Source organism: Cryptomeria japonica, chromosome 4 (assembly GCF_030272615.1).
Source record: "Cryptomeria japonica chromosome 4, Sugi_1.0, whole genome shotgun sequence".
Lineage (NCBI taxonomy): Eukaryota > Viridiplantae > Streptophyta > Pinopsida > Cupressales > Cupressaceae > Cryptomeria > Cryptomeria japonica.
This window is the reverse complement of record NC_081408.1, coordinates 98,708,708-98,780,796: the sequence shown is the minus strand read 5'-3', so window position 1 is coordinate 98,780,796 and position 72,089 is coordinate 98,708,708. Positions and strand designations below refer to the sequence as shown.

The window sequence follows — 72,089 nt, the reverse complement described above, 5'->3', positions numbered from 1 at the left end:
GCTGCAGAAAATTAGAGTTTCTAGGGTTTTTCTAACCTAGGATTTCTTTGAAGGGCTTACTAAAAACCTTGCATTTATAAAAAAATAATACATGAAAAAATACCATTTCCAATTATTAATTAAATACTCTTACACAACCTCATAAATAAGCCCTTACATTTGAAGTTCTTCCTTTTTTGAACCAGCTCCTTTAGAGTTGTGATAGCATCAATGGTGTCCTTAGGTTTACGAGAATGATGTATAGTAGTTATTGGATGGAAAACCAAAAGAATTTATAAGGATCCTTATGAAAATAGAACATATGCAACATTCTAAAAGTAATATCATTAAGGATGGATTAAATTTCATGAGATATAAAAATAGAATGCAAGAATGCATACAACCTAAGTTGCTTCCTCCTACAATTGTTTTTAAGAGAATTCAAAAGGATGCTAAATAGAGATAGCTTAAAGAGTTTAATAAAAATAAAAGTGTCATCTATAGCTAGATAGAATAAAGTATAAGCTACCTCATATTGAATCATTGTCAAATCATCCTTGCTTACAAAATAAACCAACATAAGAGCTATTTCTACATTGATGTGATTCTCTTCAAAATTATGTCTTAAGTTCTCATAGAGAGTTGAAAACTACCTTATAGTATATCCACATTTCAATTTATATACAAAAAATCATATGTTTTTACTACTAATGCTCTCTTCCTCATCCATTATTAGTTCTTGATTTTCACATAAATAAAAATCTAGATCAAGTTGGGATTATTTTTCTCCTTTCATGAATACTTCTCCATTCCTCAATAAATAGACGTACTATTTTCTATCTTCTATCATTATCTCCATCATTTAAGTGAATACCAAATATTGACTAGGCCCTTTATGAGAAATGAGGGCCTCTAGTTATAAACATATCAAGAGGCAAAATCAAGGGATGGAATTGATAAAGGATGAATGGCTAAGATTGAATGAGGATTAGGTTTTGGCTCAAAGATTTAGTCATGTGATATGTCACATAAAGGATATGATCTAGATTTACATTTGGATTTGGGGAAATTCCCTATCTGAATGGATACGATTAAGAAGTTTAGTTTGGGATTTATGGATAAGGTAAAAAGTTTTTTTTTTAACTTTTGAGATGTCTACATTCAATGAAAGAGGAGAAGTATTAGTTAGACATGTGAAGGGGAAACTTTTCATATGATAGAGATTTTTTATTATGATCCATGTGAACAAGTTGAATGGTTAGGATTAAATGGACAAGGATAAAGGGATAGAGTTAAATTGTAGAATTAATTAAATAAATGATAAGTATTAATCTAATAAATGAGATCAATTGAAGAGTAAAATAATTAGGTGTGTAATAGATATTTATTTAATTAATGTTAAGATAGGAATGTGTATAAAGGATGGGATGCATTTTTCATGGTTTAGGATAGGCTAAATTGGGCATTATTAGGGATAGGCAGATTTAGTGTGTATAGTTTCATGCATTGCTTCTCCTATTTATGGGGTTATTGAATAAGAGGTTTTCATAGTTGATTTTTAAACATTATCACATGCTAATTATTCTAGAGCTACATGATAATGAAACTCCCATTGAGGAATTTCTTAAGATAGTATTGTAACTTAATTTTCGCGATAATGTATTTGGTTTATAATTTAGAGTCTTGGTCTTTTAACCTAAATGTGACATCTCTTAGTACACTTGTCTTGCGGTATAAATTTTTGTATGTATTACATATATTTCTCATTTTTATGGTTGTAAAGATTTACATCCACAATACTCTCATCTAAAATTAGTTTATAAACTATTTACATTTACTATTATTTGTTTTATTTGTATTAGATATTGATCACCTTATATTCTTAGGGTTTGTTGTAATTTGACCTTCTGTGCTGATCCTAGATCTTGCCCTAAGATTAAAAAAATCAATTGAAACAAGGAATGCAATATAGTTATTAGCATAAATCCTGGTTTAGGTCCTACAACCATGTTAGTTAATATTTGAACTATATTTCAGAAGACTATTCATTTCTTTTAGGGTTAGGAATCCAACAACAAATATAAATGCCTATATATGTCAATAATCATCGTAACCTAATTAGATAAACCATACAACTTGTTGATCTTAAAAATAAAGCATTAATATACCATTCCCCTTAATCAACCATAGTAGGGTTTGGAGAGGAAATCCATAAAGGGTGCCTAGTTACTATTAAGCCCAATTAATCTCAACAAAATGCAACATCTAACTAGGAAAACTTGCCCCTTGGCTCACAAGTAGCATCAACATCCATTTCTGATGATTCCATCACTTGGGGTGGCCTACTTGATTCGAAGGAACCCAAGTTATTGAGCAAGATTGTTCAGGCCAATTAAGACCAAGAGCACATAATGTCCAACTAAGACAACCCAACCATTGGCCCACAAGTGGTAGGAACATCCATCCTTGAACATGGAGGTGGATGTAAGGAAGTTAAGTAGAAGAACAACTTCCTACACTAACCTTGAGAGGAGGATAATGCAAAATTTTTTACAGATCATTACAACATATACAAAACCTTAACATAAATAGATACACTAACATGCATACCATAACACAATGATTTATGTGGGAAAAACCCTTTCGGGAAAAAAACCCCACACTCGAAAAGCAACTCAATATATTATTCAGCAAGCAATAACAGATTACAATATACTTGTAGAGAAAGCTCTTTGCAAGAGTACCACTAATTTGAGACTCAAAGGTAACTCAATCACCATAAGACTCTTGCACCCAACCTCTATCTCACGCACCTCACAAATAGGAAATACAATACAAGAAACTGTCAAACGATATTACAAAACCATGGGCTAAAATCACCCAATAAGGTATAGCCAACCTTATCTCCCTTTGAGATGCCCCATGATGTGTTAAAACATACATTAACACACATCCTTCCCTCTTATAGCTCATTTATGTGCCCAATGTATTTTATATTTATTGTTTTAGGAGTACAAACTTCCAGAGGCCATAAATTGAAAACCGTGTGTCCTATTGACGAACCCTTTGAAGCACTAAAAAGCTCAAGTGAAGTTCTCTATTGCCTCATAATAAGATAAGTTACTTATTCCCACTTTTTAGGGTATTTCGGGGCTTCTAACGTCCTCAAAATTAAATTTAAACCTTTCATTGCACCCATTCAAAATGAAAAATTTAATATTTTCAAAAGTTGTGATCTTGCGATGTAACTTTACCAGAATGCTTATCTAGCCAACCAGAATCTTCGAGGAGAATTTTACACCATTTCATGCTCAAACAAAAACTTACTATAAATAGTAACCTCATGCAAATGCAAGGTTGAGACACCATTTTTCCCAATATTCTCCCACTTGGCAAGCACCTTGCAAGAGAAAAGGAGTATCAACACAATAAATCAATTTCTAGGGGCTAGGAGATCCATACAGAGATTACTTTAGTGGTGAACATTTGCTAATAGCAAATTTTTCACATCGGTGACCTGGGAAATGATGAATATTTTGTATTGACTGGGGTGGCCATATTTCCAGAATATTATCAATTTTCGTCGAATTCGCAGCCCGATTGCCATATGTTTTATGTAATTAAATATTTCTACGTGAGGATTTTGCCAATACAATATACAATGGATATACAATAAATTTAATGTTTTTGCCTACACTCTCTAAGGTTTCCTTAATAGACGACCATAATTCGACTATAGGCATATGAAGATTTGTTAGCTAGGAGGACCCAATTCACCCAACATTTTACCGATGCGTGTCTCCATTCACCCCAACTTTTGCCAACTATATTGTATTTGCCAGTTATTTAGATGACTCATAATCGCCTCGAAAATTACATAAGTCTTGTTATAGTTACGCGAGATTTGGCAAATATTTGTATACTAGACAAAATTCCCATGAAATTTTCCATATAAGGATTGGTATAAATACATTCAAAGATAAGATCTATCTCTACAAAATTTGGTGGGTTTTAGGCTCTGAATTCTGATCAATAGCGAAGTTTCAGACCAAGGAAAATCATTGTTGTTGATTGCATTGGCGACTACTAGTGACCTAAAGGTGAGCCATCATATTTTTGATGTGCTAAAATATTATTCTGAATTTATCTATATTTGTTTGCATTGTTGAGTTCATTCTTATTCAGTGGGGACCCATCAGTGCCAAGTGGTCAGCCGAGAGATTCATTCCTCAGACATCTAGATTGTAGGTCGTAGGGCCAATGAAAAATATCTTATACTTTATAGTCTATTATTTATTCTTCAACAAATTGATATTTGTTTGACAGCCTTTATTTAGTTGGAGATGTCGAACAGGAAGAAGGGTAGGAAACCTGAATGTGGGGAAGGCCATGAGAGGCCAATAGAAAGAAGAATGTTGTCTTTGTACTTTGGCTTTGGAAAAGATTGTGGTAAAAAATAGGAAGGTACATCATCACAAGTACAAGTACAAAATTTGCAACCTACATCGTATGTTGAAGACGATGGCAAACCTGATATCTCAGATTAGGATAATCTTGAAGAAGATTATTTGGTAGATGCCCAAGTTAGTCAGAATGATGTAATCGACTTGGGTGATAATTCCATTGATGATAATGCACTGAAGGGAAAAAGAAAAGCTAGAACAAAAAAGGATCAAGCACAATAAAAAAAGGATCGAGAGTGGGATATGTTAGTGAGGAATGTTCAAATAAATTAGGCATCAAAGTATCCATTCATTGAACCAGCGAACAATCCAATTGAAGGTGAGCCTCCAATAGAATGTAGGTGTAAGATTTGCACTTGGAAACATAACAAGGAAATTAGGTTGCAGCGAAAATTTGACACCATAGAAAAGCATATGGGTAAAGTTTATGAAAAATAAATGATAGACAGAGTTGAAAAATTAGTGATAAGATGGAAAAAAAAGGAGGAATGTAAGCATGTGAGGAATGCCGAAGAGTATTATTTTCATGAGAAAATACAGATGAAGCCTGCTGAAGTGAAAGGTTCTATTGAAGATAGTTTTGGAAAAGCAATGCAAATAGAACAACTGGGAAAAGTTGTTCAGTTAAGTGTTGTTTTTTATATTTTGAGCAGAGGGTGTTCTATGAGAAAATTTCCCATTAATTAGTGGTTTATTACACTTTTTGAAAGTTCCTAACTATCCTAATAGACACTAGTCAGTAAATAGTGGATGGGAATGGGAAAGTTGTCTTGCTGAGGTTGAAAAAGAAGATGTAAAGGAAAAAATAAAAGAGTAAAACATTATTGCATTTTGTTTAGACAAAGTTATGGTAGCAAAAAATACTTCATGGGTATGCATGCATGTTTATACTGTACAAAATCATGCCCACCAACCTCATCTACTATCTGTTGCTAAAATGAAGGAGAGTGTGACAACGGAAAATTTATTTCAACTAGCAAAGAGAAGTTTAATTGAATATGGAGGTATGGATGACATGACAGTTGCCAAAATATTGGTGTGTTGGAGAAAATGGAGCTTCAGTAATGCAAGGTCATAGGAACAATCTTTGTACAAATATTGAAACTTAATTTGCACCATACATTACTACAATTGACTACATGGCTCATAGAATGAATCTAGCTTTTGGAATTATGAGCAAGTATGCTTTAGTAAAAAAACTTCAAATTATAATCAAAGAGCTCTACTCACACTTTTGTCAAAGTCCCAAGTGATTTATGGAATTTCAACACTTTGCTGATGGAATAACTGATGGGAACAAGCTTCTCAAGGATAATGATACCAAATGGATCTCTTTGGATGGTCCATCGCATCGAGTTTTTTCAGAATATCCATCCTTGATTGGACTATTTCACACAACTTGAGATGAATCGGATCAACCAAAATTTCGTGACCTTCTTCGGAGGTTAAGTTATCTAGAGACACTCTTAACTTTAGCAGCTCTTTTGCCCATACTAGAGGAAATGAGGAATATTATGAACGCTGCCCAAAAAAGAGCTTTGTATATTGCAAAATATGCTATGTTGCGTAAGATGACATGCATGACCCTCGACAATCTCTATCGAAATCAAGCAACACTTTCTGATGATAAATTTGTCAAGTGGCGGATACTCATAGATTTGAACAATCTTGATAAATTTCCACAAATCAATGCAAACGGGGAGGTATGTGCCAATGTATGGGGAGTTGAGATACCAATGCACTTCTATGCCACGGTCGACCCCGAGGAATGAGGAAAGTGCCCCAGGAAGCAACTAGCAAGAGCTACAAGGTAATATTTCAATAAGATTGTTGAGTCTATAACTACTTCTGTGAAGAAAATTGCCAATGATCTTTCCTCACAAATTAGAAGCAGATTCCCTCCTGACAACCTACTCGAAACCATGTCTATTGTGTTTCCTCAATATTGGAGCCTCAACAGTACAGCTGATTTTTGAAGTAAGCTACTAACTTTGATAGAATAATTTTGCATATCCAGAGAATTGAATGGAGTAACTATAAATGGAATATTATATGAAAATCGTCTTAGAGAGCAATCATCTCATTTTGCATACACTATGAGGGAACAATATGGCACAATGGAGAACCCCCACGAAGAGGGATCAGTACCAAGGCTTTGGAATTATATAGATAAGAATGCAACATTGCGTGATTCAATGCCAGAATATTTGAAGCTGGTTGATTTATTTCTTACCATGATATTGGGTTCGGTGGAAGATGAGAGAGTTTTTAGTGCTTTGGGGTTCTTAAAATCAAAGCTTAAAAACAAACTAGACAAAAATTTTGAAAATTGCTTGAGGCTCTATACATCTAGGTATGATGTCCATTGTTTTCCTTACGATATGACACTGCAAATATGGAGGTCCAAATGTGAAAGAAAAGGTTTAGGAAAGACTTAAAACTAAAGTACCACTGGGACTATTGACTCATGTACTGGACCTACTAGTAGCATTGAGATGCAGTTCAATGAAGGTATGCAAACTCGGAGTGAAGAAAACACATACAAGATTCAAGAAAGCTCTAAATTTGATGAGGATGAATGGAAAATGTAAGAGATTGGTATTTATTAGTCTTATTACTATATCTCATCATTCATATTACAAAAGAATATTAATATGGTTGATAACTTGATGATATTTTATGAGTCTATCAACTTTTTGCAATTAGAATTTAATATTGATTTGTAATTGTATTTTTCAACTTTCTATTTCCAGATTTAAAATAGCATAATAAAAGACCATAATGTGTTTATTGATACAGAGATGTTTATTTAGACATGTTCAAGAACTTAGATTTTCATTAATTCTTGTAAAATATAACCATATGATACAATTCATTCAATACACCACTCTGTGTGATTCTCCATGCAACAATCAATACAAAGTTTCAGAACATTTTGCAAATGAGCCTGAATTCCCTTTTATAGAAACAAGGGAGAAACAACAACTTTAGGTTGATTTGGAACATGTGAAGTCTCAACATCAAAATCACAAACTCAGGCTTCAGCACAAATTTACATGGCCATCACATGCCGAATTAGCAATTTAACAAATGGTACATGTCTGCTATCTCCTGTTCAAAATTAAATATTAATTCAAGCCATGAAAAATTAAATATAGATAATAGCAGTGCCAAAAACCTAGTAATCAGAAATAGAGAAATGCAGAAATGTTAAAACTTGGGAGAATTTGAGAATACAAATTTATAGGCTGAAGGTTTTCACTGTGCATCATAGATTCATAGGCTAGATTAGCAATAGCGAGTGTTGTTGTTTTCCTGTTCATAAAACAAAGTTATTTCAAGGGATGCCAAATTCCAAACAGAAAAAACATAGAGCCTTGAAATTAAGAGTAAAAGCAGAAAATTGTGCAATACATACTATGATTCTTAAGATTTATGTGCTATTTTTTGTAGGGTGATCCACTCTTCATCTAATGGAAGGTCAATATTCTTTAAACTATGGAAAGTCAACTGCAACTTCTTCAACAATCCATATTTAAAAGAGTGACTTGACATCACTGTTTCACCCAATACCGCATTCAAAGTTGTAAATGTTTGGATGAATTCCAGAAAGCTTTGGGGAGTTGTGTTCTTAGGAAGCAAGTCTAAATCAGACTTCATTTTTATCTCCATGTTTTTTTTGTAAGCTTCTTTTCCAATGAATTTATTTGATGGGTCAATGGTCTTAGGCAAACCAAGTTTAATCAAAGTAGTTGTCTTTTCTTGCAGCTTCAATATCTTTTTTCCACATTTATCCATAACTTCTGATGTCTCCCTTAGTTTCTAGAATTTTTGAAGGATAGATGATGTCTTAACTGTGACATCAATGTGGCTCTTAATTCCCTTGGATTCCAAATAGTTGTCACTGGTATTGTAGACTACTTTCAAAATCTGTTTTGCCATATCCTCTTTTGAATAAACATGTATGCTCTTCTCAATGTGCCCTTTGATTTTCATATAAATTAATTTTAGAGTTTCATTCAATTCAAACCATTCACACAACTTGTCACTCCTCTGCATTATTTTCCCCCAAATGTTTTCTTGTATATACTTCGTTGTATTTTTCATATTATCTTTCAATCTATCCTCCGAAGTTTTAATTTTATCATTTGCATTGTGCAGGTCTTCTTTCATTTGTGCACATTTTTTTCTTTCTTCCTCTACTTCCTCTTCCAAATGTTTTTCTTTTTCCTTCTCATGATCCAATAGGTCCTGTATTTTTCTTATTTCGACAGCAACAGACTCATAAATTTTGTATAATTTTTGAAAATTGGCTCTTTCCTCATCAATTTTTTTACTCCTTTTACTCAGTTTTTCTCTCAGGTCCTTCAATTCCACATCCATCTTTTCTCGCTCTACAATTTCTACTGTAGTGCCCGAATGTTTTATCCTTTTCTATAAATCATTGTACTTGTTATCTGCTGCTTTCCTCTTTGATTTTTCGTTTGCCATCTCTTCCTGTAACTTTTCTATTTATTTCTCCAATTTATTTTTCTCTCTCTCCACCTTTAGCAGTGAAGTGTAGACCACTTCATTAGTCCTTTTTGACACACTAATTTTGTCCAGATTATGTACTTTGGAAAAATCCATTTGGATGGTGCTAACTTGAAATTTAGAGGGATCTATCTGACTGTGTGGTGGTTTTTTATCTTTAGGTGGGGGCATAAAAACCATGAAATCCATCATATCTTTGTGTGGGTCATATGTTGGAAATACCCTGTTCCTTGTAGGCTATTCGTCTAAAACTTCAGTTAGGGTAACCCTATGAAATGCTCTTTTTTTTTTCTTTATTTGCATTTGTTGTGTGTTCAAATTTTTTATAGTAATCACAAAATTGAAAATCTGGGCTTGTTGAAGCAATTGAATGTTTGAAAGGTGAAATAGGAATAGTAGAGGCTTGAGTTCCACCTATGCCTGTGGTTTTAACTAATGCATTACTAGGATTACCAACAACCATTTATGATCATGTCCCACTGTCATTTTCATGTGTAGTTTTGATAATCTTTTGAGGGGTCTGACCTGAAGCTGCAAATTATAGATTTGTAGTGTCAGTGGCACTTGATATAGGATTCTGAATAGTATGAGAATCTACCACTAGTGGCCTATTGTGAGAGATATTTTGTTGTTGCCCTTGTCCAACACCAAGACAACTAGTATCAGTAGTAGTACCCTTGCCAACCCCACTAATCGTAGTGGAACTTGACTAAACACTAATAGGAATACTATCCCTATATTTCCCACCAATGGCAGTGGCACTTGATTCACCACCAATGGGAATGCCATGATGTGGTGGTGGTTGTGGATTTGAACCTGAAACAAATGCAAGTGGACCCTGAGGGTAATGAGAAGTACCTTTCCGTGATGAATTTGAAGAATCAACTCCAATGACTGGTTTAACAAAAGATTTTGATTTTGAATTTGATGGAAGTTGTACCTCAAGTGGATACTAGATGCATTCTCATTTGGGACCTAGACCACCACCTTCAAAACCCATTTTTTCCACAATGTTTGGCCCTTTGCTATGTTTTCTTTCATGGACTCATTGACTCCACCTAATATTTCAGGGACTGTAGTAGTTTTTGGAGTGGGGTCAACCTCATAATCATTATCATCTTCACTCCTGTCATATGCTATTATGGGATGCTCCATATTCCACAATTTGCTAAACTCTTTATCCTCATCGATGGACTCAAAATTTGCACTGGTCTTTGGTTCATTGAGATTCTTCCTCATAATCCAAAAATCATTTATTTTGGTTTGAGTCTAATAACTTTCTTTACATTCTTGCAAAATTGTTTTGGGAATAGATTTGTTAGATGGATTAGCAGATTTTTGGTAGAAATTGTAGGACTTAGTATTTTGGATGCCTTGACCCTCCTCTGTTGTCCTTTGTGTGTGCAATTCCATAATTTGTGATGACATTTCTTCTATTGAAATGTTATTGTTAGCAGCAATTTTCTCCATCTCTTTTTCTACGTCATCCCAAGAGTCCATGTTTCTAATCTTTTCTAGCAATGGTTTACTTTCATGTTGACATAATGTTGAAGAGTTCCCATTTTTCTTAAGCCTTTCTTGAAATACACCAGTTGGATCATACTGCCAGAGACCCTCATCACCAAAGCTAAAAACTGTCAAAAAATCATGTGCCACATTGAATGCTTTTCTCTTAAATGTGAACCCTCCACCTGAGAAAGGCAAGGAAGGAAATATGCTCTTCTTTTACTGACCATGGAAGTGCCTATCTATTGTCTCCAATTGCCGTACATATTCCAATATAAATACCCTCTCTGTCACATGTATTGGAAGTCTGTATGGTTTTACTATTGATTCGTAAAACCTTAACACAATGTATTCTTCCATGAAGAACCAATCAACCAATTGTATTTGACTTCTGAGTTGAATGCAATCTCTACAAGACATAGGCAATATAGGCATTGAGTGCTTGTAATTTCATTATACATTGGTGCTAAAAAGAAGTCTACAAAATGGTTGTAGTTCTTTCTATTATCATGCATCCTTATCTTTGGTGTCCATTCATATATTGGACACTATGTTCTGTTCCAAGTCTTCTCATCAATCTTATAGTTCACAATGTGAAGATTTTTGGTCTCAAATATTGCAACATACTTGGATAGAAGGAGATAGCACAAGTAGGATGAGAACCTAAATGTCTTACATGAACCTTTTTTGATCATTAGTAATTATTTTTGAATGGATTGATCAATGTGCTCAACAAAATTATATCTTACTGGACATGTTACACAATGGATATTAAAAATCATTTCAAGAAGGCTAGCATCCACTTCCCTATCATTTTCTAATCCTAAGAAAAATGTCAACAAGGAAATAGTATCCCGAACCCATGGAACAAAAATGTTAGAATCATAAGGAGTCTTATGATTCCGATCCAATGGAGTACCACACATTATTAGAGCTCTAATAAATGAATCTCTACGACCTTGATCGAGACTCTCATAATTCTCTGCCAACTTTCTTAGGTCAATGTGGACGTTTGAGTTTTGTGCTTCAAACCCTAGGTTCAACAAACAAGAAAATTCTCCCACGTTTATGGATAGAATTTCCTCTTTTGTATTTTTATTAACAATTGCTTTTTTGTCTTCATCATAATTTTCGGCGCAGACCATCAAAAAATTAGGGCAAGGGAATACTTCAGGTAACACCATGCTTCCCAATCCAGCATCCCACAATGTGATTTTATTTGTTCTTTGTTTTAACATTGTGTTAAAAATAGTAAATTTTGCCTTGGTTGGATCTGCCACCTTACTAGACAATGCATATATAATATCTATGATACACTTTTCACCATGGATAGCAGGGTCATAAATATCATGGTATTCATCAGTGAAACCTAGTGTTTGAACCAGTTTGGTTAAGTACATTTTTTTTCACTTGGCTTCCTGTTGAACTACTGCTTCTTGTTTTCCCAATTGTTGTTATTATTAATAATTCAAATAATGCTAGATACAAGCCTGAAAATGCTAACCCTCAAATTGAACCACGAAATTAAAAAAGAAAAAAAGATGAGATGTAGGTGCTCTTGATTTTACCCGAAATTTCTATTTCACTAGATTGGTGTAGACAGTCTCTGTTGTAACTTTCATTCCTCAATCTAGTAGTCATTTCTGAATCTCCCTTGATTTACTGATTTGTCCATGAAATGAAATATGATTATGATTTATGAGTCACTTATTTTGAAAATACTGAAAAGTACAAAAGTAATACCTAAAGGGCAAAATATCTAGAAGCCTGTTGTAATTTTATTAATTATTATTAATATCTATTCACCGTCGAAGGACAAAAAATTCATTGCTTCAGTCTAAATTTTGAGGACATTAAATCTAAACGTTCAATTCCGAGCGAAGTTCTCACAAATATGTTCACTTCCTACATTCGGGCCGAAATCCACCCTAAGCCATTGATCTGTGCTTATCCAACAGATGATGGTATCTGTTGTTCGTTGTCATGGGTCCCATGACATTTGCCATTTTTCAGGCACGTCACCACACTTGAGTCACTTTTTTGGACTATTTTTTAAGTCTTTTGAATCCTTCAACTTTCGCTCGAAATTGAGCTTTATCAACTTAATTATATTTAATTAAATGTAAAATGTTCAATTTCAGGAGAAGTTCTCACAAATGTATTCACTTCTCACATTCGGGCTGAAATCCACCCTAAGCTCTTGATTTGTGCTCATCCAATTAACGATTGTATCTGTTGTCAGTTGCCGTGGGTCCCATGACTTTTGCCATTTTTCAGGCACATCACCACACTCGAGTCACTTTTCTAGACAATTTTTTAAGTATTTTTAATCCTTCAACTTCCACTCGAAATAGAGCTTTATAGACTTAATTATATTTCATTAAATGTAAAACCATCAAATTCGGGCAAAGTTCTCACAAATGTGTTTACTTCCCACATTCGAGCCGAAATCCACCCTAAGTCGTTGATTTGTGCTCATCCAACAGACGATGGTATCTGTTGTCAGTTTTCGTGGGTCTCATGACTTTTGCCATTTTTTGGGCACGTCACCACGTTCGAGTCACTTTTCCGGACTGTTTTTTAAGTCTATTTAATCATTTTCAACTTCCACCCGAAATAGAGCTTTATAGACTTAATTATATTTAATTAAATGGTAAATGTTCAATTTTGGGGGAAGTTCTCACAAATGTTTTTACTTCCCACATTCAAGCCAAAATCCACCCTAAGCCTACTCATCCAATGAACGATGGTATATGTTGTCAGTTTTTGTGGGTCCCATGAATTTTGCCTTTTTTTGGGCACGTGACCAGACTTGAGTCAGTTTTTCGGACTATTTTTTAAGTCTGTCTAATCATTTTCAACTTCTTCCTGAAATAGAGATTTATAGACTTAATTATATTTAATTAAATGTAAAACATCCAATTTTGGGTGAAGTTCTCACAAATGTGTTTACTTCCCACATTCTAGCCGAAATGCACCCTAAGCCGTTGATCTAATTGAGTCTAATCCTGTTCTCTAATCGAGTCTGAGAATCTTGAATTTCCTTCTAATGAAATTGGCCTTGAGTCTAATAATATGGTGAATCTTATTGATAAACCTATAGCTCCTAAGGAACTATGCAATATGCATTACCTTTGATCCTAGTGAGACTATTGAAACAGCTAATGGCCCACTATATGTCACTACAAAGATTAAAGACATACTCTCATGATTTGTTCCAATATATATATGTATGATATATTGATCAGATTCATAAAATTTCATCATTTTGAATATAGAAAAAAAAGAAAAACCATTGTAATTGCAAGAAAAAACAAGCCCACCAAAGGGACTAAAAAAGAGGGTAAGCGATTGATTATCATATCAAAGTTTATTATCATATCAAAATTATATTAAATAGTCTTTTTTTTCTATTACAAAGATAGATTATAAGATCAAATGAGTGATATGACCAAATAAACGGACATGCCTTTCTTCATAAAATACCTAATTCATTGGGTGTTTTTTAAAGTAATTAATTAATTTAATTTGTTTGATACAAAACAAATGGGACCAATTACCACATTGTATATTGATACATATAAATGATAAAATATATCCACTTCTCAATTCTATTTTTTGAAACTGTTCTAATAATATATTCACATCCTTGGTTCTCTTTCATGAAAGAGATCCCATCTACCGTTCATAAATGTCTCAAATTTCTTCATAATGACAAAATCTTAACCATAAATCATAGCATGTACCAACCCATGCATGCACTATTTCAAAACTTCAACAACAAGTAAGTTGGACTTTTAATTCACTTGTTTTTCGCGAGATAAAAATCTTTTTTTTATATATTTATAAAATTATAATCAACCATAATCAATGTACAAATAATTAATGGAACGAATTGTATTTATATATATATATATTAAATATAGAGGAAGAAGCATTACATAAAAAAGATCACAGTATTAAATTTATTTCCATTGTTTAAGAAAATATTGAAATAACGTAGCTCATAGACAAAAAGAATTTACAAAACTATCATTAATAAAATGAAATAGAAAGCATTTTTATATCCATAAGAGGCAAACTGAAATGAACCGGAATTTCCAAAATTATCATTAATATTTATGTTTCAGAAATTTACAATTTTTACATGTCTGAGACTTGAGTCCCTCAAAAAATTTAAAGCCAAAATGAGTGAGCCACTGAGCCTGTGAGGTTATGAGGACATAGACAAAACAAAAAAGCTACTAGGGGGTTGGGGTTGGGGCATAGGTAGTGGATGGTTTACCCTAAGAATCTGGCCCTCCCTCCATGTAGAATTCTTTAGATAGCATAAGCTGAGAGAATTTTTCAAGCCAACTGTAGTTTGGAAAGTCGTCCAGGAGCAACCATTTCTAGAGAAAGTCCCCGCCAATTTGTGCCCATTTCCTATGACATGTCAACTGCTCTGCATTCAGGTTCAAAAGAAATAGTTGCTTGGCCACTGACACTATTTGGTCAGGGAGGAGAAGCTTGGTTAATTCACTCACCCAAGGGATCTCCACCCCTACTTCTGCAAGGATGATAATAGTAAGATCTTCTCCAAGGAAGTCTTCCTTAAACACCTTCCTTAACAACATCAACATATCCACCTTGTCTCCTTTGAGGTCTGAAAGAGACGCCAAGAATCAGGATGTAATATCCATGTTAACATGGTATCTATTTTCGTTATGCATAAAGTCTCTACCCAACACCATCCTCACCACCTCATTGGTGAACATCCCAACCTCCTTGTAGATTGATTGGAGGGTTGGGTCTTTAACGGAGTCAAAAAAGGCCATCTGGTCCTCTGCAGAAATGATTCTCAAGCGGATAGGAGTGTCCATCTTGACAAATCAGATTACCAAATTAAACAACCTGAGCTTATAGACCTAAACCAAAGGCAAAATTTAAATACCGTGAGCTCCGACAATTTATCTACCAAATGACAAAGGCCAATTGAAGATGAAAGAAGCAGAGATCATATATAAATAGTTGAAGCTCTTGATTGTAATAATTACTTCTCTAACTATATTAATTCCTTTAATTTTTTTTAATTCTTTCGTATGTCTATGCAAATATTTCCTATTAATTCACTAGTGTGTGAAATTGGAAACAGCTATAAACCGGTACCAAGTTGGCAAGTACCACATTGGAGGTCATGGGGGCAGAGTGGATCGCAATTAGTGACTAGACATATATTAAATGACCAACAATATCGATCGTGACATTTGATACATGTCTGTTGAATCTAATTCTATTCTGGGCACTTTTTGGTAAACTATGTTATCTTTAGAAAATTGGGCCAAAATAAAACTTCAACCATTGGTCTACAATCATCGAACGGTTTAAATTCATTGATGGATTTTAGGTACATTTCACCCTTCATGTGTCAAAGAGGTCGTGCTTTTCGATACATCAGGCAGAGTCCGAACTCAGTGTGATGTACTAATGTGATATGATGTGCCTTGTCTATTAATGGCAATGAATTCATGAAATCGCCAATAAAATACATATTTTTCCATAACTAACAAAATATTAGCCAAACAAATTAAATAATTTTCAAGCGGTCAATAAAAATCACCAATACACTTTAATAACTTTTGCTTCGGACTAAATTTTTTTTCCCAGACAATTATATATTTGTTCCTTTAAACAAAAAATATTCACCTCCTACACTATATATTTTCCCCATAGAACAATCTGTATTATTCGCCAAAATTTTATGTAATTTTTCGTACCCTAGGAAAACATCACCAATACAAAATATTTTTTTTTCCTACTTTGAAAAAAAATTTCACCATCAATATAAAAATTTCCCCCAAAAAATAATGTCTGATTCACCAGGATTTTACACTTTTGCCCGACGAGTGGTTTCTTAAAGTTATCCCTGGACCCATAGACTCTGAACACCATCTAAACTTCTATGTGCTTACAACCTTAGTTAAAGGATCTACAACATTCATCAATGTTTCTACCTTAACCAGCTTCACCCTATCATCTTCGACCATGTCTCTAACAAAATGACACTGAGCATCAATATGTTTGTTCTAGGCATGAAATGTCAGGTTCTTAGCTAGGGAGATCACACTCTGGCTGTCACAATAAACTGTGACTGTACCTTGTTTTATTCCAATACCTGAATACAATCTCTTAATTCAAATGGCTTCTTTACAAGCATGAGTAGCTTCCATATACTCTTCTTCTATAGTGTAAATAGAAACCACAGCTTGCCACTTACTCATCCAACTAATTGTACCACTAAATAAAGTAAATGCATAAGAACTGGTGGATCTTCTACTATCAATATCACCTGCCTAGTCTAAATCCACATAACCATGAATATCAAGGAAAGTCATGTCTTCAAAACAATCCATGATAATGTTGGCATATGCACACTCCAATGAGACATTATATGTGATTGAAGGTTTTTTCATTGATGGAAACCTTGTAATCCTATGGCACCGACAAAGGCATTATACCGGCATCAGCAGATCACACTCTACACTGGCACTCAGGACACTGGCACTGGCACAAAAGAAAAGAAGTATATCGGCACAGAGGCTGACAGGATTTTGTTTTATTGTATTTTGTTTATTATTGAAAAACTTTGTAAGCCGACTTGGAAAATTGTAAAATGACTCTTATATATAAAAGAGATCATTGTAGACATCAGTGTAAGGAGACATAAGCATAAGGAAAATATTAGGCAGACCTATTGTGCGAAATATAGGTTAAGAGGTATATGTAAAGAACATAGCAAGAACCGGTACTGAATCTGGTATTGAAGATACTATTGTAAAGCAGTACAAGTTATTGGATTTGTATAATCCTCATTGTAAGTCAGTGAGACTTCGCATTGAGCAGTGAGCTCTAGGCAGTTGGCTTTCCTGCATGTGCAGGCCCCTATTGTAAGTAATATTCTCTTATTGGCCAGTGAGTGAATATTGTGGGTCACAAATCCCACCGAGGTTTTTCCCACACCGGGTTTCCTAGTTAAAATCTTGTGTTATGGTGTGCTTTTCATGTGGATGTTCTTGATTCTATTTTTTACATTATTTCTTGCATACCGGTACACTGTTATATTATGTTTTGCATGTTTTAAGTTAAGAAATTCCATTCACTAGTTAGATACTGATTCACCCCCCCCTCTTAGTATTTGTGAGATTCCTAACAATTGGTATCAGAGTCTGGTCCTCTATTTTCAGAAGCCAAATAGCTTGAGGAAGATCTTGACACCGGTAAAGATGGAAAATCTAATGAAGCAACTTGAAGGAGCTCTTACAGACTATGATGCAGAGAAATTGAAAAATATCAAACTAGAAGATGATTTAAGGGCAGCTCAGGATATCATTCAAGCACTTCAAGAAAATTTTACTGTTACAAGAAATAAGAGAAGAGAACTTTGTGAAAAATTACAAAATGAGAATGATGAAAAGGAATCACTTAATGATATGATAAGCAAGTTGAAACAAGAGATCATGACAACAAAGAATGAGATGCAGGATATGACTATGAGATTTTGCAAAGAGATTGAGGATAGGAAGAAGAATGAAGAAGAATTGACCAGAAGACTAAGTGATGCAGCAAATGAGAACACAAGACTTAGCTATGAAAATGACATGTTGAAGACAAATCTGATGCATACTCAGAATGACTCAAATGAACTGATGAGACAAAAGGAAGTCTTAGAAAGAGAACTAGAAACTGCAAATCAACATAAAGAAAAATTCAAGAAAAGCTCAGAGGAACTTGGCACCTTGCAGAAGCATAAAAAACCTAAAGGTGATTCTTCTGGAATTGGCTTTGAAATTGGTGAAAGCTCCAGTACTGCAAATACTCAGGATCACAGCAAATCGGTAAGACAACCTAATGCCTATAAATTCAATGGAAAACGCTTTAACTGTAATAAGTATGGTCATAGAGCAAATGAATGTAAATCTAGAAATTATCAAAATATCAACACACCCACCGGTCAATGTTCTAAATGCAACAAAGTTGGTCACAACTCTGAAAACTGTAGAATGAATGTGAGATGTTATGTTTGTGGAAGATTTGGACATTTATCTAACCAATGCAGAACACAAACCAGCATAGGTTATGGAAAAGCTATTCAGAAGAGTAATGTAACTTGTTATGCATGTAACAAGATTGGGCATATTGCTAAATTCTATAGAAGTAAAGGAACACCGATAGACAACAAAAGTTCTAGCTTGAAAGGTAAAGAAAAAGTTGAAGAGGTTAAGCAAGAATTCTCAAAACAATGGATTAGAAAAGATGATCTAAATATTGGGAATACTCCTCCACCGGTAGAACAAACCAATGCTTCACCGACAAGATAGAGTGATGCTTCACTGGAAGAACAGAGTAGTGCTCCACTGGCAGGAAGTTCTTCATCCAATTGAATAAAATTTCTTTTAGGGTTTGGCAATCTAATGACACGTGTACTATTATTCCCTCAGTTAGAGATAAGAAGTAGAAAATTACTTATTACCAGCAAACAATGTTAAGTGAATACTTAACCGGCATGCAATTAATGTGGTAGATGGAAAATAGACACTATAAAATTAAGATTTTGGCTCCATTTCATTTCACTGAGATTCAAAATTTATGAAGAGCGTGAAGATTCTGAGCTAAGGCATTTTGAGCAAGAAGCAAGAACACTCCAAGCAATCATCCATCCTAAAGGCAGTAAAAGGTATTTAATCATGGCATCCACCTTTGCAATTGAATATATAGCAAACCCTACTATTGTTGAAGTGATAAAGAGACCTAGGCCCGTATTTTAGTTAGTTCCCGAAGTAGCAAAGAAAGATGATACCTTAGGTGCTTTTTCTCAAATTCCTAAGGGAGTTGTTTATGCCGAAGACCCTAGAATGTACATCCATTGCAACATTGAGGAACTAGGAGATGAAGAAATTAAGACTATGTTTAAAACTGTGATATGTGATAAAACCAGCAATGTAAAAGATGAACACAAAATCATTGAGACCCTAGGATTTATAGAGATCCTTAGCATTCCTGAATTTCCCAAGGATGTGATTAGGATAGTCTTAAGTAGGGTACATGGTGAGTTTTTCTGGTTAGATGCAGTCCACAAAATCACCAAGGAAGCTGTGAAAGTTGTCATAGGATTACCGACCACCGGTTAAAGACCAGATAAAATCAAGAAGGTTTCCAATGACCTAGTTATAAACCTAATTGGTGCAACATTCGACAAGAGGTCCCTAAGAGTTAATGATGTAACAGACATTAATGTGAGATTCATCAGCATGATATTAGGGTATAAAGATACTCATGCAAATAGACTCAATTCAGTTTCAAGTTTATGCATTAAGAGTGCTTATGATATGGTCACAGATAATGAAAAAATTGATGTATGTGAGTGGTTAAAAGATGAATTAATTGACAACCTTGGAAAGCTCAAGAAGGACAAGAAAGGAACTTTCAGGCTTGGAAATCTATTAGTATGTCTGATGCTACATATAACAAAATAGGTTCCTGGTATAGGTTACAAAGAACTTGGATATGATATACCGATAGGCAAACAGTTAACAAAACTATTCAATAACATGGGTGAAAACAAGGAAAACAATATTCATGACTTTTTTCAAGCATTAAAGGCCAAAATGAAGAAAAGAATAAGGTTATCACAAAAGATTGTTGACAAATACAAAGATGAAATATGCTTTGTAATCAAGAAAGATGAAATATGGATGGAAGCAGTCATCCCTAGGACAGTTTGGGTAACCGAGATGGGCTATGAAACAGATAATCACATAGTTGAAACATATGCTAAAGTACTTCTAGAAGCCCCAAAGAGCCTAAGGAAGAAATATTTGGTAGTGCAAAAACCATTGAAACCCAAATACAATCAAAGAAAAGAGTGAAAAAGGTTGAGGCAGTTGTAAGGAAAGGTTCCAGACAAGCAAAAGCCATCAAAGAAGATGTATTGAAGAAAACTGGTATAACAGAGGATGAGTTAGCAACTCCACAACCTGAAACTCACCTATCATTGGTAGGTACTTCTTCGGAAGGTGACATGCCTGCAACTTTCAAAAGAGTTGTAAGAAAAAGAGATCCCTCACTGGCAACCACACCCCACCTAGGAGGACAAGGCAAAAACAACAAGCAGTGAGATCTCCGGTAAGAAAGGCCACACCAAAGAAGAAACTAACACCCAAGAAGAAGAAGAGGACAAACAAAGACTTGGCCCCTCTTGATATACTGCTGAATGAAATCACAGAGGAAGGTAAATTGAAGAACATAAAGAAAATATATGATACCTTAACAACTGATGAAGAAGAGCAAGTTGAAAATAGTTTTATATTGCACATGGATATGTATAAGAAATTTTTAATGGAAGTAGTCAATGAAATTCTAGATGAACTATTCAAAAGACTAGAAGCAAGAAGACAAGCAGTAATAGAACTGGATAAGAAAATAAAAATTGAAAAGCTACTTACTGTATATCCGGTAAACTCTCCCAAAAAAATTGATGACCTAATTGCTCAAGCCAACTAGATAGTATTTTCTACTGCACACTAGCACATTGCTTTAATGGTTGGAAGAGTAAATGAGGTGACTGAAGAAACTGAAAATGGATGGGACATATTCCTAGTTGAGAAAGAAAAACAAGAAGAATACAGGAACCCCAAACCCATAAAAGTTTATCAGAAAGATAGAGACAAGGGGAAAGGAAAAGTTGGTGGACCACCTAGTATCAAGGTTAGAGACAACTTACCTCCACCTCCTTTGATTACTCCACTGGTAAAAACAATAACTACAGATGATCAACTGATAGCCGAGAATATGGATGTAAAAGGATAATAATCCTAATCCTGAAGGCCTATATACTATGGATGTTGATACTCAGAAGATCAACATAGTGGTAGACAGTGATACAACTAATAAGACTAATATGGCTAGTGAGCCTCTGGTAGCTGAGGAAACTGATAGCACACAAGAGAAACTAATAGAAGATAAAGAGAAAAAGGTAGAGACTCAGACTCAGACTGAAGCAATGCAACAAACAGAGGAACAAATAGAGCAAAAGGCTCCGGAACAGGAACAACAACAACAAGAATAGGTACATAAGGAAACAGTACCACCGACAACTAGTAAAGCAAAAAAACCATTGCTTAAAGAAATGCAGATACAAATAGACCTACTAGAGGTCAATACAAGCTTGGTTACTTCCACTGGTACTTAGATTGTCGATTCATTATCAGGCTACAAATCAACTAATGTGACTGAGGTACTATTAGATTCAATTAAGAAAATAACCGACTGCAGCTCACAAGCGTACAAAGCAATTGATGATACCATACCAATTTTAAAGGTAATTGCTCCCAACTGTAATATAGACAATAAAGATTCTTTAGGACAACTTGATACACTGTGTAAATATATCAGAAAAAACATTGAGAAAATAAAGGAAGAGTCATTGAAGGATAAGGTAGAAATTGAAAAATAGAAATTCTTTGATGAGAAAATAAAGAAGTGTAACAGAGATTTTGACACACTTCTATCGGAATTATGTAATTTGTTGAAAGAGTACAAAAATCTGTACAAAGATACCTGTAAAACAAACTTTTTGACTGTAGATATAGACAAGAAAATGAGCAAGGTACATGATGAGATCAATAAACTTGCAGATAGTTTTGTCAACTCACGTGATACACTATCAGTTTTTGAGGAGAAGATAACAAATTTTGAGGAAGAACTACTTAAATTGGAAAGAGAGAAAGAAAGAATAGTAAATAAGGCAAAGCATTTGAGATCAAAGCTAAGTCCAAGATTGGACTATCTAGCATCTCTACGGAAGGAAATATCTGAGGCATTAATATAGGGAAAGAAAACACCGACATAGTATTTGCAGCATCTCACCGATACAGTGAAGAGAACAAAGACAACAATAAAGGATAGCAAAAATTTTATGGACAGTATAAACTTGATTTTGGTAGATCTTTTTCAAATTGTAACCACCCAGTTACAAGGTTAAAACTACAAACTCTACTAACATCTTGACAACCTTTTTCATTGATGCCAAAGGGGGAGTAGTAGGATGAGAAAATTCAAATCATAGGAATCATATGCTCAAGGGGAGCTCACACATTTTTGGTAACATTTTTGGACTTCACTTTTTTTTGGATCATTTTTTAAAATTCTCATGAGTGTTGCCATCAATACCAAAGGGGGGGATTATTGGCATATGCACACTCCAATGAGACATTGTATGTGATTGAAGGTTTTGTCATTGATGGCAACCTTGCAATCCTATGGCACTGACAAAGGCATTATACCAGCATCAGTAGATCACACTCTAAACCGGCACTCAGGACACCGACACCGGCACAAAAGAAAGGAAGTATACCAACACAGAGGCCGACATGATTTTGTTTTATTATATTTTGTTTATTATTGAAAAAATTTGTAAGCCGACTTGGAAAATTGTAAAATGACTCTTATATATAAAAGAGATCATTGTAGACATCAGTGTAAGGAGACATAAGCATAAGGAAAATATTAGGCAAACCTATTATGCGAAATATAGGTTAAGGGGTATATGTAAAGAATAGAGCAGGAACCGGTACTGAATCTGGCATTGAAGATGCTATTGTAAAGTAGTACAAGTTATTGGATTTGTATAATCCTCATTGTAAGTAAGTGAGACTTCCCATTGAACAGTGAGCTCTAGGCAGTTGGCCTTCCTACATGTGCAGGCCCCTATTGTAAGTAATATTCTCTTATTGGCTAGTGAGTGAATATTGTGGGTCACAAATCCCACCGAGGTTTTTCCCACACCAGGTTTCCTAGTTAAAATCTTGTGTTATGGTGTGCTTTTCATGTGGATGTTCTTGATTCTATTTATTGCATTATTTGTTGCATACTGGTACACTGTTATATTATGTTCTGCATGTTTTAAGTTAAGAAATTCCATTCACCGGTTAGATACTGATTCACCCCCCTCCTCTTAGTATCTATGGGATTCCTAACAGATAACACAAATAATACTCTGAGGTACCCTTCAAATATCTGAAGACTCTTTTGACTACATCCCAGTGAACACTACCAGGATTAGACATATATCTAGAAAGAATTCCCATTGCTTGGGAAATGTCTAGTTTGGTACAGACTATAACATACATCAAAGTTCCATCTACACTTGATAAGGTACTTTTCTCATGTATTCCATCTACGATAGGGATGGAGGACAATTTGAAGTAGATAATTTTGTTCTAACTACAAAAGGAACACATAATGGTCTACAATCTTGCATATTGAACCTCCACAATACTGAATTTACATACTTACTTTGGCCTAACCATAGCTTTTTGTTCACTCTATCTCTTCTAATTTCCATCCCAAGAATATGCTTTATAGCACCAAGATCTTTCATTTCTAATTTAGTAGCGAGATGAGACTTTAGTTCTAAAATCATACCTTTCCCTTTACCAATGAATAACATATCGTCAACATACAATGCAATGTACAGGAAATTATCACCATCAGATTTATAATAAACATAGTGATCTGATTTAAAATGCTCAATTTCTAGACTCAAGACATATGTATTATATTTATGGTACTGCATCCTAGGACTCTGTTTGAGGCCATACAAATATTTCTTTAATTTACAGACCAAATTACTTTTACCATTCGCCATATAGTTCTCCGGTCGTGTCATATAAATATCCTCCTCCAAATCACCATGAAGGAAAGCAATTTTCACATCCATTTTCTCAATCTCTAAATCATAAGCAACAACAATAGAAAGAAAAAATCTAATGAATGTCATTTTTTCAACAGGAGAAAATATCTCACCATAATCAACACCCTCAACATGAGAGTAGCCTTTTGCAACCAACCTTACTTTATACTTCTCAATGCTTCCATTTGAACCAATTTTTTTCTTGAACACCCGTTTGCGACCAATATGATTCCATCCTTTAGGTAATGGTACACGATCCCATGTATTACTCTTTTTCAAAGCTACCATTTCTTCTTCCATAGCAATCTTCCAAGATTTTGCATCATTCATACCTAATGCCTCTTCTATAGATCTAGGTTCATCTACATTAGTATTCAAAAAAAAATTACATCTCCAATCATTAGGTGGTTGTCTATGTCTTGTAGACCTTCGAACAAGCTGAGTTGGAGGTTCTTCCTCCTCTTCTGAAGATTTAGAGCTAGATGATCTCTCCTCAACTTCTTGCCTATCAAGTGGGATTGATTCAACTCTTTCAGGCATAGAAGAGAATTGAATTGGATCTTTTTGTTTAGTCTATTTTGGTTGCAATGTAATAGAAGGAGAATTAATTTATTTAAAAATAACACTTCTAATATGAATTACCTTTTGTGCAACAGGGTCCCAAAGCTTGTATCCTTTCACACCATAACTATACCCGATGAAGATACATTTCACAACCTTGTTCTCCAACTTTGTTTGCTTCTCCTTTGGCACATGGACATATACCTTGCAACCAAAAACTCTAAGATGTCTTAATGAAGGCTTGTGACCTGACCATGCTTCCATAGGCAGTTTATCAACAAGATCTGATATAGGAGACTTGTTAATCATGTACTAGGCAGTAACAACAACTTCAACCTAAAACTTTTGTTCTAGACTAGCTCCACTCAACATACTCCTAGCCTTCTCCATCGATGTGTTATTCATTCTTTTGGCGACTCCATCCTATTCTGGATACTATGGGGTTGTCTTCTATCTATTAATACCACAGTCTTTACAGAATCTATCAAAATCATTAAAGAAAAATTCACTGCCATTATCAGTCCTCAAACATTAAATTTTCTTTCTAGTCTGCAACTCAACCATTTCTTTAAATTCCTTAAAACAACTGAAAACTTCAGATTTACTTTTTAGAAAGTATACCCATGTCCTTCTACTAAAATAATTAATAAATGAAACATAATATGTGAATTTTCCAATCGAAGGAACATCTACAGGACCAAACATATCAGAATGAATAAGATCAAAAATACCACAAGATTTATGAGAACTTGAGTAAAACTAAATGTGGTTTTGTTTTCCATAAATACAATGCTCATAGAAATCAAACTCAAGATTACAATCATTCAAACCTTCAACTAGGTTTTTATTTTTCAAGGTCCTCATAACCTTTTCTCCAATGTGGCCAAGTCTTTGGTGCCATAACACAGTCTTCTTCGAATGTAACTTTTCTTTAGAAGAAAGAGCACCCTTAGGTACCCAAAAGCCATATCCATCCACTGAAGGTGAAACCCTCAAATCTTCTGATAGAGTATCCATAGATTTACTTTTTACATTAGTGCTATTACACTCAACACTTTATTCCTCTAGCTTATCAAAGTGTCTAACCTAACACCTCTAGCAATCACCTTAGCACCCTTAATAATATTACATCTTGCATCAGAAAATACTACCTACACACCCACATCTATCAGTTTTCTCATAGATAATAAATTTTGTTTTAAACCAAGGATATGCAACACACCTCTAATCCTTTTTATTCTACCATCAGGAAACTTGATCCTAACTTTCCCTTGACAAACAATGTCTAAATGTGAATCATCACCCAAGTACACCTTGCCTCCATTAAATAATTTATATTTGAAAACCAATCTTTATTGGAAGTCATATAAAAGATGCACCTGAGTCAATTAACCATGCGTCATTACCTACATGAGGAGCCAAAGATGTAATGAATGCATCACCATCTTCCTTCGCGGACTCAGAATCATAATCAAACTTCTTCTTTTTCTTCTTCTTTTCTTCTTTGCAGTCCTTATGGATGTGACCCAGTTTACCACAATTCTAGCATATGACTTTGGACTTTCCAGGAGATTTGGATCTCCCTTTGGATTTGGACTTATTGTGCTTCTCATTCTTCATGCCTTTTTCCTTAGGTCTTCCACAAACACTTAGGAATGCCTTCGAACTGATGGATACCTTCCTTCACATCCCTTCACCAAGTAGGGCACCCACCACATCTTCGGACTTCAAAACAACAAAAGTATTATCGATAGAAGTAACAAGAGTATCCCATGAATCAAGGAAAGAACAAAGCAAGACTTGGAATTTCTCCTCTTCATCCATTTTAACACCAATAAATACAAATTGAACCACCAACATATTAAATACTTCTAGGCAATCAACAATTCATCCACCCTCTTTCATCTTCAAGGAATATAATTTCTTCCTCAAGTAAATCTAATTTAATAAAGATTTGGCTTGATACATCTCACCAAGCTTAGTCCATTACTTCTTTATAGTGTTCTCTTCATGGAAATTGATTATAATAGAGTCTGCCAGACACAATCTGATTAGACCCTTAGATTTTTAGTCCATAACATCATACTAAGTAGCCGCAATAGGATTTGCAGGTCTTGAGACATTCGCATCAACAAAATCCCATAGATCTCGATCTATTAGCAGATCTTGCATCTTCAACTTCCACATCTCAAAATTACTACCGTTAAATTTCTCCACCTCTATTCTCTCTAACGAATTTGCCATATAAGAATTCTTGCAATAAGATCAAAAAGTGTCTTCTGGACAAGCTCCCACTCAAATCTGGATAAGTTCAAAAAACTCAATAACCCACAACTGAAACCAAAGTTGATCAAGCTTTGATACCAATTGTAAGGAAGTTAAGTAGCAAAACAACTTCCTACACTAATCTTGAGAGGAGGATAATGGAAAAACTTTTATAGATCATTACAACAATTACAAAAATTTAACAGAAATAGACACAATAACATGCATACCATAACACAATGATTTACATGGGGAAAACCCTTTTAGGAGAAAAACCCCACACTCGAAAAGTACCTCAATCTATTATTCCACAATCAATAATAGATTACAATATACTTGCAGAGAAAACTCTTTACAGGAGTACCACTAATCAGAGACTCAGAGGTAAATCAATCGCCATAAGATTCTTACACCCAACCTCTATCTTATGCACCTCATATGTAGGATATAGAATACAAGAAACCATCAAACGGTATTAGAAAACTATGGGCTAAAACCACCCAATAAAGTGTAGCCAACCTTATCTCCCTTCTATATGTCCTATGATGTGTTAAAATACACATCAATATGTGTCCTTCCCTTTTACAACTCATTTATGTGGCCGATGTATTTTATATTTCCTATTTTATTATAATGGAATAGAAAAGAAATGGATACTTAGTACACATTTTATTATAATGAATTTGTATAAATAATAAATAAGATGTTGATAGAGGCTGATAGGAATAATATTAGTTAGGTTATTTTTGAATAAAAACTATGGGTGAAAAGTCTCCCACATCAAATATTATTGAAAAGAAACATATGAAGATGTGAATGAGTAACAATAGTTTACTATTGAGAGGCACATGCTCTTCCTTATGGAGAATAGGTTAAAATTAGACAATAGAGCCATTAATGTACTTTGTTAGTTATAGTATTCATGTGAATGGGCATAAGTTATGGGATTATATGGAAAATAATTTTTTACAAGTGTTATTTTTATAAAATTTAATCTTTCTTCCACTATTTTGTAGCTAGTAAAGGATGAAATAAAGATATGGTTGAACTAACCCAAATATTGAGAAACTTGAATTAGAAACCCATGAAGAATTTGCTGAGGAATGGAGATTAGATGATTTAGATACTTTTCAAAAAGAGAGAAATATTCTACCTCAACCATTGAGAAGAGGCATTCAAAAGGGACAACAACCAAAAATGTACAATTCTTTTAATTGGAGGTCTATTTTAGATTTGATTACTAATATTGGCAAGTCTATGACTATGAAGGAGGCTATTGGTATGAATTATGTAGTCATGGAAAGTGGCCATGGACGAGGAGATGGATGTCTTGAAAAAATGACATAACAAGAAAATAAATTTATCCAATGAATATAAACCCATTTGATGCAAATGATTAAGAAAATAAATAAATTATTTTAGATACTAGTGTTTGTTCCCAAATTGAGCTAATTGATTATGGGAAGATTTTCTCCCTAGTTATTAAACTAACATCCATTCAACTCTTATCATATACTACAATAATGTTCGATCTTCAGCTAGGAATATGTATGTAAAGGTAGATATTTTTTATGGTGATGTCAAGGGAGGGATTTATATGTAATGTTTATATTGGGACATTGGAAATTGTAGGAAAAATTGGATTGTAAGTTGAATAAATATTTTATTGATTTTGAGAAATCTAAAAGGAAAAACTATTCAAATAATCAAACCCTCACATTCCAATATTGAAAATCTACAAGTTTAACCATTTCTAATTAATGCAGTTAATTAAAAAAAAAAAATTATTGATCTACAATTGCATATATAAATGAAACATCCTATAAAACATTTACATTTTTAAAACCTAAAATACTATCTAAAAAGAATTAAAAAAATCCCTTATGTTACATAGATAAAACATCCATTGGCACATATTATCCTTGAGCATCAACAACCATGAACAATCAAATATATCTTTAAGATGAAATTCATTTTTCATGTCCATTCTATATATACTGTAAAGTGGAAAATCGATCGAACCCTAGTTGCTCTCCCCTCTTCCAACTCCAAGGAGAGAGAAGGGAGGTTACTAGGGTTGACGGTTTTCACTTAGGGGAGACTTTACATTCAAAAGAGGGGTTGAATCCCACAAGATCCAATCCCACGCAATGTGAGATTGGATTCTAAATGAGTTTCAAGGGTTAAGACAACAAGGCTACCCTCTTTTGTAAAGAATGTGCATAGAATGATCAAGTTAGGAATGCATGAAAAGTGAGAAAGATTCGCTTATAAACTGAGATAGGGATATAGGATGAAGCTGCGGACCTGGAATTAGCAGTAAAATGTCGATACGGCGCTGTCCTGCAAATTTGAGCAAAAGTTGATGGGCCGATGGCGCCCGGCGTGCACACGGTCCTCTGAAAAATCCACGAAACGAAGGGGGGTCTGTTCGTCTCTGCACAAGGATTCCAGATCTTCAATTTCAGTCGCGTACCTGCAACCTACATACAAAAAAGCGAAGACGATTGGGGGGTTAGGGATTAGGGGTTTGCCTTTAGGTCAAACCCCGGTTTTGGAATTAACCAAGAAACGAGAAATGCTGTAAATGTAAATGATTGTAATGTAAAACAAGTACTAATAACTTGTTGCAAGGATGTTTGTATCCTTATGTGCGAAGGTATAGATGTTGTTGTTTGTTGTATTGTTGTATGTTGTAGTATGTGATCTCCTCTTCAATGGTTGAATCCTTGTCTTGAATGCAACACTTAGCCTTGAATGGAGACTTAGAATGATCAATTGCTTGAAGGAATGTTTGAATGCTTGAATGCTTGAATGCTTGAATGCTTGAATGTTTGAATATCGCTTCTGCCTTTTTTTCCATCCATCTATCCAAATGAGAGAGGAAAATGTCATTTATATACTTGTCAATTAGGGCTGATAGACTGATTTTCCCGACCTTAGGCCGACCATGAAATGATATTTTGCATTTTGCAAACAAAAAGACCCGAAGTCCCATAGGAGACCGGGCCCAAAATGGTCCTGGGACCAGGGCGCTGGGTGCCATGGTCCTGGGGGACCAGGGTGCTGGGTGCCCTGGTCTTGAAGGACCAGGGCATTGGGCGCTCTGGTCCCACCTCCCGAGACAGCAGGGTGCAAGGAGGATCAAGCCAGGGTGCTGGAAAAATGCAGTTTTTGGTGTCGTGGACAAGTTTCGGGGTCTCCATTCAGGTTCCGTGTTGCGTCGCCATCGTGAAGACCCAAATGCGGTAGAAATTGCAAGTGTCACAATTTTAGGACGCTACATTTAGCCCCCACTTTAGCGGGAGTATAGGCGTACGCTCATACTTCCGATAAAGTACAAGGAAACAACATTGAAAGACTTTCACCACGTCAAGGAGGCAAGACACACCAAGCCCCCAGTGGACTAAGGATCTTACGACTTCAATTGACAAAGTAAAAGGGAAGATCATGAGGGAGAACCATGACTATCAGTAGTAAGGTTCCCTCACTATGAGTCATGCAAGAGAAATACCAAAAATTTTCAAGGCAAAGCTAAGTTTGCCAAGAAATTTTCAAGTATCCTGAAGGGATAGACGGGGTGTATGCCCCCCTACGTTAAAGCGATCGCACACACCTCAACGGGGGTGATTGCTTTAACGTAGTGATACACATAAGAAATGAAAAGGGAAAGGAGCACGTTATCACAAAGATTTAGCCCCCAAGTGTAAGATAAACCCAAGGATAATAGACACAAAGCACGAGGTGACTTCACTTTCCTCGGGGTCAGTATGCTGTATGACAAGTCATGTATATATATCATATGTATGTATGCATAATTGTTCATCATTCCCCAATCAAGGAAGGTCACCTAGAAGAAGGGAACACATGTGTCTTTTGAGTCAACATGAGAGAGACCAAAAGAGATCTCAATGCTTTGCATCATCCTCAAGTAGACAACACTAAGGATGACAAATAGAAGAATAAGAATAACACATAGAAGAAGTAACAAAAGAGAGGAGGAGAGAATCTGCTATGCTAATGTAACTAGTCTAGCATGTCATCTACCCCCCGATCTTGCTGATCAATGTTTCAGGAAGGCAAGGAACACGCTAGAGGAGGAACATCCAACACAGCAGATGGAGCTATCACAAGATCCAAACAAGGGCTATGTTCATGTTCCAAGCCGCATTGTTCTTGTCTAGGAGCTAGGATAAGTGATTTAGAAAATTCGTTAGATAAATGGTTATCAATATCAACAAGTTCATATTCACTATCAGAAGCAAGAGGAGTAACATTTTCATCATGAATAACATTTTCATCTATATCATTATCAAGATTTATAAAAATAGGGTCTTTAACTCGCACAGGATCAAGATCATCATGCATCTTATGTTTGGGAGATTTTGGAGAAAATGGAATAATGCTTGTTGAAGGTGTTTTTGGAGATTGCAAAGTTTGAGAAGCAGTTGCTTGAGCTCTAAGACAACGCTTTCGTCGGCGTTCACGTGCAGAACGATTTCGTCTAGTCTTAGTAGGAAGTGGAGAAGATTGAGGAGGAGGGATGTTCTCATCCTTATTACTTGGGTGTTTAGGTTGTGGTCTCTTAGGTTGGATAATAGGAGAAGAGGAAGGTCTCTTCTCTCTATAAAAGGACAGAGGAGGAATTGCTCCATATAAAGGAGGAATTTTTGGTTTAGGAAGAAGACCAAGTCCATCATGACGAGGAGGTATAGGTCTACTTTTAGAAGGTTTATTAGGCATAGACATAGTCACATCCATAGGGATGGGTTGGGAATCTTCTTGAGGAAAGACATTAGTTTTATCTTTCAAAGGAAGAACTTCCTTCTCAAGAATGATAGGAATATCAAGTTTAGGTGTTCTAGGTTCACTTAGAGATAGGATCATATCTGTTTTCCACTTTTGATAAGATTTGAAAAGATGATCACTTCGCGGAGGAAGAGATTGGAATTGTTTAGGCCAAAAATAATCAATAGGAATACTAGAAGTTCTTTCAGCTAGTTTAAAGAGACTATGATTGACAGTAACAATTTCACCATTATGGGGAAATTTCAAACATTTATGAATAGGAGAAGCAATAGCTTTCATGGAAGATAGCCAAGGATAGCCAAGCTTCACACGAAATTGTTCGGATGAAGGAATAATAGCAAAGCTCACATCAAGGGATTTGTTATGAACTTCAATAGGTAATGTAATAGAACCAATTGCAGGAGAAGAAAATGCATCAAATAATTTCACAACCACATCTGTTTTGTCATAGATCACTTGATTCAATTGCAAAGTAAAAAGAAATTCTTCAGTAATAACATTAACCATGCACGAAGGATCAATAAGCACTCCACGGCAAGGTGTATTCTTGACTTTTGCAACTATGTATAAAGGACCATCAGGTGCCCTGATAGTTTCACTAGAATCAAATGTGATGGAAGGTTTTTTAGGGTTTTCTTGCTGCTCTACAAAGTTAATCACATTCGGAGTCATAGACACAAGACCATCAGATGAGAGAGAGGAATCATTAGTCTCAATCGCATTAGAGGTATGGGAAGGTATGGATTAGTAAAAATCTGAAGATTTTGGTTAGGAGGAGCTACAGATGTATTGCCTTTATCATTCACTCCAGAAACAGAGATAGTATTATTATCAATCAAATCTTGAATTTTACCCTTTAAAGAAAAACATTTTTCAGTATCATGCCCAGGTTGACGATGAAATTGACAAAAAGATTTGTTATCAAAATAAGGTGAATTTATCTTTGCAGGATCAATTTGCCTTACAGGAGGAAGAGTAAGCACATTTTGTTCCAATAACTTATTCATAATACTATGCAATGATTCATTCAAAGGAGTATACTTTCTTTCTTTCTTGAAAAACTTAGAAATAGGAGGCACACCTGATGCTGCATTCACATTGTTGTTGATGATGTTTTCATTGAATTTGATGGAATCTCTGTTCGGTTTAAACTTTCCAAATGGTTGTTGACTACTATCACCCTTATCACTCGGAGCCATAGGATGTGATTGTTCCATTTGACTCACAGTCAATTGATAATTGTGAAGAGTTGCACACAACTGTTGGAAAGAAGTAAACTCAGAAAATAGAAGTTTGTCTCGAATATCTTTTTAGGTGAATTTATCTTTGCAGGATCAATTTGCCTTACAGGAGGAAGAGTAAGCACATTTTGTTCCAATAACTTATTCATAATACTATGCAATGATTCATTCAAAGGAGTATACTTTCTTTCTTTCTTGAAAAACTTAGAAATAGGAGGCACACCTGATGCTGCATTCACATTGTTGTTGATGATGTTTTCATTGAATTTGATGGAATCTCTGTTCGGTTTAAACTTTCCAAATGGTTGTTGACTACTATCACCCTTATCACTCGGAGCCATAGGATGTGATTGTTCCATTTGACTCACAGTCAATTGATAATTGTGAAGAGTTGCACACAACTGTTGGAAAGAAGTAAACTCAGAAAATAGAAGTTTGTCTCGAATATCTTTTTGTAAATTAGAAATAAAGATTCTTTGAATATCATTGTCAGGCACTGGAAAAGAAATTTGAGCATACAAATGCTTATATCTACCAATGAAATCAGTCACTTTTTCTTTAACACCTTGTTTACAATGCATTAAATCAATCAAAGTAACTTTAGGACTTATATTGTTTTGAAATTGTTGAATGAAAGCATTTGCAAGTTGTTCAAAAGAAGTAATAGAATAAGAAGGCAACGAGCAATACCATTGTAGGGCTTTGTCTCTTAATGTTCTAGTAAACAATTTTGCAAGCAACCTTTGGTCATAAGCAAAATCGGTACATATTGTTTGAAAAGTCTTAACATGTGTTAGAGGATCTCCTTTACCGTTATAAAGCTCCGAATGCGGGATTTCAACATGTTTAGGGGGGATAGCTCGAACAATGTCAAGAGAAAGTAGGCTCGCAACATCAAATGTGGGCACACTAAACTTAGATTGATTCATAGAGGCAATTTGTTGCTGTAAAGAAGAGACAGTTTGTGCCAGATTGTTAATGGTCGCTTCAGTCGAAGAATTCATATTAGATGTGTTAGATTGAGATGGAGGTGTTATGTTATTGAAAGAAGGTAAAGAGTAAGGTGGCGGGACACTATGATAGTTAGTCATAGGAGAGGATTGGACAAGAGGAACACTACAAGGAGGAATGGAATGGTTGAATGAATTGCCCCCTTGCGTCATGTTCATTTGTGGAGATGTAATAGGAACACTCATTGAAGGAATGAATGAAGAAGTCAGATTAAATGTAGGAAGAGGGTTAATTGAAGAAGAAGGATTGGCCCCATGACTGGTGATCATAGGAGGAATGTCTTGTATAGAAGTAGCCATTATGTTTGATGTAAAGGTAGGTATGCTAGCAATAGAAGTTGTCAAAGGAATAGAATGATTGACTTGAGTGGGAGGTTGTATATAACCTAAAGTTTCAGCACAACTCTTCATAGGCATCACATTCGAATCCACAATGTGTGCAATACCACGCAAAATATCAATTCCATTCTTATCACTTTGAAGCATATGTTTTAGACCCTCAATTAAAGGAAGAGCTTGACTATCAGGGTATTCTTGAGACATCCATTGTCGAAAATCGTCAAATTGGTTATCCAATTTCGCAAGTTGTTCTACAGAATCCTCATGGAGAGCTTCTTCATCATTAGGAGGATTAGAGGAATTACACATGTCCTCGTTAAAAAGGCTATTCAAATTAGGTTCCATCTCCTCAGTAATTAAACCTCGGAAAGACTTAATTCTACGGCTTCGTCTAACGGGAATGGTGTAAGTAGGGCTTATTGTTGTAAAACTCATGCACCAGAAAGGGAGAGAAGATTTTGAATTTAGAGGTAGCAAATTTCAGTAAAATCAACCAATCTTCTAGATTTAAGCTGTTAAATGCAATCACGACAATCTCCCGAAATTTCGGAAAAAATGTCAAGGACCGTGGCACTCGGAGTGCACACGGTCCTCGCAACTTTTTTCGAAACTTGCAAGGATGAAAGTTATGAAGATTTTAGAGCTAATCTAAAAAAATTGAGTGATTTTACGATCTGTAGATAGGCCAAATTAAAGTTGCAATCTCAAAATTGAACCTTACCCAGATTGTCAAAAAATGCAAAATTTGAATTTTGAAAAAGAGAGGGAAACTGAAATTTTGAATTTTATGATTTTAGAGGGAATACCAAAAGCAATGCAAGTTTTGAAATTTAAAAGTTGACTCAATTTCACATGAAATTCAATTTTGAAAGCGGAAATCAAAGTTGCTGTAATTAAGCACTTAATTTCAAAAGTCACAAATTGCAAGAATTTTGAATAAAGCACTGAAATTTCGAATGAATGCAAACACACTTTTCAGATTTAGGACAGTAGGAACACAATTTTGACACAAAATTTCAATTTCAACAATTTTTGAATGATTAGAAGCCCTAAACCAAGCAATCACAAGACCAACTTTGACTGTAATTTTGAAAGTATTAGATTTGATAAAATCAGCCAAAATTCTGGATTTTAGCAGGAAAATACAGTAAGATCTTGCTCCCGAAATTTCAGAAAAAATGTCAGGGACGATGGCGCTCGGAGTGCACACGGTCCTCGCAACTTTTTTCCAAATTTTCAGGGATGAAAGATTTTATGATTTTGTTGCGGAATCCAAAGTTACAGCCGATTTGGAGATGTTTTGATCAGTGAAATTGTCGGACAAAGGTTGAATCAAGAGGGTTTCAAAAATTAGGGTTTTGACACTTAACCACTTAATTTTCAGAATTAAAGCACAAATATGAATTGATAATTTGTAATAGAAGGGTAGATCTGAAACAAACATTAACAATTAAACATTTCGCAAGCTCAATTACCAAAAAGAAAATTTTAGGGTTTTTATGCAATCAACCTCTAAAATTTGCAAAAGATCAAACATGGAAATGTAATCAAGGAATCAAATTTTCAAATCTAACCATGAATAATCAAAAAGGATGTTCACGTCGGGTTCACCAAAATGTAAAGCGGAAAATCGATCGAACCCTAGTTGCTCTTCCCTCTTCCAACTCCAAGGAGAGAAGGGAGGTTACTAGGGTTGACGGTTTTCACTTAGGGGAGACTTTACATTCAAAAGAGGGGTTGAAACCCACAAGATCCAATCCCACGCAATGCGAGATTGGATTCTAAATGAGTTTCAAGGGTTAAGACAGCAAGGCTACCCTCTTTTGTAAAGAATGTGCATAGAATGATCAAGTTAGGAATGCATGAAAAGTGAGAAAGATTCGCTTATAAACTGAGATAGGGATATAGGATGAAGCTGCGGACCTGGAATTAGCAGTAAAATATCGATACGGCGCTGTCCTGCAAATTTGAGCAAAAGTTGACGGGACGATGGCGCCCGGCGTGCACACGGTCCTCTGAAAAATCTGCGAAACGAAGGGGGATCTGTTCGTCTCTGCACAAGGAATCCAGATCTTCAATTTCAGCCGCGTACCTGCAACCTACACACAGAAAAGAGAAGACTATTGGGGGGTTAGGGATTAGGGGTTTGCCTTTAGGTCAAACCTCGGTTTTGGAATTAACCAAGAAACGAGAAATGCTATAAATGTAAATGATTGTAATGTAAAACAAGTATTAATACCTTGTTGTAAGGATGTTTGTATCCTTATGTGCGAAGGTATAGATGTTGTTGTTTGTTGTATTGTTGTATGTTGTAGTATGTGATCTCCTCTTCAATGGTTGAATCCTTGTCTTGAATGCAACACTTAGCCTTGAATGGAGACTTAGAATGAACAATTGCTTGAAGGAATGTTTGAATGCTTGAATGCTTGAATGCTTGGATGTTTGAATATCGCTTCCGCCTTTTTTTCCATCCATCTATCCAAATGAGAGAGGAAAATGTCATTTATATACTTGTCAATTAGGGCTGATAGACTGATTCTCCCGACCTTAGGCCGACCAGGAAATGATATTTTCCATTTTGCAAACAAAAAGACCCGAAGTCCCATAGGAGACCGGGCCCAAAATAGGGCCAGGGACCAGGGCGCTGGGCGCCATGGTCCTGGGGGACCAGGGCGCTGGGCGCTCTGGTCCCACCTCCCGAGACAGCAGGGTGCAAGGAGGATCAGGCCAGGGTGCTGGAAAAATGTAGTTTTTGGTGTCGTGGACAAGTTTCGGGGTCTCCATTCAGGTTCTGTGTTGCGTCACCATCATGAAGACCCAAATGCGGTCGAAATTGCAAGTGTCGCAATTTTAGGATGCTACATATACATCTTTTGCATAATCACTCATTATTTTACATCAATCTTCAACAACATTTAATGATTAGATTAAGTCACAAGTAATGTAAATGTCCACCAATTTTTCATCCTTATCTTTTTTACTTTTATTAAATGAACATGAAGGTCCAACTAAAGTATAAGGAAATCACGAACTCTAATCCTTCCATAACAAATTAGATCAAAGCCCCTTAACACCACCTAGTCCTTGTTTAATTTAAATACTCATGAAGTGAACTTAATTATTATTTAGAATTTATTTATTTCTTTACAATATTATCCATTTTATTTAAAAATTCAATTTATCCTTTAGTTATGATCTATAAAATATTTTCTTAAGATCTTTCTTCTAATAACTTTACAAATTTATATCTTATTTCTCCTATTTTATTGATTAAAATGTTATAATACTCATTTTAAAAGCTTTATATTCCTTTTTAATATATAATAATATATTAAATTTCTTTTGTTCTATTGATTTTGTCTCTTTTAAAAATTTTGACCTACTATTAAGCTATGATTCTATATTTTTATTAATATTCTTTACTTACAACTTCTAGGTCTAAAATTACTTTCTTTGAATCTTTCAAAATTATTATAAATTTGTATTGTTTTAAATAATTATCATTTACTTTTATAAAAAATTATTTAAATGATATTATTTCAAAGAGAATAATAATTAATAAATCATTTTTAAAGATATGATTCAAATCAAGTTAGCTCAAATAAATTTAGAATTACTCTTACTATCTTTCAATAGAATAAGATTAAAGAAGTCATAATCAAATGATCACCGTGACAGTAGAATACAATTGTAATAACATTGAGAACATAAAAACTATTTAAAATTTATATCTGAAAATAGATATACTATAAATGCTGAAGCATTATATAGAATTTATTTTGATTGTAGGCCCTAACAATTATCATTATAGTGACACATATTTGAGAAGACAGGCAATTAAAGATCCACGCTAATGTAACTTGACTTAGATTGACGATTAATAATTTACTTTTGAATTCCGTTTAAACCTTGATGGCTTCTATGATCTTCAACTTTGAAAATGGTCCAGGAGGCTCCACCATCTTTACTACACTGAAGCCTGACTTTTGAAGCAACCTTTTCCATTCTTTCTCACTCCTCTCTTTTCCTCCGTTTGCAAGGACAATCATAACCAGATCTACAACTTTATCATTAGATTTATTTGACATTGACCCCTCCATTGTAATGTTTTCTGCCACTATGAGTTTTCCATTTTCAGGCAAAGCCTTGTGGCAATTTCCAAGTATCTGTTCGCATTTCTCCTCATCCCAATCTATGAATACATTCTGCATCACCCACACAAAGTGCAATTATATCTAAAAAGTTAATAGTGATATATGCCAAGGTCTTTCAAGAAATTATAACTATGTGAGATGGTTGACAATGAATTTTGTGTTTAACTTTATACCTTAACAAATATGGCATCTGCTGAAGGTATGGAATCGAACATACTGCCACCTACGTTCTCGATACCTGCATAAATGGTCATTGTATAAACTAAACATTTATTTCTTTGAGAAGATTACTAGCTTAGGTTTTGAAGAAAGGGGTTTCGAAGTAAGGGTTTTTTCTTTTATAAATCAGATGTGTCAATAAGTTCTTGGCCCTCCTAAGTTTTTTTCTTTTCTAAATCATACTGTAACATTGTTATTTCTTACATCTAACGTAGTTTGAAATGCTAAATAGACTAGCTAAAAACAAAACCTAAATTTTTTATTTCTTTGGAAACAATCAATTTATTATCCTAAATGGATTTAACTTTGTTTGTTTAACCTACAATACAAAATGAATTAGTACATTCAGGAACAGTTTAAATCACACACACTAAACCTACATTTTTAAGCTTAAAAATGTTAAACATTTAGAATTGATTGATATTTTCTAGGTTTAATACATTGCTTAATGTATATTGTCACACTAAGAATACACTTCTAAACTTAAAGTGTTAAACAGTCATAATTGACAAACATTCTTTAAACTTAATAAATTACTTAATGTAAAAAATTTAAGACTGATCTATATTCAACAACATAATCCTTTCTTTGTATACTTTTTGGTAAGTATACAAGAAATAAAGAGCACAATTACCTGCAATTGATGGGGCAGTCTGAACAACATGAGGAAGATCATAATTAATTCCGTGGATGTGACGATAAACCTTCACAATATGCGCCAAGGCCGTCCCTTTTCCTCCGCCCACATCAACCAAAGTTTTCACATCCTTGAAACCGTCATAGCAGCTCACAATTTGCTCCATACCCAGATCTGTAACCGTGGACATGCAGTCATTGACAACATTGTTAACAAGTGGGTCATCCTTCCCGTATGCCCACAAGTCCTTTCCATGAGCCTTCTCGAATCCATTAGTGTCTTGAAGCACACATTCATGAAGATGGTGCCACGACGTCATTAAAACAGGGTGAGTATGCATGAGAAGAAGTGGCACAAGGCTCCTTGGATTATTCTCCCTAACGAAGAACAGCTTTGTAGTAGCAGTGAGGCCATATCGAATATCAGATGAGTTATCGCTCGTCTGTGTTTGGACAAAGATACTTTTGGTAGAGAGATATGTGAGAATTCGAGAAAGATAATGCAGATTGGGAGTTTCAGTGGGGAGTTCTAAGGCGATCTCATCAAGTGTGAGGGATGCATTGGGGCCTGCTTTTGCGATGATATCAGGGATATTGAGGAGTATGGCTGATTTGAGAACAAGGGTGGGAACAAACGAGAAAATACTCTCTAAAGCTTGTTCCAGCTCACCTCCACCCATTGCCATTGGGTTCACTTGAGGTGTTCACAGCCGCTTCAGCATTGTGGGAACCCTTGATTATATAGACAATTTTGGTGTACTTAACAGGATCTCCGACTTAAGGTTGAAGAGGTATATACGTCTGTCTTACTTACTTTCGAATTTTTTTTGTTTTTGTTTTTTTTGATTATATAGACAATTTTGGTGTACTTAACAGGATCTCCGACTTAAGGTTGAAGAGGTATATACGTCTGTCTTACTTACTTTCGAATTTTTTTTGTTTTGTTTTTTTGTTAAGTCAGGGTATCTCCGAGTCCCAGCTTAGCATTCAAACCTTGCCAGACCCATCGGGAGATCTAGAATTATATGTAATTGAATTGAATTGGATGGAATGGAATTTTTTTATTATCTATAATATCAGGCAATTTGTTTCTGGGTCTATAGATAATTTATAGTATATGAGGCTATTCTATATTTCAATTATGTAGTAGACATCTATCTATAATTTTAATATGAGGCATACATGTTCTATTTGAGAAATGGCTATTGAGTCATCAGGATGCACTCCAGATGTTACATAACTGAAATTTTGGCTTCTGATAGATGAGGATCATTTGTAGCTGTTCATTGTACAATCGCCTCAAATAAATAACAACAATCTTCATCCATGAGAAGTCAAAAATTCGATTATGTAGCATCCAGCAATGAATAACATGATACATCTTGATAGTTGAATAACCATTTCCCTCTACTCCTACATACATAATAAACACTAAATTATACTTCAAATATGAAATATATACCATATCCCTTCAGGAAATTGATTCTCATCAAAGCTGAAATAAAAATGTACATGAAGATCAAAAAAGAAATTACAAATACAATGGAAAAGGCAACAAGTGAGACTCCCAAAACGAACAAGGACGGCCCAGAACAGCTACAGAAGCACTAAGCACGAAAGTGGAAATATGATGACTCATGATGTCACCTGACATCATAGTCTATTCTGCTTTAAGCTTTCGGCCTTGAAATTATCCTCCTTAGCAAGCAATTCCCCTACAGCAGAGACGTCTTTGCCATGGATTTCTTTCGATTCAAAGCTGACAATGACAATGTTGACTTTCAGAAAGAAAAAATCAAGCCATATTTGTCTGAAGTGATTTTATCATAATCATAGAAACTTTTGATGTTGAAATTGACGTCATCTTTGTTGACAAATTTGTCATTGTTGTTCATTGATAAATTTGTATATAATTGACAAATTTGTCATTGGTATCTTGGTATGGATTTCAAAATTATAAGTTTTCCAATTTTTTTTTCAACATTTACCTATGGTGCCTTTTTTGATTTAGAGGTGGCCTTAATAGTCTTTGTTATCAGCTTGGCGGTGCAGATTTCGCACCATTTCATAAACTATGCTAGACCCAAAGCTTACCTTGTTTTGTATATTATTTTCAAGGTCTTCCAACTGGTCCCAACTTAATCAACAACGTGGGAATTTCAAATTCTTCATGTTTTTTTTATTATCATAAAATATATTTCAATTATTTCTTCTGTTTTTTTCTCTAAAGCTCAACATGATTGAATTTGGATTCATGATTTCTTTAAAACTTTTTAGGAATTTCAAATTCTTCATGTCTTTTTTATTATCATAAAATATATTTCAATTATTTCTTCTAGTTTTTTCTCTAAAGCTCAACATGATTGAATTTGGATTCATGATTTCTTTAAAACTTTTTAGGTTTGTTTCTTTTTCTTGACACATCCAAATACAATCATATTTCATATGCTTTTAGGGTGGAGATATTTTTAAACACTTGGAATAATAAGATTTTTGTTATTTTTGTATTTTTTCTATTGATCACAAATTTTTGGTTTATATTAAACCTATTATATGTTCTAAATAAATTCAAACATAAGAAAATAAAGTTGAACTTGCAATTCCTCAATTATAGGTTTTGTTGGGCCACTAGAGTAATGTTCCATGTGTTGTTGTCAAGGTTCCTCCAACTCTTATCTCCAACAAAAATCAATTTCTATGTTTCTAGGTATCATAGAAGATGTATTTAGATAACTTGTGACAACTAACATGTTTATTCACAAGTATTTCTACCTCTTGTAAGTGGTTGTGGCCTCTTAGTTTCTACACTACTTCTCCATTAGCACTTGGAGAAGATAATATAGAAAGTTGTATTCTAGGAAATTACCTTGGTTGGATCTTGTTATTTCCCATGTCCATGTTTTTAATAAAGATAATAAAGGTGATAATGTTAATGATAGTAATGATGGATGAGACCCTCCTATGGATATATGATAGCCACAAGCTCAAATACCAGGATAATGGATAACAAAACCAAGTAAAGATGAAATGGAACTTTAGTGTTAGCTACTTCAAATATAGTAGGAAACCTCTATTTAGACTTTGTCAAATGACTTTCAAATCATGAAGAAACTATCCCAACCACAAATTCCCTACATCAATGGCGACAAGAGTCTTTAACTTTAATAGTAACTACCAAGAGTGATAGGAGTATTGTGAACTTAACAAAGTAAACTAAGTACATGATCTAGTGGAGCATGAAATAAAACTTTTCATTGATTAAATTCTGCTGTATAAAGAAGGCTAAATGACAATGTATTGATTTCACTCCTTTATTCAATCAACACAACCCCAAATCCTTAGTTACATTTTCCATAACATAGGTTTATTCTACTTGATTATATAGAGAAGTTAAAAACCTATAGTACTCCGTTTGATCCCTCTCAAGAATATTTGCCTTCCCTTGGCTAATTACAGAGAGCTCCCTCTTACATATATCATTCTATTCTCCTTTTCAAAAATCCAATACTCTAAAATAGTATCTTTCTCTCACCATTGTAGATCTTTGTTTTCTAGAAAAACTCCCACAATGTCCTTAACTCCCACAACTATGTGTGCCAAATAAGTAGATTAGAGGGATAACAAATGTGAGAATCTCCTCCAATGAACTTGCCCATGATATTCCCATTTAAACTCCTACAACATTTATGAAAGAGAAAATAGAAGAAGATTCTAATCTGAATAGATCGGCAAGCCAAAATGGAAGAAGAAAACATAAAAAACTCAACTATGAAAACAAGGAACAAAAAGAAAATTCAATGCCCCTACATTAGGTTCTCTAGGTGAGAGCATGAAATATAACTTTTCATTGATTAAATTTTGCAATATAAAGAAGGCTAGATGGTAGTGTATTGATTGCACTTATTTATTCAATCAACACAACTACGAATCCCCAATTACATTTTTCCATAACATGAATCTATTCAATTCAGTTATGTAGAGAAGTTAAAAACCTACACCATTATGTCAGATCCCTCTCAAAAAAAATTTCCTTCCCTTGGATGATTACAAAGAGATCCCCCATATCTGTCATTCTATTATATTTTTCTCAAAAAATAGATCATCTTCTAAAATGGTGTCTTTCTCTCACCATTGTAGATCTTTATTTTCCACAAAATTTACTCAAATTTTCTTAAATCCTACAACTAAATGTGCCAAATAATCAGATTAGAGGGGCACAAAATATGGGAATCTCCTCCAAGAAACTTGGCCATGAGATTCCCCTAAAATTTTACAGCATGTCTCAAATGAAAAATAGAAGAAGATTTTGATCTAAATAGCTCTACAAGACAAAATGGAAAAAGATACCATATAAACCCTAACTATGAAAACAAGGAACAAAAAGAAAAGTCAATGCCACTACATCAAGCTACCTGGGTGAGATTTTTGCAAGCATAGCAAAGGGAATTGGGTAGTAGAACCACCCTTTCAAGTTGTCAACCACTTGCAAAATACCCTCTATGATTGAAAATAACTACCTATATCAATTTACTTCTTCCAACATGTGAAAAAAATAGTACTTTTTTTACATAGTGAGATATATTTTGCTTTTCCATATTCACATGTGGATCCATGTCCACCCTGCATCAAACTACTCTTCCCAAGTACTCCCTAAATTCACTATCCAATTATTATCTTCATCTAAGTACAAACTATTTAAAAAATGAACTCTCTAGATTCATTTTTTTGCACCCATAATTTTAGTCTTCACATCCCATCTCATCACTATTACCCATGGGGTTTGAAATGTTTCTTGCCTCCATTGTTGCACTACGTTATTTGGCTCCATATTACCACTCCATTTCAATCATTACACATTCATGTAAAGAAACTTCAACTATATCAAATTTGTGAAAACTAAGATATTATCTTTTCATCCTTTGTAAGAATGTTTGTCCAACTTTCTCTCACTACAAGCCACTCTTCCCCGATGGCTACAATTTGAAGTAAGAAATCATCTTTCATATCTTATTTTTTTGTCTCCATCATCTATCCATGAAGACTATGGCCAATCTTTATTGTTGCCCCAAGATGTGCTTCTTGCAACCACCTTCAATTTCATTATTTTTTCTTCATGATAATTCTTCATGGCTTTGACATCTTTCACCAATTTTTGAATGAGCTCGAGCAAGTTGTTCATGTTGTTCGAGAAGGGGGAGTTCAAGCTATTTTGTCCCTAATGTAATTGATCTTTCTTTTCAAACCAAAGATTTTCGCGACCACCCAATTGAAAAAACTAGTTTGTCCTTCCATAGACGCCTTCACCACAACTTCTCTAGCCCCATAATCCACAATAGAGGAGCCCATATATTTACCCACAGGGGTATCCTTGTCCAGCTTGATTTGAATTTCAATATAAAAGTCCATATTTTGTTGAACCCCAACAATACCAGTGGGGTTTCTAGCCACTTTATTCTTGGGCACTCTAATTCTTTGAGAATTCTCTAGGGGAGGGGTTTTTGTTTTCATGCTAGAGGAAGAGTCCAACTCAAAAATCCTATTATTGCTATCCGAAGACAAAGGATTTGGGGCTTTACCCTTTTTAGTAGAGCCTGGGTTGCAAGAATCAGGAACAAACTAATTCAAGGGTTATGAAAAAAAAACCTTACCCTTAGAAGAGGATTTCCTTTTACAGGCTCCCAGGTGGAAGACATCTTCATCAGAGGCTTCAGACTTTGATGACTCATAAGTGTAGTGTCAATGAACATTTTGGGCATATTGAAAATTTTTTCTTTCTAGAGGTTGAGGGTTGGGGTTTAATCTCAAGAGATTTAGCATGTTCAACAATTAATTATAATGTTATAATACTCATTTTAAAGTCTTTATATTTCCTTTTTAATATTTAATGACATATTGAGTTCCTTTTGTTGTATTGATTTTGTCTCTTTTTAAATTTCTAACCTACTATTCAGCTATGATTCTATATTTTTATTAATATTCTTTTCTTACAACCTCTAAATCTAAAACTTCTTTCTTTGAATCTTTCAAAATTATTATAAATAGAAAATTTTAATTGTTTTCAATAATTAAAATCATTTTTTTTTGTAAAAAATATTCAAATGACATTTTCTCAAACAGAATAATAATTAATAAATTATCTTTAAACATATGATTCATACCAATTTAAAGAAAAAAATCTAGAATTACACTTGCTATCTTTCAATAAAATAAAATTCAAGAAATCATTTTAATCAAATGATCAGCATGACAATAGAATAAATACAAGAACATTGACAACATTGAAATCCATTGAAATTTAATTTTTGAAAATAGCTATACTGTAAATGTTAAATATTAGACATTAGATAGAAATTAATGTGTTTGTGGCTAGGCTGCTATTTATATTTGATGTATCTTTCTATAGCGTCCCATTGTTGGTTCCAGATCCATGAAAAATTTGAGGGTTTCAAGTCCCTTCAAAACCTATTGTACGGGGTTTCTGGTCCTCTCAAAACCTGTTTACCCTAATAAAAAACAATTATCATTATAGTGACACTTATTTGACAAGACAGGCAATTAAAGGTCCACTCTAATGTCACTTTCTTTAGATTGATGATTAATAATTTACTTTTAAATTTTATTTAGTCCTTGATGGCTTCGATGATCTTCAACTTTGAAAATGGCCTAGGAGGCCCCACCATCTTTACTACACTGAAGCCTGAATTTTGAAGCAACTTTTTACATTCTTTCTCACTCCCCTCTTTTCCTCCGTTTGCTAGGGTAATCATAACTTGATTTGCAACTATGTCAATAGATTTGTAATATTTTCTACCACTATGAGTTTTTCATTTTTAGGCAAATACTTGTGGCATTTTCCAAGTATTTTTTCACATTTCTCCTCTTCCCAATATATTAATACATTTTGGATCACCCACATAGAGTGCAATTGTATCTAAAAAGTTAATAGTGATTTATACAAAGCTCTTTCAAGAGATTATAACTATGTTAGATGGTTGACAATGAATTTTTTGTTTAAATTTTTACCTTAACAAATATGGCATCTATTGAAGGTATGAAATCAAACATACTACCACCTACATTCTTGATACTTGCAGAAATGATCATTGTATATACTAAACATTTTATTTCTTTGATAAGATTATTTGGTTAGGTTTTGAAAAAGGGGTTTTGATGTAAGGTTTTATTATTTTCTGTAAGTAAACTTGCAACCAACTTTATGACAGTTTCCACATAACCCAGTTTAGATTTCAACAAAATATCAACATAGAATACACATGTAAAACCTTTGCTCAAGGTTGAAGGAGCCTAGAAATACCCTACTTGTAGTTGTGGGAGCCCTGTAAAACCCACTATCATGGTTGAGGGATCCTGGAAAAACCCTTTTTTTAGCTTTTTGTAGGGAGAGGCTAGATGCTAGCATTTTTCAAGGGCCCAGCTTGGCCGGTTTTGTTTTATGGTTAGGATTGGGCTTTGTGTTTTTTTATGGCCCAGAGACTCTGTTATAGGTTGGGGGAGCTTGGTTGGCTGAGGTTGCCTGGAAATCCCTCGTTCTCTATTTTTATTGAGGACCATTATCTGTTGACTTAGTTCATATGTTTGTGCTAGTATTTTATGTAATGTTTATCTTTTGATAGTTGGCTGGTGTCTAGTTGGTTGTGGTTGCCTAGTTTTCTTGTTCATTCTTTGTGCAACCTTTGGGTTTTGTGAGCTAGATGACCATAAGTCCAAAAGGTTTTAGGTCCTTTTTAAAAACCTTTGGTTCACTTCCAAGTAGTCTTGTCCATTCCTTGGTGGTGGCTCTCTAACTGTAAAGGGTTTCAGGGTCCCTTCAAAACTTGTTTATCCTAATAAAAAACATACCAATCAAAGATGACATAAGATATACCTTGGGAAAACCCTCATGAGGGAAAAACCTAGCCTCCAAAAGCATCTATCACCATTTAATATTCAACAATGCAACTTTACAATACAACTGTGAAAGCTTCTAAAACCCCATCCATCAACAAGCCATCAACAAGCACTCCATATGAACAAGAATGTAAGCGCACATCCCATGCCATGCTTCCAACCTTCACAAATGCTAAACTTGGCTAACCTAGCTAACCCAAATAACTACCTTTGTGGTTCCTTTTATAAACACAATCTCCGAAAAAACCACCAAGTGGTATTACATCAAAACCATGTACTGAAAAAGCATGTGCAAATACCAGGGGCTACCTACCCCCTTGACTGCACATCTAATTTTAGGTTTTTCATAAAATTTATTTTCCCAATATAAAATAAATACAATATGATATATCCCAATGTTACAATAAAACTCATCAAGTGGTCCCAATAATATTCCTAAGGAATCTCTACTTGTTACATGTCCATGTGCAACATCAATTAATTAAATATTACATTACATGTCTATGGGAAACTCATATAATAAATAAATATCACAATTACAAACATTATTGAGCAAGGTGTACAACACCTATTTTCCCAACATTCTCCCACTTGTTGTATACATTGCATAAGGGGTAATAAGTAACCACAACATGAACAAGGAAATGATCCCTCTAACACATATACCAGCATGGAATCCAAGTGCTCCATGTGATCCATCAAGATACCTAGAATAATAAATAAAGTGACCACCATCTCATAAATGAAAGCTCTCACCCTCCACCATGCCACTTCCACTGGACATGAAAAGGCCATCCAAAGAGAAAGCCACACAATCTGTCCCATCAAAATGTAAGTCCCATCTCAACTAATATCCAAACATAAACACTCAATCCAAAGGTAACCAATGCATCGGTAGCCGTCAAGAACCAATAACCATAGCTGAAATAGCACCCATGGCTAGTTCTAACACATCCAACTATCCATACCTCCAAGGTATACAAACATATCAAGTGAATCTCATATCATCAACATGTACAACCCATAACATGCAACCATGAGATCCAAATGCAATACTTGTCACATACACACCTAGAAACTCCCACTGCATATGTAATACCAAATTAAAAATCAATCCAATAACAACATCTCATATAAAGTGTAACCATAACCATGTAGTATCAAGGAAAATCCACACCAATAAGTATAACCTGTAAACCAATAACCTGCAAGTACAACTCCCACCACAAGTCTCCAATGCTCTCCCATTTTCTTCACAACCAACAAAGAAAAGAGATAAAGGAACCTCCATGTCAACTCCCACATGACATCACATGATCACAAGCTAGTGAACACATAGCTCCAAACAACCTCAAATCAATGTAATGTGAAACTCAGCATCTAGGAAGATAACCAAGACCTAACAGAGAAATGCTACAAATCAAAACTTGTAGCATGTACTTCTACATACACCTCTAAATGCCAATTATATCAAGCGTGATCTCCTCCATAAAACCCCAAATGAAAAGCCATAACAACACCCAAAATCGTTCAGTCCCTTGGACCAAACAAACATATTATCATATAATCAACTTGGATGTAAGTCAATAACCAAGAAGATCAAACTAATGTCATTCCCAATCCCAACAGAATATACCCAATAAAACATCTCCCAAACTCAAATACCATCATAATAATAACTCAAATACTCAAGGAAATAACTAATGCCAAACATCTCTCAAACTGAATCCTCAAGAACTAACCATCTATCCATAGCTCAATATTCATATCTATGAAAGATAAGCATAAACATAATGCACCTGAAAGGAACAATGGGGAATACTTCTCAATTAGTAAACTGTCGAGTAGACCAAGCATGGGGAATGAGAATGCTCCTCCAAGAAATCAAAGTCATCATGACTCATCTAATAACAATCTCCTCTTAAGTCTATATCAAGTGAATGCTCCTTTGTCTTCTTGCTGAAACCATAAACCATTTCAACACGTCTCTAATCACAAGAAAATACTAGCATCACCTATGTCTCCAACTATCCATGAGTACCTATAACCAATCAATCCATGCTAAACTCCAAATGCAACATAGCACCATCATGAAGTAATCAAGCAAATGATCATGTACCCAATACAAAGAGAACCACCAAGATCAATGTCAAAGCTCCAACCACATAATCAGGAACACAAACATGATAATATGATCTAACCATCATCTCCAAAGAGATAACATGCTCCATATGAACATATCAAATAAACATATCATGCCAAAACTCTAAGCTAGCCATCAAGAGTATACCATGACATAATACCAACCACCCAATCAATCAAGGATAACATGTCAAATAAAAGCATAAACCACACCTCAACCAAGGACTCCTTAAGCCCTAAAGATGTCAACATCCTCAAATATCATGAAGATCACCATCTCCTACAAGTGTACCTGCAAATGTGAAAGAGCCTTCTATAATAACAAAATCTAAGGCATCCTCCAAACATTTGCACACTAAGAAGATCATTCACCATCCAATGGTGATTACACATCACTGCTACAAGCTCCCACTAAACTGTGATACCAAGGTCTCTATAGGATCATGATAACCATCTCCTAAATGAATATCATCTAGGTCTACACACATGTAACTGAAATGCCAATAATATCAAGTAAACCATGAAATCCAAGCCAAGAAGATACAAAACCATCAACAAACAATTAGGAACCAATCCTACATCACCACATCATCACTATCAAAATGTACCATTGAAAAGTCTATCCAATCTATCCATGACATCATGATAAAACGTACTGTAACATGAGAATAAACCAAAGCCATTTAACAATCAAAGAACTCAAAGTGAAAATCATGAGCTTCCAATAGCCAAAGTAATCATGATCCTCAAACAAGAAGATACATTTCCATAAGCAATCAAGAATCCAAAATAAATCATCATCAATCAAATCACCTGCAAATCCAATTAGGTCATCTCAAAAACACAAGGAACAATCATGGCCTCATGATCACCTCCACAAAACAAGCATCTAACTCCCAATGTGTCCAATTTGTCAGCATAACATAGTCAACATCATAGGTCCTCCACCATGATTGTACTTGGTAACAACATCTCTCCTCCTCACCATGCAAACAAAATTATAAAACAATGTGACTAAACCAAGCCACCAATCTGAATATGCATCAACAATGAAAGGTCTATGGGCATAGACAACCCATATCCAAGCCATAAATGCAATCTTGTAAGTATAGACCACTTACAACATTACACAACTTGTAGACCCAACAAAGCAACATACATATTCAAACCAAAACTTAATAAACATGTCAACATGAGAAAAATCAAGATACAACAGTAAGTGTACAATGACATAAACTCCAAATCTCCAATATGTAACATGTCATAAACTCATTTTGTCACAATAGTCAAAAGAACCCATAAACAACTCAAATCAAAATATCACCACATAAAACATCTCAAACCTACTCCAAGTCTAAACCAATCTGTAGTTCTCTCCAAGAGATTTATGTCAACTTAAATTCCCAAATCTGACTCTGTATGCTCAATTTATGACCTCTCAAAGCCATAAAGGTAAATGTCACTTCCAGCTAACATTTCACTATCCAAACAACAAAATCTAAAAAGACTGATCATGAAAATATGAAGTACACCGAACCACCTTTCCAATGACTATAAGAAGTCAAAAATATGATATCATAAGCCCAAGTTATGCTTCGTCGAAGAAAATCGGCCTAATAGGCTATGTGCAACCAACTGGATCTCAAAAATCTTGCCAATATACCATAAATTTTTTTTTTTACACTTTTCTCCCATATGCCCAAAAAAATAATTTTCTAATTTTTTAAATATAACAAATCAGGTCAGCCATTGCCCAGACCCATCCACATATCAAAACACCGACATATTAAACATGGCATATAAAAATTATCACTAGCAAAAAATATTTTAAAATGTTATAATTTTTTTTTTTTATAGATAACTTTAAGAAACCACCCCCCGGGCAAAAGGGTAAAATCCTAGCGAATAAGACATTATTTTGGGGGGAAATTTTCATATTGATGGCGAAATTTTTTTTCAAAGTAGGAAAAAAAATTATTTTGTATTGACAATTTTTTCCTAGGGTACAAAAATTACATAAATTCTGGTGAATAATACCTTGTTTTGTGGGGAAAATATATATTGTAGGATGCGAATATTTTTCGTTTAAAGGAACAAATATATAATTGTATGGGAAAAAATTTTTAGTCCGAAGAAAAAATTATTTAAGTGTATTGGCGAATTTTATCCACCACTTGAAAATTATTTAATTTGTTTGGCTACTATTTTGTTATTTATGGAAAAATATATATTTTATTGGCAATTTCATGAATTCATTGTCATTCATAGATAATGCACATGATACATCACATGACATTAGTACATCACATTGAGTCCAGACTCTGCATGACGTATCGATAAGTGTGGCCTCTTTGTCACGTGAAGGATGGCACGTACCTAAAATCCATCAATGATTTTAAACCGTTCGATGATCATAGATCAATGGCTAAAGTTTTATTTCGGCCCAAACTTCTGAAGAGAACGTAGTTCAATAAAAAGTGCTCAAAATGGAATTGTATTCAATAGACACGTCTCAAATGTCCCAGTCGATAATGTTGGTCATTTATTATATGTCTAGTCACTAATTGCAATCCACTTTGTCCCCACGACTTCCAATGTGGTACTTGGTACTAGTTTATAGTTGTTTCCAATTTGGTACTAGTTTATAGTTTGTTTCCAATTTGGTACACGTACATTTATGGAAAAGATTTGCAGAGATATATGAAAGGTTTTATTATTACAATCAAGAGCTTCAACTATTTATATACGATCTTTGCTTCTTTCATCTTCAATTAGCCTTTGGTAGATAAATCGTTGAAGCTCACGATATTTAAATTCAGCCTTTGGTTTAGGTCAATAGGCTCAAGCTATTTAATTTGGTAATTTGATTTCTCAAGATGGATGCTCCTTTCCACTTGAGAAGCATTTCTGCGGAGGACCAGAGGGCCTTTTTGGGCTCCGTTAGAGACTCTACCCTCCAATCAGTCTGCAAGGAGGTTGGGATGTTCACTAATGAGGCTGTGAAGATGGTGTTGGGTAGAGACTTTCTGCATAACAAAAATACATATCGTGTTAACACAAACGTTACGTCCCGGTTCTTGGTGTCTCTTTTGGACCTCGGAGGAGACAAGGTGGATATGTTGATGTTGTTAAGGAAGGTGTTTAAAGAAGACTTCCTTGGAGATGATGTTATTGTTGTCATGTTTGCAGAAGTAGGGGTGGGGATCCCTTGGGCGAGTGAATTAACCAAGCTTCTCCTCCCTAACCAAATAGTGCTAATGGCCAGGCAACCATTTCTTTTGAACCTAAATGCGGAGCAGTTGACGCATCATAGGAAATGGGCATGGATTGGTAGGGACTTTCTCCAGAAACGGTTCCTCCTGGACGACTTTCCAAACTATAGTTGGCTTGAAGAATTCTCTCAACTTATAATGTCTGAAGAATTCTACATGGAGGGAGGGCGAGATTCTTAGGGTAAACCATGAATGTGTCCACTACCTATTCCCTAGCCTCGATCCCCTAGTAGTTTTTTTTTTGGCTATGTCCTCATAACCTCACAGGCTTAGTGGCTCACTCATTTTGGCTATAAAGTTTTTGAGGGACTCAAGTCTCAGACATGTAAAAATTGTAAATTTTTGAAACATAAATATTAATGATAATTTTACAAATTCTAGTTCGGTTGAGTTTGCCTCTTATGGATATAAAAATGCTTTCTGGGTAAATGCACAAAGTTGGGTCCCAATCTCACAGAAGTCCATGGGTTGGGAAAACAGCCTACTAGAAACGGGTAAATCGGGGACCCATTTTGCTTCGGGTGCCTGAGCCATTCAAAAACGGGTGCCTGCTTAGCAACGAGTGCCCAAAGCTAAACGGGCGCCCGTTTTTGGAATGTATTTACTTATTTTTTTAAAATCATTTTCCATCATTTTTACTATTTCAAAAAAGGGTAGACGTTTCAAAGGAGCACGGGTACCCTTTTTTTTCATCCTAGCTGACCCCCAAACCATTTTTTACCTCCTTCCAAGTATTTAGTTTTATTTTTTATATTCTGTTTTATTTATTTTTATTATTTTTCATTAAAAAATGTTAATTTATTGTTATTATTTTTCATAAAAAAAATGTTAATTTATTGTTATTTTTTAATTTTGGTGTTTTAAAGTTTGAAAAATGTTTTTTATTTTATTTTATTTCATGTTTAAAATAGTTTTTAGGTTTTAAATATTGCAAAAAACATGAATAGTAAAACTCGTAGGAAAAAAAGAAAAAACATGAATAGTAAAAACCATAGGAAAAAAACAAAAAATAAAAATGTAAACCCTAGATAGAAAAAAAATGAATAATAAACCCTAGAAAATAAATGAACAACAAACCCTAAAAAATTAACAAACAATAAACCATAGATGAAAATCAACAATAAACCCCCCTTCTCTCTCACACACACATGTACACGTTACCATCTCTGTCATTACGCTCTCTTTCTCTCTCTCTCAATCTCTCATTATCCCCTCTCTCTCACATGCACACACATTACCCCCTCTCTCTCTCTCTCACACACACACACATTACCCCCCTCTCTTTCTTTCCCACATTACCCTCTCTCTATCATTACCCACTCTCTATCATTACCTAATCTCTATCTCTCAAATTATCTATTCTCTCTCTAACTTGTTGTATCTCAGATTACCTACTCTCCCCCTCTCTCTCTCTGTTTTAGTCATGCGTAAAAGTCTGATTGTTTAAATTTATATTTCTAAATATTGTATTTAATTATAGGATTCTTTTGTAAAACTTAGATGTTTAATTTATGTTTAAATTGAACTTTAAAATGATAATGAATATGAATGTGTTTTTTTGTGTGTGTGAAAAATAGGGTTCTTAAATTTGATAATACTCTAACTATCACTATTAATCCTCACTACTTCCTAACTTAGCCCAATCTCTAAAGATATACTATATATTTACAAACATGATAACATGTCCTTTTTCTTTTTCTTTTTTTTTCTCTTTGCTTTATCCTTTTATCTTCCTTTAATAACCCATGCCTCCTTTTTATAGTAAATACCCACCTAATAAGAGAGATAAAATGAGAATACAAAACTCCCCATAAAGAAGTAGGTCACGTGCTAATGATGAAAGATTGAAGAAAAAACATGATCCATTACTTGCAAACAACATTTTTTTTCCTATAGGAATAAACAAATACTGTCATTATAATAAGTTGGGTAAATACAAAATTCAAATCTAAATAGACTTGTGTCTTTAAAAAATTTGCAAATATTCACATTTTGGAACAAAATGATGATAAAGAATCTTGTGAGGATCAAAGTAGAATGAGCGCCAAAGATAATATGATGGGTTGCCAATGATGGCATAGCTATCATGAAGGAGGATATCAATATCCTCAAAATAGTATTTTAACATATGTAATTTTAAACTCCTCAAACAAGGATAATATAATCAAAAGATATGAATCCCAAGTGGTCATGTTTAGAAGGTGATTAATGCCATGCTAGACTAAATCATTTGGTTTTATGGAATTGGTGATAATAATCTAAAATAATAAAAAACATTTAAGATGAATATTAGGTCTTGATAGGATGAGTACTTGAAGAATGAGACAAGCCTCTAAATTGTTAAAACATGCAAGACCTATGATATAATAAATTTCCTCTTAAGTATCACCATCGAAGGGTATGTGATCTTCATCTACAAAGGGAATGAAACAATCTACAATAGGATCCTCTAGTAATGGAGAGATATGAGGGTCTCCATGGATCTCCTAAAGTCTATTCCAAAGTATGTTGGGGAAATCATTATCCATTACAATACACATAGAATCATGATCTTGATACTAGATCAAATCACTCCTACATGGTCAATGATGTTACACCAGGATTATATAATTTCTAGTGTTTCTAGTTTAGGTATGAGTCCATACATAAAAGGAAAATGATTACACCACCTAAAACTTATCAAGATATCATTTTACAAAAGAATCATAGTTATCCCTTTCTAATTTTACCACAAAAGGATGAATAGAGAAACTTATGATACCTCCTCAAATAAAAAATTAAAAGATCAATAAAATGAATACATATAAAACATATCAAACAAATTCATCTCATGTAAGATGGTCATTTTCAAGTGCCAAGATGTCCAAGTAAATGACTAGAATGTGAAATCATGAAAAATAAAATATAAAATACGAGGGAATATTCTAGAAAATAATTGTGTGATCTATGAAGATTTATGAACCACCTTTTCAATGCCACATGAAGCATGAAAAAATATGCTCTCTATCAAAAGTTACGAGGCATTAAATTTACATAGATTGATTTCAGTTAAGAGGACAATAAATCACACTAGTGGCAGATTTAATAAAAATAAGAATCAAATATAGATCAATATTGGAATCACATTTTGTGGGTTGCGACTTTGAACAAGAAAATACCAATATAAGATTGAATATAAAAAAAATAGTTTTTTTTTTGTTTTAACTCCTCCAAGAGTAGAGAACCGACTATTTATTCAAGCTTCAACTTAGTGTAGTACTACTAGTTGTGATCACTAAATCATCCAATGATTCTAGCAAAGAACACAACAAAGTAGTACATGTATTGACAAGTTCATAGATATAACTTATGACTTTAATGAATCTCGTTAAAACAAAAAGAGAGTAGTTGAATCAAATCCTATCAAGTTGAAAATATAAAGTGGTAGCCTAATTGATGATAATGGTTAAATATTGCAAGGGTACTAAATTGTAATTCCATGAAAGTTACCTTCATTATCTAAATTAGTGGAGTCATTTATTCATTATCTATTATCTCTCTCTCTCATGATTATTTTTATGATTTTGATGGAACTTATACTAATGCATCTTTAGATGTTAAAAAGTATTGTTTGAGTTGCATGGACATTATGGTGTTTTATTTTGTAGAATATTTCTTATACTTTGATTTACGTGGATAATATTTCTTAAATGATGCTTATTATTAAAATAGACCCACCTATAAATAATATTATAGATCTATGTGAGTTTCATTTTTTTATATTTAAGTTGGTAAATTGTATTTAATTATAAATTTTTTTGGAAGGTGAAATGCAAATTAAATAGTAATTGTAAATTTTCATGTTTGTATATATATGCATATTATTTTCACAGAATGGATGAGTTTGAGACAGATGGGCTATTAGGTCTAGCACCACCTCCACCACCACCACCTCCACCTCCACCTCCACCTCCACCTCCACCTCCACCTCCACCTCCACCCGGTTAGTTGAGGCAAACAATTAGGATGAATATTGATTCTTTGATTAGATATATCCACACTATTAGACGCGAGCCTCATCCACCTCCGTAGTTGTTATGCCTTGCAGATAGTATGCAAGGGATTGTACAATCTGTACAGGCTTTAGATAGCGAATTAGATAGCTATCGTAGTTGGCGGGAGGGATTGTGTGCATTTTACGCTAATGGCCTAACATACAAACAATTCAATGAATTAAAAATAATAAAAATGGATTTGAAACAATATTTTGTGAACCCTAAGATGGGTGAAGAGATAGATCCAAAGAAGCCACAGATCTCAATTTGATGGTGTAGGCACCCAAGCATAGCTAGACACTTTTGGGAGCAGTGGTGGATGGTCCACCACACTCCAATCCTGAGGTCCCAATGTATTTTTTGAAGAAATTATGGGCTGAATTTGAATTGGGTAAAAAGCCCAATTACTTTGATATTAGATCATTTCAGGGGGTCGGGAGAGGCATGCCCGAGGATAGGCCGGGAGCAAAACTGAGCGACAGGGTTAGAAACCATGTGAACGATGATCCATTGGTTCCTCTTCCATCACCAATTTTTCTAGCACCTGCCCATCATCAAGTAGTGGATTCTGCTCTTGGTTCATTGAGTGCCTTGTCGGGCAATTTGGTACAACACTTGTGCGAGGTGAGGGCTGCCCCTAGCTTAGCACATGTTTGCACGAGCTGCGGGGATGTATGTATGGGTCCACAGAGTGAGGCTGCCTCTAGAGGAGATGGTGATTTTGATGATGTTGATGCTGCCCAGGTGGTTATGATGATGACGAGGAGGTTGTACATGCTGATGCCACCTCTTCATATGTTGATCTCCAATGGGCAAACGATGATCAACCTACAGAGGTACAAATTTATTTATATAATTTACAATGCAATATTAAATTTCTTATATATACACATATGAACCATAACATGAGTCAATTTTTCTGAACAGAGGATGGATCATACCATGTCATTGAGGAAATGACATCATGTTACCTCGATACCTAGAGATGTTGGTGCCCCATTTACAGTATGTGCTTTCATCTAGATGCATTGTATTGATATGTACATTTAAAATAAATAATTTTTTTTTTAATGTAATGATGTGTATGATATGTTTTTTCAATTCTGTAGGGTGCTTCGTGTAGCACCAAGGTAGGTAGTTCTTCACGTGACCCGTGGACTGCTGAGGCTCAGCCTCATATACCACTAGTATGTTTTTCATCCATTAATTTAAAGTGTTTATATGCTTACTAATTTATGTACAACTTTGATTCATGTTTGTTATTTTTTGCAATTGTAGGCTTTTGGATTGTTTGATGGTGCATCACATGTATGCCTTCACCCATCAGTTACTTTGCCTGCATCACATGTATGCTTTTCTGCAATAAAATTGTAGTCTATATATATACTTTATAATTTATGTATATATACAAGTTTGATTCATGCTTTATATATGTTGTTCAGGTCGATACCACTACCAGTATTGGTATGGCTATGGGATTGAACGAGATGCAACCATTGACATTGTCATTTGCAGTGGTGATTAGAAAAATAATTTCTAATTTGTTTATACTGTGTACCTAGCTTTTATAGGGATTATCAAAATTGATGTACAATGTTTTTTATTGCAAGACTTGATTACAACCACTTTTCTTGTTCATGATAGTGGACCTCCATGTACCAGTGAGGGCATTGTAGAGCACGGTCGTATGGTAATTTATTTTAAATTTTCAGTATTTAATTACTTTATAAGTGAATTATACAAGTAAATTCTTCTCATGTTAAATCTTTTTCTCATGTTAAATATTTTAATAATGTACAGGAGGGTGGAGACACTGATGCCGCACACACACAGGATGGTGCATCTCAGGACCACATGCAATAGGATGATTCATCTCAGCCACCTTCATGTGGAGTGAAGAGGACTGTAGATGAGATGCACACGAGTTCTTAGATTATATATTTGAGATCATGGCATGTTATTATATTATGGAATTTTTATGATGACACTTGTTATGTTATCCTGGGACTTGTTATTATGTGATTATATATAGGACTTGTTGTTATATGATTATATATAGGACTTTTTATTATGTCATTTCATTGCTATTATGATATCATGTAGTGTTATGTGATTTGGCACACTCTAGTGATTATATATGTGATGTTGTTTTGTTATTATGTTATTTGGACTTGTTTTAATGTCATTTCCTTATTATTATTTTTTCAAGACTTGTTATTATGTCATCAAGAATTGTTATGTGATTATATATAGGAATTTTTATTTATGACTTGTAATGTGATCTATTTATGACTTTATATTTTAACATTGTGATTGATCTTCTTATAGTGCAACAATTTATAATTCAATAAAATAATCATCCCAATTTACAACAACATCCTAATCTTAAAATATAATAATAAAATCAAGAACTTACAATTAATCTATGAAGAGATTATGATAAAATAAATATATCATAAAAAATTCAATTCAATTGTAACACAATTACAATGTGCACAAAATAAAATTAAGAAGAAGATAACTAATACAATGTTGTTTATGAAACCAAAATGTATCAAATGTAGACAAATACAATGTTAAAGGGACAAAGAAAAACAATTATCATGATTAAATATAAATTAATCTCATAGAGGAATCCAATAGATTGATGGAATTAAGGCTAACCAAATTATTAGGAAGGTTTGAAGAACATTATTCAATATTTGCTAAGATTTGTAAATTTCCTAGCCCTTGATATTTGAGTGATACAAAATTATATGTCATAGACATTTGATTGGAAGTATACATAGATTCTTTCTTGTCAATTTCTTTTTGAAATGCATAATTCTTTTGACATTTTGAAGGGTTGGAATAAGTAAAGGAAGCCCTACTACTCCAACCATTATATTCAAATTGTTAGAGCTCAATATTTCTTACATGTACACCCAAATCCTACCACATAGATATTGGGAAGCTAATGCTATAGTCATTATTTGACTAATTATGTCTCCAAAAATATTTAGTTAAATTAGTTTGTTTTTTCTAAGCCCATATTGATGCATTCTTGTTGGAAGAAAATGATAGCTAACTCGTCAAAATAATAGATAGAAATATAAGAGCTAAGGATTAGAAGCATTCAAGAGTATAGTCCTTAGAGTTCATGAAAGTAATTTAGGTTAGAATTTATCTTCATATGCAATATCTATACATTTATTATTGAAAGATGGTAGGTGAACATTATGACCTCCTTTTCCATAATATAATTCATTTATATAGCTATAACAAAGCCATTGGTAAATGAGTGTGTAACAACCTCGAATGCAAAATGTGCAATAGAATAAGAGCTACAAACATAGTATCCACTTTCCTCTTAAGTTGACCACACTACTTTACTAGTGTATTGAAGGTTTATATTATAAGTGCAGATAGTAGTGGTATGAAAAGCATGGATAGAATGGGAGGATGGCTAAAGAAAGTGAGAGATAGGAGGCAATAGAATGGTAGTAAAATAAAAAATCATACTATAAATATAGAGTTGTCATACAACGATAATGAGGAATGGTACAAGGAATAGTGATAGTTCTTATATGACTACGAATAAACCTTATCTTGGAACTGATAATTCTATTTTAGACATAATTCTATCTTTTAACTTACAATTAATCTATGAAGAGATTACGATAGAAAAAATATATCATTCAATTGTAACACAGTTACAATGTGCACAAAATAACATTAAGAAGAAGATAACTAATACAATGTTGTTTATGAAACCAAAATTGTATCAAATGTAGACAAATACAATGTTAAAGGGACAAAGAAAAACAATTATCATGATTAAATATAAATTAATCTCATAGAGGAATCCAATAGATTGATGGAATTAAGGCTAACCAAATTATTAGGAAGGTTTGAAGAACATTATTCAATATTTGCTAAGATTTGTAAATTTCCTAGCCCTTGATATTTGAGTGATACAAAATTATATGTCATAGACATTTGATTGGAAGTAGACATAGATTCTTTCTTGTCAATTTCTTTTTGAAATGCATAATTCTTTTGACATTTTGAAGGGTTGGAATAAGTAAAGGAAGCCCTACTATTCCAACCATTATATTCAAATTGTTAGAGTTCAATATTTCTTACATGTACACCCAAATCCTACCACATAGATATTGGGAAGCTAATGCTATAGTCATTATTTGACTAATTATGTCTCCAAAAATATTTAGTTAAATTAGTTTGTTTTTTCTAAGCCCATATTGATGCATTCTTGTTGGAAGAAAATGATAGCTAACTCGTCAAAATAATAGATAGAAATATAAGAGCTAAGGATTAGAAGCATTCAAGAGTATAGTCCTTAGAGTTCATGAAAGTAATTTAGGTTAGAATTTATCTTCATATGCAATATCTATACATTTATTATTGAAAGATGGTAGGTGAACATTATGACCTCCTTTTCCATAATATAATTCATTTATATAGCTATAACAAAGCCATTGGTAAATGAGTGTGTAACAACCTCGAATGCAAAATGTGCAATAGAATAAGAGCTACAAACATAGTATCCACTTTCCTCTTAAGTTGACCACACTACTTTACTAGTGTATTGAAGATTTATATTATAAGTGCAGATAGTAGTGGTATGAAAAGCATGGATAGAATGGGAGGATGGCTAAAGAAAGTGAGAGATAGGAGGCAATAGAATGGTAGTAAAATAAAAAATCATACTATAAATATAGAGTTGTCATACAACGATAATGAGGAATGGTACAAGGAATAGTGATAGTTCTTATATGACTACGAATAAACCTTATCTTGGAACTGATAATTCTATTTTAGACATAATTCTATCTTTTAACTTACAATTAATCTATGAAGAGATTACGATAGAATAAATATATCATAAAAAAATAGAATTCAATTGTAACACAGTTACAATGTGCACAAAATAACATTAAGAAGAAGATAACTAATGCAATGTTGTTTATGAAACCAAAATTGTATCAAATGTAGACAAATACAATGTTAAAGGGACAAAGAAAAACAATTATCATGATTAAATATAAAAGAGTTCACACAAGTAACGCAAACTTACATGCATGTAAATTTGATTCAACCTAATGTACCATTTGCATCCTCTCTCTTCTGAAATGCATCTATGATTGCCTCATGCTCTTCTACTAAAAGTGTCCACAATACCTTATTAGCAGGTCTAACTTTGTATCTTTCTAATTTGATGTTTGTTGCCACCACCAAATGAGAATAGTGTATAATCTTCTTTTTCGATTGGTAGTCTTCATAAGCTAGTAAGCCATTCCTTCTTGTTAAGTATTTGTGTAGCCATGTGCAAATACCATAGCAGACCCAAGTGGATACTAAAAACCATCATCATCTACTTGATCACATATCAACTTTTTCTTAGGTTCTACACATCTAGCTAGCCAATACTCAACCTGCTCATCATTATCCTCAGGTGCAACAACAACATACAGATGTCCTAGATAACAAATTTAAGTACCTGCAGAAATAAAACTTGTTAGAATGTATAATTCAAATACAATTATAAATTATATGACAATACATAAAAATATATAATTTAAAGTTATAAAAAAAAAATTGAATATGAGGTTTGAAACATGATCATAATCTTCTGATGTAAATGCATGATCTAGGTCTTCATTTCTTCTAACATCTTCATATTGTGTCTCACTAGGTGTTAAGGATTTGTGTTGCCATTCTTTGACCCATTCCGTATTCTTGCATTCTTCCCATTCACCCACAACACAAAATTGACAAAAACATGCAAGCTCTCTAGTCCATATAGTCCAAGTGTTAGAATTAGAACTCTTAAAGGAATGCCATCTAGCTAACCCATTGATTGTATCACAATCATATCTTGGAAGGATATTCTCCTCTTTAACTAGCTAGAAGAAACGTCTAATTCTTGAGTTCTGACTTGATCCTATGGATAAATTTGCACTACACCAATCCACAATTGCATTTACATTTTTAAAATTAGCTGTTTCCTTGAATTGAGTTTCTCTCTGCAAAGGGCTCTCTTAACACATGCATTGGCATCGTCATGTTCTCCTTTCCTGTGTCCAGCCTCAAAAAAACTCCACATGTGTTTGATATTAGTTTTCTTATGAATCCTACTCAACCAATAAAACATTCTAGCATTCTTGAATTGCCCTGCGCAATTATCAGACCATATTAGATGTTGTGTCATCTGAATTTCTCTCTCCCTCAAATTCTGAAAAAAGGTCTTGAAGCAATACTAGACAAACTTAGATGAGTGTAATTTATTATCACTCATATAGAAATGGTACTCTCTGAAAATTTTGCGATCCTCTTCTGTACTATCTGGTGCATTGCTATAGACAATGTGGACAAAAATTGATACTTGCACTGAATTGTAGTATTGTAATTGGACCTCATCTTGTGGTACAAGCGTGTAGTTCTCTGCAAAGTCAACAACTGAAAGTATACTACCAATAGGAAATGTATCCTTACATATTCGAAACTGACCATCGAGCCATGTAACATTTTGAGTGTGTTTAACATATTTAGGTATGATATTACTCTTAAATTCATTCATAAATGCATGAACGCTAACTTTTTCTCTGATTAGATCGCATCATTTTACAACCTTTCCATCCTTCAGTGGATACTCAACAGTTTTAAATCTTTAAACATCAACTAATTGTTGTCCAAAGATTGCCACATATATCACATACACCAGAAACACATGCATTGAAAAGAAAATTTTGCTCATTTAGTGGGTTGCAAAACAAACTTGATATAAACTCCTTTATAGTTTCAGGTGCTATATTTATACCACATTCTTGGAACATTCCATTACTATGCATGGTAACATGTATATATTGAAATACATCATAACGGTAGCAAAATCGAACATGAGTTTTGCAACATGTGACTCTTTTCTTGTTAATTCAAACAAATGTTAATAGTCAACACCTTATCATCCAAATTTTTTTTGTACAATTTAGTTTGAGTCATGTCCAATAGGTGTTTTGGATGTGGATCATGAATTTTTGACCCAACTCTTAATTTAAGAACATCTCTAACATTAGGTGATACTTTCGTATTATCATGCTAAAAGTTTTCGATCAAATTTTTGACTTCACTAGTAAGTTTCATATCCGACCTTGGTAGTCTACCACTAAAAGTCCACAATTTGTTTGCCGAATCACTTTCAAAATTAACTCTTCTTTTTATAGCTCTTGACAAAGTTTTGCGATGAATATTAAGATATCCACTTATGTTACTCATCATTCTTTTATTAGAAGTTGTTTGGCTTACTAAAGTTGTTGTTATTGCCCGTCGTGCCACATTTTTATGTTTAGAACAACTTTTCTTTCCAATTGTATCAAAGGCACTAGCAACAGTCGATACAGCTTGTTTTAAAGACTCATCCTTCTTCTTGGGTTTGAAATAAAAGCCTAACTTCTTCATCAGTTTTCACATTTTAGTCATTTTAAAAAGTAGTACCATTAATTGACATTGAAACCCAAATTTCTTATTACAAAAAAAATGTCTAAACAATCTATTTGCATGTGTCCTAATCTGTCTCCATGAAACCAAGCCGGGAATGTTGTCTAGTACATCACTTTTAATTTCAAAATTTTCATTCGTTTGATTATCATTCAAGCATGTTTCATTTTCAATTGGTGTTTCCATGTCTACATACACATTATTGGTTTTAGTTGTAGGTGGATTTTCAATTTCATTTGGAGTTTCAAATTTGGTTTCAATTTCAGTTTCAAGTTGAGATCTACTTTCATTTGGGGTTTCAATTTGGATTTCAATTTCAGTTTCAACTTGAGTTCTAATTTAATTTGGGGTTTGATTTTCAATTAGCATTTCATTTAATAAGTAACCCGCTTCTACTAAATCACCAATTTCTTCATGAGAAAAAACATAGGGCTGTGAAGACATACATGTATCCAATAATGGATTAGAAGATGCACCTAAATTAAATGGTTCTATTGTGTTTCCTTCGTCAGCATTTATGGTCTCATTGATGTTTGCCTCTTTTGAAATGATTGTGGAACTTGAAGCTCCTTGTCTCATTCTTTATCTTCTGTATTGTTGATGCATTGCTTCCTTCTCCCTATTTGTTGCAATCTCCTCAGTTATCAGAACCTTCCTTTGCCTCTTCCTACGTTGATTTGATCCCATGGCTACACCAAATTTTGAATTTGAATCGATCTCCTTACCAAATCGACAATAAGACAAACAAAGAGAATGATTAATCAAAACATTCTCTTTGCAGATTGTACCTGTCAGGCAATGATTGAAAAATCATTCAATCATTGGGATTTGTGCTTGTGGGCCAGATTCTGGCCCAATAGATCTTTTCAAAAATGGGTACCTGTTATTTAATGAAACGGGTGTCCATTTTATAATTGGGTGCCCATTTTTAAAAATGGGCGCCCGTTTCACTTTCAATGATACAAAGCGAAACGAGCGCCCATTTTTTGAATTTAAAGAATGGGTGCCCTTTTGTTAAAATTAGGGGCAGGAAACAACCCTTAGCATTTTTTTTTGCTTCGGGATAGGCTTGGTCCCACCAAGCCTATGCTTGGACCTCCAAAAAAATGACTAAGGTAAAACGACATCAAATTTCTACTTTGGCCTAATTTTTTGAGGGCCTTTTTGATTGAATTTTTTGATGAAACGAAAACCCATTAGAGTTTTCAGCGTCTTGATTTCAGAAATGTAAATTTCATAGTCATAAGATTATTTTAACTATTTTGGTATTATTTATTAATCAAAAGTGGAACCTAAACCTAAAATACCAAGGTTCACTATAACTTTAATAACTTTTTTGTTTTTAGGATTTTAGAGAAATAAATTATATGACATCAATCTACATACAATTCTTTTGAATATTAAATTTTTTTTCTGAAAAATATGAAATTTTCATCAAATTATGGTGGTTGTACACTCGATGTTTTGAAAATATACTTAATTGTCAGTTAAAATTAATAAAAAAAATATATATTCGATAAAAAATATAAGCAAAAATATTCTCATCAATATTTGGTGCCTTAGGTATCATTTCCCAGAAGGATTTGCAAAAATTCATTTATTTGCATCAAAAAAGGGTGCTCATACACAAATGGTATGGTCTTGAAACAAGCATTTTGAAAAACTGGTTTTTAAACATGCGTACTAAAAAGGGATTTCTAGCATGTGGGTATTAAAATAAATTACATATTTGAAGAGTAGACTCTGAGCACTACATTTTTTATTACTGAAGTGTTTCGAGATTCAATCTCTAAGTGCGTCAAATTTTGACATCAATGGACACAAAATTTGAAAAATAGAGAAAACACTTCCACTTTTTGCCCAAAATTGGGACTCAACTTCTTGCAGTCACCCTTCTGTTTCATTTTATTAATGATAATTTTGCAAATTCTTTTTGTCTATGAGCTACGTTATTTCAATATTTTGTTAAACAATGGAAATAAATTTAATACTATGATCTTTTTTATGTCATGTTTCTTCCTCTATATTTAATATATATAAAAAAAAATCCAGTTCATTCCATTAATTATTTGTACATTGATCATCGTTGATTATAATTTTATAAATATATAAAAAAAAGATGTTTATCTCATGAAAAACAAGTGAATTAAAAGTCCAACTTACTTGTTGAATTTTTGAACTAGTGCATGCGTGGGTTGGTACATGCTATGATTTCTAGTTACGATTTTGTCATTATGAAGAAATTTGAGACATTTATGAATGGTAGATGGGATCGCAATCATGGAAGAGAACCAACGATGTCCCAAATTCACACAAAATTGATTTGATGTGGGAATGATAGAAAAAATGACATCTAAGCACTTAGTACCAACCTTAACAAGAAGAGTAATAGAACCTATAGTGGGACAAGAGAAACCATCAAAGATCTTAACCACTAAATCAAATTTATCCATGTTACTTCATGCAATTGTAAAGTATAAAGATATTCTAAAGTTATTACATTCACCATACATGTTGGATCAATGAGAGCCCCTCGTGAGAGTATGTCTTTGATCTTTGTAGTTATATATAGTGGGCCATCAGGTGTTTTCATAGTCTCACTAGGATCAAAGGTAATGCATATTGCATAGGTCCTTAGGAGGTGATGGTTTATCAATAAGATTCACCACATTATTAGACTCAAGGCCAAGATCATTTGAACAAAATTCAAGATTCTCAGACTCAATTAGAGAATAGGATTAGACTCAATTAGATCAACGACTTAGGGTGGATTTCAGCCCGAATGTGGGAAGTAAACACATTTGTGAGAACTTCACCCAGAATTGAATGTTTAACATTTAATTAACTACAATTAAGTCTATAAAGCTCTATTTCGAGCAGAAGTTGAAAAGGATTAAAAAGACTTCAAAAAAAGTCCAGAAAAGTGACTCAAGTCTGGTGACATGTCCGAAAAATTGCAAAAGTCATGGGACCCATGAAAACTGACAATAGATACCATCATTTGTTGGATGAGCATAGATCAACAACTTAGGATGGATTTCGGCCCAAATGTGGGAAGTAAACACATTTGTGAGAACTTCACCCGGAATTGAATGTTTTACATTTAATTAACTATAATTAAGTCTATAAAGCTCTATTTTGGATGGAAGTTGAAAATGATTAAAAAACTTAAAAAATAGCTCAGAAAAGTGACTCGAGTGTGGTGACGTGCCCGAAAAAATGGCAAAAGTCATGGGACCCACAACAACTGACAATAGATACCATCATCCATTGGATGAGCATAGATCAACGACTTAGGGTGGATTTCAGCCCGAATGTGGGAAGTAAACACATTTGTGAGAACTTCACCCAAAATTGAACGTTTTACATTTAATTAAATATAATTAAGTCTATAAAGCTCTATTTCAAGTGGAAGTTGAAAAGGATTAAAAAGACTGAAAAAATAGACTAGAAAAGTGACTCGAGTGTGGAGAAGTGCTCGAAAAATGGCAAAAGTCATGGGACCTACGAAAATTGACAACATGTACCATCATCCATTGGATGAGCATAGATCAATGACTTAGGATGGATTTTAGACCAAATGTGGGAAGTAAACACATTTGTGAGAACTTTGCCAAAAATTGAAAATTAAATATAATTAAGTCTATAAAGCTCTATTTCGGGCAAAAGTTGCAAAGGATTAAAAAGACTTAAAAACAGTCCAAAAAAGTGACTCGAGTGTGGTGACGTGCCCGAAAAATGGTAAAAGTCATGGGACCCATGACAACTGACAACAGATACCATCGTCCATTGGATGAGCACAGATCAACGACTTTGGGTGGATTTCGGCCTGAATGTGGGAAGTAAACATATTTGTGAGAATTTTGCCTAGAATTGAATGTTTAATATTTAATTAAATATAATTAAGTCTATAAGATCTATTTTGGACAGAAGTTGAAGGATTAAAAAGACTTAAAAATAGTCCAGAAAAGTGACTCGAGTGTGATGACGTGCCGGAAAAATGGCAAAAGTCATCGGACCCATGACAACTGACAACAGATACCATCATCCATTGGATGAGCACAGATAAATGACTTAGAATGGATTTTGGCTAGAATGTGGGAAGTAAACACATTTTTGAGAACTTGACCTGGAATTGAACGTTTTACATTTAATTATCTATAATTAAGCTCTATTTCTGGCGGAAGTTGAAAAGGATTAAAAAGTTAAAAAATAGTCTGGAAAGGTGACTCGTCACTCGAGTCTAGTGATGTGTTCACTGTCCTCAAAATTTAGACTGAAGAAATGAATGTTTTGTCCTTTGGCGGTGAATAGATATTAATAATAATTAATAAAATTACAACAGGATTCTAGATATTTTGCCCTTTAGGTATTACTTTTGTACTTTTGAGTGTTTTCAAAATAAGTGACTCATAAATTATAATCATATTTCATTTCATGAACAAACCAGTAAATCAAGGGAGATTCATAAACGAATACTAGATTAAGGAATGGAAGTTGCAACAGAGTCTGTCTATGCCAATCTAGTGAAATCAAAATTTTGGTTAAAATCTAGAACACCTACCTCCCACATCTTTTACTTTTTTTAATCTCATGGTTTGATTTGAGGATTAGCATTTTCAGGCTTGTATCTAGCATTATTTTGAATTATTAATCATAACAACGATGGGCAAAATGGGAAGCAGTAGTTCAACAGGAAGCCAAGTGAAAAAAAAATAGACCTAATTGAACTGGTTAAAATACCAGGTTTCATTGATGAATACCATGATATTTATGACCCTTCTATCCATAGTGAAAAATATATCATAGATATTAGATATGCATTGTCTAATAAGGAAACAGATCCAAGTAAGGCAAAATTTACTGTTTTCAACACAATGTTAAAACAAAGAACAAATAAAATCGCATTGTGGGATGCTGGATTGGGAAGCATGGTGCTACCTGAAGTATTCCCCTGCCTTGATTTTGTCATGTCCTACACTAAAAATTATGATGAAGATAAAAAAGAAATTATCAATAAAAATACAAAAGAGGAAATTCTATCCATAAACGTGGGAGAATTTGCTCGTTTGTTGAACCTAGGGTTTGAAGCACAAAACTCAAACGTCCACATTGACCTAGTAAAGCTGATAGAGAATTATGAGAGTCTCGATCCAAGCCGTAGAGATTCATTTATCAGAGCTCTAATAATGCATGGTACTCTGTTGGATCTGAATCACAAGCCTCCTTATGATTCTAACATTTTTTGTACTATGGGTTCGGGATACTATTTCCTTGCTGACATTTTGCCTAGGATTGGAAAATGATAGGGAAGTGGGTTCTAGCCTTCTTGAAATGATTTTTAATATCCACTGTGTAACTCAGCCAGTAAGATATAATTTTTTTGAGCATGTTGTTCAATCCATGCAAAAAAAATTACTAATAATAAAAAGGTTCATGTAAGACATTTAAGTTCTCATCCTACTTGTGCTATCTCCTTCTATCCAAGTATCGTGCAATATTCAAGACCAACAATCTTCACATTGTGAACTATAAGATTGATGAGAAGACTCGGAATAGAACACTGTCCAATATGTGAATGGACATAAAAGATAAGGATGCATGATAATAGAAAGAACTATAACCATTTTGTAGACTTCTTTTTGGCACCAATGTATAATGAAATTACAAGCACTCCAATGCCTAGATTGCCTATGTCTTGTAGTTATTGCATTCAACTCGGAAGTCAAATACAATTGGCTGACTAGTTCTTCATGGAAGTATACATTGTGTTAAGGTTTTACGGATCAACAGTAAAACCCTAGAAACTTCCAATACATGTGATATAGAGGGTATTTCCATTGTAATATGTACATGTTGGTTAACAAATTTGTCCTTTCTTTGTTTATATATGTAGATTACAATATTAACTCATGTACACCCTTTTATGAAAGGAAAACAAATGAACCAACAGTTGGATGAACCGAATTAGGGTTCATCCTCTACATTAGAGGGAAGCTCCTCGTGAGATTTACAATGAATTTTTATGCATTTAATTTAGAAATGAATACACTTTTCACCAAAAAGCACAAAAGGATTTCGCATTCATTTATCAACACAAAAGAATGCTACAAAGATCTATTTTCAATTGTAGAGCTCACAGACTTCAACTTCAGCATATGTTCATTCAATAAACCCAAAACAAAGTAAACTCAAAGTAGTGTAAATACTGATCGATTCTCACTCATGCCTCATAGGACAAGGGGGATCAATGCCATTTAAACAACAATGAAATTTCTTGCTAACAATGAAAATCAATGAATTCACAAACATAGAAAGAACTAGTAATGAAATGACATATATCACACATTAGCATATATCTCAAGAGAGATCACTAATCCATCAAACACACAAATTTTAAAGATTGCACCAAAATAGCATTTCATTCAAGTACCAAAAATATCAGTTCTGATAATTTCAAGGAAAATCAAATTTGTTCCTCCAAATCAAATTTTTTTAGACCATTTAAAAGACATTTCCAACCACATAAATACCCTCTAGGCTATGATAGTTTATTACATATAAAACCAGAGTTAAATAATTAACTCTATCTCAAAGTTTAAATAAGTCTAGATTCATAAAACTAAAAAGTGATAACTAAGCTAAAAATGCGGCATCAGTCGCATGCAAGGAAAGCACGATCAAGCCCTAGTAGCTAATGTGTCTTCAGCCTGTCTATCTTATGATCCAAGAGTACTTTGAATGTTCTGCCATTCCATGTGACCTATTGAGAAGCTTAAGATGAGTTGATAATGCGGGAGACCTATGTGTAAAATCCACTGCTTCCATACTTCTTTCTTTTTACCTACCTGTAGGACTTTATTCTTATGCATCTCCAAATGATCAAAACAGATAGCCAACATAGATTTGAATCTTTTGACCTTGGAGAAGTCCTCAATTATTAAGGACTGTGCTTCCTAAACTTGTTGTATGTGATATTTGAAGGCCTAAATCATTTGTGATGAATCCTCAACCATTTTCTTATCCTCTCTAAAGAGCTGAAGATCTATGCATTTCATGTCTTTTTGCATAGTGTCAGTCAACTCTTTCAATTCTTTTAAAAGCTTGAGGAATTATTCATGTCCTTGCTGAATGATTGAGTTCCTTCACTCAATGTTTTCTTTGCAAACAAAGAGTATGTTGTCATCTCAGCAAGGAAGTTCATTATCCCATATCTCTGTGTGTCTCTCATTTGCCTCAACACAACTAACCATTTATTCTTTTCTTTCTCCTAGGCAACCATCTCTATCTCTAGCTCTTTCCCAACAAATTTCGCATTCTCAAACACTTTGACCAAATCAAAGATATAACTTGTCCCTTGTTGTGCAACTGATTCAAGTTATTCGCTAAAAACATTTGTGATCATTCGTCTCCTTTGAACTTGATCAAGTAGCTTTTGATTCAAAGGTGATTTTGGGTTGAATGATAAGGAAACCTAGGAGAGAGGCCGAGGATTTGGGTTCTGGATAGCATTAATATACTAGGCCATTTGAATTATAATTTGCTTCATCTCACTTTTATCCTTCTCATCCTTCTAGGTCCTTGTGAGAATCCTTTTAGTTGAAGATTCCAAAAGTTTTACATCAGCGGCCCGAGAAGTTGTCCCTAGATCAATTCTTTCAATAATAAAACCTTTCTCGGTAACATTCTCAATTTCTTTATCTGCTGGAGGTCTAGCTACCTCTACCACCTAGTGTCTCGTCTACTCATCCACATAAATCTTAGATTTTGTTTTGAGTCTTTTGGAATTTGA

The 72,089-nt window shown here is 34.1% G+C and overlaps 1 protein-coding gene across 1 annotated transcript; it reads right to left on the bottom strand.

Annotated features, from left to right (window-relative positions):
- Nucleotides 1–38,129: 38,129 nt before the first annotated feature.
- Nucleotides 38,130–40,221, bottom strand: LOC131032880 (desmethylxanthohumol 6'-O-methyltransferase-like). Its single transcript, XM_057963971.2, has 3 exons — nt 39,443–40,221; nt 38,763–38,827; nt 38,130–38,640 (listed from the first exon to the last, which is right to left on the bottom strand). Exons 1-3 carry the CDS (start codon nt 40,128–40,130, stop codon nt 38,338–38,340), a joined length of 1,056 nt encoding a protein of 351 aa, XP_057819954.2. The 5' UTR covers nt 40,131–40,221; the 3' UTR covers nt 38,130–38,337.
- Nucleotides 40,222–72,089: the final 31,868 nt, after the last annotated feature.

What these genes read in the sequence shown, in the direction of transcription:
- LOC131032880 (XM_057963971.2), bottom strand. Translation starts at nt 40,130, where the DNA reads ATGGCAATGGGTGGAGGTGAGCTGGAACAAGCTTTAGAGAGTATTTTC. An exon ending in GACTGCCCCATCAATTGCAG is followed by an intron (nt 38,828 to 39,442) that starts GTAATTGTGCTC and finishes CCATTTATGCAG; the next exon opens with GTATCGAGAACGTAGGTGGC. An exon ending in CAGATGCCATATTTGTTAAG is followed by an intron (nt 38,641 to 38,762) that starts GTATAAAGTTAA and finishes TGGGTGATGCAG; the next exon opens with AATGTATTCATAGATTGGGA.